The sequence below is a fragment of the Neopelma chrysocephalum genome, unplaced genomic scaffold (genome assembly GCF_003984885.1).
Source record: "Neopelma chrysocephalum unplaced genomic scaffold, ASM398488v2 Primary Assembly neopelma1_22, whole genome shotgun sequence".
In the NCBI taxonomy this organism is placed as follows: Eukaryota; Metazoa; Chordata; class Aves; order Passeriformes; family Pipridae; genus Neopelma; species Neopelma chrysocephalum.
Genome location: NW_020897689.1, coordinates 9,111,846 through 9,183,934, shown reverse-complemented (window position 1 = coordinate 9,183,934; position 72,089 = coordinate 9,111,846). Strand labels below are relative to the sequence as shown.

Here is a 72,089-nt window from a genome sequence, read left to right as displayed (position 1 = left end):
GAGAAGAGAGTGTGCAGTACTCTCTGTAAAGGCCAGACACTGTCCACTGTACAGACAGATAAGATTTGCAGTGGTAGCCGGTTGCAAGCATGCTCATGCAACCCTTAGTGATGGCTGTGGATGACCCAGTATGGTCCCAAAAGATTCCTCAACATCAGCAGGAGCAAGACAAAATTAGGCTAGGCATGAGAAACGCCAATCTTTACCCAGTTACACTACTAGAAAATAGAAATAAGTCTATACAGCAGTCCAAGTAAATGAAGAAGCTGCCCCAAGATAACAGAAGAAGAAGATAATGTGAAAAATGGAGTAACCCTGAAATGTGTCAACCACCCCCATGCTTACACTGTAGTAACTGAAACAATAGCTGACAGTTACCATAAAGCATCACTCAGGGGCAGAGGAAACGACATTGTGTTCTTGCCAGCAGTTCATCACTGAGTTGCATCTGTTCTTGTGTAGCTCTGCAAAATCTGTACCTGTTTTAGTCACTCACCAAGCACAGGCGTGGCTTGTAGCAGGGAAAGAATGCTGTAGGAAAGAGAATGCTAACCAGAATAGAAATTACTCTGGGCTTGACAGCTGCAAGGAAAGCGCAGCACTGGCAAGATTAATAAGGTGCTTTCTGGAAGAAGACTTTTTGAGTATTTTCCAGGAATTCATGACACCCAAAGGAGTGAACAAATAATATGAGAAAAAGTAAAAGAGCAACGTTCTTAATTCTTTAGTGCTCTCAATGTGTTGTGTATTCACTCTGGTCTTTGATGGTAGAAACTGGAGGGCAGCCCACTTGAAGAGTGCTACTGGGAATTCATATAAAAGAGAAATCCCTCACATGCTATAGATAAAACTAAAATATGTGTTATAGGATATGAATTGTTGTGCAAATCATTCTCTTCATCTTTGCTAAATTCATCCTGCAGCTATAAACTGAAACACATCCTGTAAGGGGGGAAAGCAGCAGAGTAGGGTAATGGCTTTCTGCTGGATTAAATTTGTGCAGCAATTTCTGTGAAGTGGGACAAAGACTGCAGGACAATGAAGATTTCTCTCTTTGAAAGCACAGCAGAGAAAATCTCATTTAAACGAAGTTTTGGATGTAAATTCAGTGTGGGTAAACTAGCTTTCAGAAATCTTATTTGCCTGTGTAGGATTGTAGAACCATTTAGACTGGAAAAAAACTTTAAGTTCATTGAATCTATCCACATATAAGAAATATTTTGAGCTATTAATAAAATTGATGTTTTCCCATAAACTGCTTATCTTGGACATCTCTGTTTTCCTCTTCATTCCCAGAAGTATGTCTAGAAATAAGCTGTAGGACTTGAAGTGCTGATTCATTGATGCTATTGGGTCGTAATTTTCACAGGATGGATACAAGGTTCCTAAAACCATTGCTCATGGTGGTAAATAGGACCCACTTGAAGTAAATTGCTGTTCAGCATGGGTAAGCAAGTACAGTGTGGTTGGGGCCAGCAAGAGCATGGCATGGTGGTAGAAAGTAAAGTTGGGAAGACTGCTATCCCTCTTCAAGTGGTAGGGAGAGTCTGAGACTCACACAGTTGCAGTAGCTGACAGGTAGCATCACAAATGTACATCCCACAAGGTCAGTTTCTTACTGCTGCAAGGGCAGATGTTTCTGGGGGCTCATTCCTTCCAGTCATTATCTACCTGGTTGGCATGCAAATGCAGAAGCACCCTGTCTGGGTGGCAATATTTCCAGGAATGCTGCTAGAGGATACTAGCTCATTAGACCTAAGGATTCACAGATATTTCGTTTTCAAGCTGTCTCCACATTGTAATGCTGAGAAGCAGTCTGCAGATTTTGTATAAATTCCAATTTATCTCTGTCAACAATCATGTATATTCATATTTAACACAGAGTTCCTGCTATTGATATATTAGGCAAAGGAAGACATGGGAAAGCAGGCTTACCTCAGATGGCAGAAGTCAACATTTCTCAATGCAATCATTATTTGTCTTTACATACCAAATCCATCAAGTTTGCAAAACTGCTGTTATATTTTATAGAGTCTCAGAATATAAATCTCTTAAAAATATGGGTTTTCAAAAGATCTGGAGAGAGCTTGGACCAAAGGTCTCAGCTCAGTTAGTTTCTACGATTTTTTTTTCTTCTAAACAGCTTAGTTATTTTTGAGCTTCACAAACAAATTTTAAGATCTGTTTAAATTGGACTGAGCATGAAGAACCGATCTTGAGAAGTTATAGCTGCATCACTTTAAAAATTTACATTGCAGTGGGAAATAGACCTGGAGAAGCAAACCAAAATTCCTCCATGACACAGGAAGTTTAGAAGTTTACTTGCTTTCTATCAGGATCTGCATTATAATTAGGGTTACTCTAATATTTCACAGAATCTAAAATACTAAAAATAACACAAACATGAGACAAAACCAAATTGCTGAAGAGATTTTTTAAAATTATTTGTCAATCCTTTGATCTTTTAGATTTCTAAGCTAACATAAATAAGCACTGCTCCTCTCTTCGCCTTTTTTATGCATATAGATTTATCTTTCAGTGAAGTAAGGTAAATGTTTCTCGTTTTAGCTGAGTAGTGATTTTTCTTTTAGAAAGATTCAATTTGTCCTTACCAATTATTAGCAGCATCTTGAAAAGAGGTTCTGCTAATTAATCAAAAACTTCTTGTGAGCTCAGACAAGCCAGCCCCAACTGACCTTGCAAGTATATGAAGGCACAGAAGTAAAGACAAGAATTTCTTAGCCAAAGAAAACATCTTTATTCTTTTAATAGGCATAGAGGAAAAGACTGCTTAGTGCAAAGAACTCCATGCAGCTGAGCTCTTTTACAATTCTGGATGGAGCAAATGAGGCCATGAAAAACAATAATTTTAAGACGTATACAGGCTTTCACTGAAGTCAGTGGTAAAATTTCCTTTTCTTTCTAAAAACAGATCTACCAGAGCTAGGTAGCTCTGGAAGTCCCATCTTAATTGTGCTATTGCCACTACAAGTGTTTTTCATGCCAGGAAGAGACTCTCTGCAGCTTAGTATTGGCATCCCGCATGTCATTATAATGGGAAGAACATCATACTATTCCACTCACCTCATATTATTTCTTGCAAAAGAAGCAGACCATCTTTGCAGATACAAATTCACCCCTGTTTTCTGGATGAGCATACCAGCGAAGCCCTGCTTAAACTTAGGGGAAAAGCTGAGCTAGGCAGAGCACTGGGGGGGAGCTTGAGCACTTTCTGTTCTCAAATTCTCCATTAGAGTCCATGAATATCAGCCTTGAAGGAAGCATATTCACAAGATAGTCAGAAATACTGACTAAAGACAACATCCAAGATTAAAAAAAGTATTCTGTGTTGTTAACTGTTGGTTTTACTTGAGGTAAACTATAGAAAGAAGTCAAGTGTCTCCAGACATTCAGATTTAGATAAAAACATCTCAAAACATAATAAAGCCACTTAGGTAATTACTATCATATCATCATCAAAATTTCAAAGTAAGAAGGAGCAGCATACAGTAGAGTTTAAATTTTTTGCCTTTGTGCTCTGTTACTGGCCTTGTCCAAGGACATTTATACAGCTGTCCTGGTGCAGTAATCCATTCTTGATGAATTCTCAGGTTAGTTCAGAGAATATCCAGCAGTTCATCTCATTTAGTCCTTTTAAGAGATGTTTTATAGCCACTCAGGAGGGTCCTCTTGCACCCAAATGCCTTTAATGAGCCAGATTAACTCTTTATGCCAAGCTTACAGCTTCCATGACCTTTGGCAGGTCATTGGGAAGCAGTCTGTTACTATTTGAGACAAACAGCAAACCTGCCTCATACCATGCATTTTATTTGAATTGGGGTTCAGATCTCCCATTAACCAGAACTGAGCAAAGCAATGATTCAGAAAATTTGGACACTGTGTGAGAAGGAGAAAGGTCTGATGAGATTCACTCTGTCCTGCTGATTGAGGTGGCTCAGCATCCTGAAGAGCTGTTATCATGGAATCATATAATGGTTTGGGTTGGAAGGGACCATCTAAGCACATCTTCCAGTAGACCAGGTTGCTCAAAGTCCCATCCAACTTGGCCTTGAACACTCCCAGAGAGGGTTATGCTTTTGGGCTTGGTTTTGTCTCAGACCATGTGAACATGAGGTTGTAAATGACAGTACAAGCTTCACACTGCACAAGTCCTCATCCTCATAATGTGATAAAAGAGTGAGGGCATCCCATTTAGGCTCTTGGCAAGAGTCAACATTCCCTTTCCGACGCGCTGGATCAGACAGTGCCTGCCTGTGGAACAAATGGGCAAGATTGGGAAAGAAACTATATCTACCTGGCCCAGATTTCACACACCCAGGGTGACTCCTAGTATGGGAATGTCTATCCCCTTCTAATCTTCTGTCAGTATTTTGTCAGAGACAGCACATACGTTTCTTACTCAGAACTACCTATGGCTAAGACTGAACTTTTAATTTGCATGTCATTCCAGTGCAAAAACAATTTTTGAAAAATGGCATTCACTTTAAAATAACATTTTATTGTTCTTAAAAAAAAAAAGAGCCACTTTCTTTGAAACTTGAGAAAGTTACATTTTCCAACTGAGACGATACAATAAATATTTAATTTTTGTAGGTTTTTTTCTTTGTCTTTTTGAAGGAAGTCACTGGAGACTCCAGACATATCGAATGAAGTGTTCTGTAGGTCCATGCAGGTCCATGCAGGTCCATGCTCCTTGTATTTTTTCCACTTTCAGCATATCAACATCTAAAAACAACAAATGACTTTGCAATGGATGAGTAGAATAGATTTCTGAACATTATGTCTGCCTTTTTTTTTTTAAGCCTCCTTTTTATATAGAAATTGTCTGACTAGGCTTGAAAGTACTGCCTGTTTAAAAGTTATTTACTGTTATGCAAACAGTAAATGCAAACATGTTAGTTTCCTCAGACTTAATTTAGAATATTTATCCCCAGAGAATCTAGGACCCTAAATCTAAGGATAAACTGAGGCTGTTTGTTTCCCTGAGGAATCTGCTCCACAGATACGACAGCAACTGTGCACTAAAATGGCAGCAGTGTCACAAGTTCATTTTTATGCCAGACTTTGTCTGGAACTGTAACACAGCAGCAAGCTGTTGCACAAAGCCCAGCGTATTGTTATAGTCAGGGTAAGGCAGTACTATGCTCAGGACAAAAATGTAGGAAAAAAACCCAGTTCTAATTTAGTTATGACACAAATACTCATTAAATAATTTATTTTAATAACTCTGAATGTTTTAAACCAAGCTTTTCAGTTTCAATGCCTCGCAAAAAGTCCTTCTAAGATTATACTGGTAGTGGCATTAATGTGCCATTGCCAACTCCACAACAATTAAAAATCTTTTGCCACAATTTTTAGCTCTCTTTTGTTTTGCACTTCTGATGCGGATTAAAGCCTGCAGTCACAACTCCGATAGTTTGAAGACATTTGATCCTACAGTATTTATCCATTATTTGCTTTGTTTACCCAAGGGAAAATTAAGTGCTGTGCCTATGAACAGTGAGATCCACAATACACTGTGATCTTTGACAGATGTTTTGGGGGAAAAAAAAAGAAAAGGAAAGCTGCATCAATAACTTGGGAAGCCAGTTTTGAAAACTGCCTGCCTTTGCAGGTGCACCTCTAATTATTTGTCATGAAAACTATACAAAGACAATAATACATCCCATGAAATGATGATTCAATATTATTTTAGTTAACAAACTATCTTTTTCAACATGGAAAACTCGTCTTTTGAAACACAGGAAGTTTCACCTGAACATGAGGAAGAACTTTACTCTAAGGGTGACTGAGCACTAGAACAGGTAGCCAGAGAGGTTGTGGGGCTCTCCCTCTCTGGAGATATTCAAAAGGCATCTGGTCACAATGCTGAGTAATGTGCTCTAGGGGACCTTGCTTAAGCAGAAGGGTTGGACTAGATGACTTGCAGTGTTCTCATCCAACCTTACCTATTCTGTGATTTTGTCTTTCATTGTCCTCATTCTAATCCTCCTTGAGTAACTTCATAAGGCACGTCTGGGGATATGCAGTTTGCTTGCTTTACAGAACGTACTTTTTTGAAAAGAACCACAGAGGATTCCTTGCCTTAGATTTAGAAAATGCGGGTTCCTTTAGCTAGGAGTAGGACATAAGTACACTGACACTCAGGTTTTCTATAGCAGTGTGCACGCTTGTCATAAGGATTGCTAGGAAATAAGAATGCCCTATTCTATTAGTAGTAGGTCTTAAAAATATACTCAATAAATTTCTGATATACCTTTAATCCTTATTTATGTACCAGAGTATGTCTAACATATATATTAATGTTGTAAGTAATATTTCCTTCTTGCAATACTTTGTAGGCAGTAGGGAAGAGTTTTATATCATTGCTGTTTAATCTAAATATAAAACTGAAGAGATACTAGATGGAAACCTGAAGCCCCTCAGTACTACACCTAATACGCCCCTCTGTCAGAGGAATAAACTAAAAGCCTCATTTTGCTAACTCCTGATAGACAGTGGGTTCCTATTGAATATCTGAGCTCCTCAACACTGCAGGTTAAAGCCCAGGAGAATCTAAATCCATGTCATCCTAGGGGAGTTTGGCAGTGTCAGTGGCAACCCCTTTTAAGTTGATTCATGGAATAATACAAAACATCAACCCCACAAAGCTGTTCTTGTATACTTGGTTAGGTGGCAACATGATATATTAATGCCCTGAATCATTATGGCAGAGGAGCAGAATGAGCATAAAGGATGCATTAAAATATAAAGCCTTGACCTACTCATATTTAACATAGGAGAGCTGTTCTCTGGTATTAAGTTATGTGATCAAAATCCTATTAAAGAGATTGAGGTGATTTACACAGCATTGAGCAAAAGATCCCTAGAAGTGTTATTATGGAATATTTGTTTCCAAAAAAGCAGGGAAGGGTAGAGGACTAAAACTCTCACTCTTACACTGAACATGACAAGTGCTATGTGAAGAGTCCCTGTGAATTTGAGACAGAAATTGAGCAAATGTTAATGTTAATGGAAGGAGAGATCTTTTTGAGGGTTTTTTGCTGACATTTTAAAATTATACAGCTACTTATAGGAAAGCCTATAAGTAAATCTACAGACTAAGAAACTCTGTGAGAAAACTAGATCAGAGCCAGACAAGTAGCTTTCATCAAAAGCATACCAGGAATGGGGAGCCCATCTTTTAAGAATGATATATAAGACTTGAGTCAAGGACAGAAAAAAACCCCTTTCATTTTTTAAGGGGAAAATATAATCTGAGTATTAGAGTGCAGATCTGTAGCTGAAATAAATTGATATATCTTCCCTGGGATCATTAGAACTATGCTAGCTGAAAGCCAACAACTTGGTATGGACAAAACTGCATGTAACAAGAAAACCAGGAGAGCAAAAAGCCTGGTTGTTTGTATGCATACTTAAAATTCTTAGGATTGGCCCACTAGTAGGAATCAGCAGCTACTTTAAAGAAAAGACAGCTTTGCTCCCAAATACACAACTCAGGCTAGGCTTAGTCAGCAGACACTTGAAGGCATTTCTTCTCTACAAAGTATTGTAATTGCTTTCACATATGGCAAATACAATTATGTATCTCACCAGTAGGGTGGATTATAAATGAACAATTACTTGTATTTCAATAGATAGCAGCTGCGTTTCTGTAAGGAATGTTACAGGAACTTGTGGCTAAAGCCAGGAAAAAAAACCCAAAACAAACAGTCAGGTAAAGGGGAAAATGTAAGTTCCTGATCCTGAGAAAAGAAAGAGCTGGACTTAAATTAGCTGCTCAGCTTGCTATACCCAGCCCTATTCAAATATGCAAGAAGGATTGATTTAAGAGAGTATGCAAAACTTCCCTCCCTCAGTAAGGGTACAGTTACTATTGAAACATGTGTGCCTTGTTTTAAACAATCTCCATGAAAGAAGGGCACAAAATGCTCATTTGGGCTAAAAATATTTCACAGATTATGGAATTTACTGTGTCTTATTTATAAAAGTGGCTACTATCACAGATGTGAACTGTACAAACGGACAGAACTGATTGATTACTCCATAGATAAACTCATTTCACACATAATCAAGAAAAATTAGCATTTGAAATATGGGAATAAGTACAGAATCAATTCAGTTTCCAGCATAATAATAAAGTTGTTCTAGATGCATAAGAAATGCAATTAAAAAGGTACCCCAAGTAAAAAGAGAAAGTTTGTTATGAACACATTATTTTCTCCATAGTTTTTTGTTTTCCTTCTTCTATTAGACAGATATCCTACATTAGTAATATTCTATTGCTGCTCCACTAAATATCAGCAAATTAAGTTCAGGACAGTAACACAGTAAAAGAATAGTATGCTAGTCTTTGTCTTCACAATAGAATGCAAAGAATAATATAGTTGTCTGTGACATTAAATGCCAGCAACAAGAGCCAGTCAGACTTGCATACACTAATGTCGGGTTTGGAGCATAATCTAAGACTTAATCTATGTTAAAAAGAAGGTATGTTTCTTTTTAAATATTTTACCCAATTTAAAATCACATTTTACATTTAAAATCCTGACTCCGCTGAAGTCAAGGGAGTTCAGCCTTCAACTTCTGTGAATTAAGATTTTCCGCAGCAGCCTCCGTATAAGCCTTTACTGACTTATAATGGGCATTTATGTGGCAGTACTGCTGAGATGTGCCAGCAGACGTCAGAACCAACGTGTGCTCTACCTGCTATGAGAGACCATCCCAATCTTGGAGATCTGTCATTTCCATCTATTATCATCTACTTGGGCAAAGAAGACTGAGGTCAGACTAGTAACAGAGGCAGCAGAAGGCTTTGCTGAAGATCATGCAATACAGCCAAGTACCCTCTATTCCATTTTGATGTCATGGCTATTGTGTTATTTTGCCCTGCATGTGAGTTTGTCCACAAAACATACTCTTTAAGCTATTCCCAGAAGTAGCTATTGTCTGACAAAAAGGTAATAAATATTGGTGAGCTTCATAATTTTTCTTGCGCATTTTATTTTCTCTGTGATATGCTAGGGGACTAGTTTCATCTGCAGTTGTGGGGTGGAAAGAGAAAACAAAATTAAACTCCCCAAATTTAATATCTCCCAAAGGCTCTCACTGGCTGTGCTGCTAGTTAAATTCACCTGACTTGCTTTGCCTCCTAGACAATATTCATATTTTTTGTTGTTTGAAAATTTTATGAGCAGTGAAAGTAACTTCCCCTCCTTATAACTGATATTTATAAAACAACTGTTTGCCTGGGCTCCCAGGCACTAGAACCCTCTTAAACCCTCACAGGCAAACTCCACCATGAGTGAGTCTGATCACACATCTGAAATGTTGGACTTTCACCACCAAACAGGGAAGGTCTATTGCTGTGCTTCTTCCCAAGTTCTATCTAGTCTCTTTAATCACTGCATCAGGCCCTCCACCAGAAAATAAATTCAACTGTGCTTTTATGTGAGATTTATTGAATTAAAAAAACACAGAACAAAACACTTTCCCTGAACCAACATCAGAAGTGCTTTTTGCCCCAGCTCAGTTCTGTTTGTCTTTTCCCCTCACCCTTCTCTGAGAGGTACAGTATCTTCAAGTATATTATGGGATAAGTGTCACTCAACAACCAGCCTTAGTCACCTAGTAATCCCCTCTTCTGAACTGTGATCAATCATGTCACCACTTCAGCTGTTTAGCCAGATTGGGATGTGGGTCTTGGGGAGGTGAGATGCTGCACCTTACACCTTGCTCTGGCTGCAGCCCATGAGCTGCATTGCCTTGGGCCCCAGCAGGCTCCATAAAATCTTTTTTTCCCAAGATTGCGTTCTCCCTGCCACAAGCCATTACCTGCATGATCCTGTTTGGATGAGCCTCAGAACAGCTTTGAAAACATAGCCTCACCTTGTCCTGCAGAGCCAAAAATGGGCCAAGATAAGAAAAAAATCTCACAAGTAGGATACATTTTTGCTAGTTTGTCAAACACAAGCAGAGGAACCCACCAACTCCTGTACAGTGATAAGATCAGTGTGGAATCATACTGGTGGTTTACAGTACTGAGATTTCTTTGAAGCATAGCCTAGCCCTGTGAATGCTAACTTAGGGCAGATGAGTAGTCTCCTAAGCTCTACTTATCTATCATGTTGAAGCGACCATTAATGTTCCTAGCAAGGTCACTGGTTTTGATACACCAGTTAAAAACTCAACTAAAAAAGACATCCATTACTAAAAATATAATGTGAAAAAAAGTGACCTGGTACAAGGATTCCTGAAGGATAAATAGCTTCTGAGAATAAGTAAAAATACCATGAAACCTTGGCTCACGCACAAGGAGGAGACTGACAGGGAAGGAGGAGGCTGCTCAGTATTCTTATGCGTAGGTCACCCCCAGGGACAAAATATTGACAAGATCACAACTAACACTGAGTCATGCAACCCCATGGGCCATTGCCATATTTTTTTTTCTGTGTGGTAGAGATATTTGTCTCAAAGTGGTTTGGAGGATCACCTGAGAGTTATACAGTTTATCTGATGCTAAATCCAGAGCAAAATTAGGTCTCACTCATTGCCTCTCTGGTTGTGAAAGTTAAAACCTTCTTTTTCAGGACAATGGAAGGAAGAATACCTTAATTATCTCTATATAATTAGTCCAACCAGTTCCCCATTATGAGCAAGGTGGTGTTCTTTGAAGAAAGTGCTTGCAGAAATGTTCATGTGGGAGATTGTGCTGCACCATCCTCCCAAGCTTTTTTACTGCAGTGTTTGCATATTGTTTACTGGACTGTTGTGAATCCTCAACCATATTTTATGTTAGTCATAGGCAAAAAAAAAAGCCTTGACTAAAGTGATTCCTGTGTGTGGTCTGAAGCTGGTTATCACAAAGTCAATCAGTCACACCTTCGTACACCTCCTCTGTAAGTCTCTGGGGTATGGAGAGAGTTAAATAATGGCCCATCTTCGCGAACGAAGATTTGGGGAAAGGTCTTTTACCTTTCCAGCCTGCGCAATGGATTTTTTAGGTGAGACACAGCCTGCGCTGAACTGAGCCCACCCTTTAATCCTAAGGTTCATCTGCCGGGGCCAAGCAAGCTTGGACAATGGCAGTGAGGTCCTCAGGACGTAGGTTTGTTTAGAGTATCCTTCTCATAGATGGATGGCCTCACAGGGCTAACGGGTTCCATCTGCCCGGGAGGGACTGGGAATCGAACCCGTGGTCGCAGCAGTGAAAGTCCTGCACGCTAACCACTAGGCCACCAGGGGTCCCTATGGAGAGAGTTATTTTTTTTTTTTTTTTTATACTAAACAACTGTATTTCCCTGTATGTCTAATAAACACAAACCATGTCTCATATTTTCATCACAGGCATAGGCAAACCACCATTCCCTGCAGCCCTGTGCAAATCATAGATTGTCTGATGGAAACTTTCTAATTTACTGGCTTGTAATATATGTAATATGTATATACCTACAAGTTTTTACATACCTTATTTTCTCCATTTTTCAACTAAGACCTTTGCTCAAACATTAAAATTGTTGTCAACTGTATGGTGAGTAATGCCTGTGAAGTTTGGCTCTTCTGCAGGGGAAAGTGTTTTTGGGGTGAGGGGCTGTGAGAACTATCTGAGCGAAATACTGCACATAAAAGATTCAAAAAATCCCAGAAAATATTTTCAAGGAAACCTGCAGATATCCTCAAGGGTCTCTTACAAATGACTAAAGAGGTGCTGCCTTCACTGAGTTTGTAAAGCACTTTCAACTTCAATCTCTGTCTCCAACAAGGTGAAAAGTCCTGTGATGTTTGCTACTACCCACATCTAATTTGAACCATTTAGCAAGGCCTCCAGTTCATTGTTTTAAAATCATACATCTTAAAACTGCACAGCTGTTCACCTCTGATTGCCAGCTAGATAACAGCTATTAAATGCAAGCCATAAGACAAATATTTCTGCAGATTTGCTAAGTTATAGCCATCCAAAAATATTCCCTCTGCTGCCCAATATGCAAACACCCTTTCTACTGTTAGGTTTTATGACTGCCAAGGATGGAAGTTGTAAAGAATGTGATACTATTGCGCTGTACCATAAACTGCTATTTCACTAGATTCCCCAATTTCTTTGGGGAAATCTAGCACAAAAAAAAAAGCAATTTACATGGAAAAAACACTAATTTATTAGAAATATCTTTCTTCTCAGATACAGTCAAGTACATTACCATAAATATGTTTTAGAAATATGGTGCTCTGAGTACAGATCACCCCTACTAATGGCTGTGGATAGAAACCTGGGGGTTGCCTGCACAATACAGCTTCTCCAGTTCTAACAGTTTTGCATTAATATGGTGTGAAAAACCTATATATAGAATGCTTTTGTTAAAATCAGATTATACTAATTCTATATGAAGTCCTTTAATGAAAAATGTTTAATGGCTGAAATACTATAAGACTGCAGTTAGAGTGCAGGTGCAAAAATGATATTCTACACTCCCTGGAGAGCAAACTTGTACATACTGTGAAATATCAATTAAAGTTTATAGTTGCCTGTACCAGTTAAATGTCTTTTTCATGGGAAATTTTCGTCTTCTCTTATGAAGCACTCACTTGGGTTAAAATGTGTACTGAATTATGTGGGCATTTTGAGTTATTAAGGAATAGATTTGTTTTACAAGCAAGCTGTAAGCATTCTTTGCAGTTTTTATGAGGTCATCTACATGACTTTTAAATGGTGTTCTTGGCCAGCCTTGATTCTCAGATCAGTTCATTAATTCACACAGCTGTCTTTAAAAACTACAAGAATAATACATACTGCAGTCTGGAAGAAAGAGGTGGATTTCAAGGCTGTATTTCAATCAAGGGGCCTGTTGACATCCTAAACTATGAGAGGACAGCCTAAGCTGTTTCATGAACAGCAGCAAGTTCGCATTTGAAATATAGCTTGCTTAATTGATTTCTTTTAGAATATATGGAGAAAGGATGCAAAATTCACTTTCAAGTGAGCACACCTTACAGAAAGTGTCAGCTGGGATACACACAACATTCGGTGCTGGCAGAGGTTGTCCCAATAAAATCTTATATTCTATGGTATATGCTATGGTAGTCAGCCTGCTCACATGTTGCTGAATCTGAATGGAGAACACCTGGATTTAATTTCTGATTCTGACACACTTCCTGGGTGGTTTTGGACAGGTGTCTGACCTCCCTGTTCTTCTGTTCCACATCTTTTTATATTTTTGAATAGTATATCTTCCTTTTTAATTTCTTAGCTATCTTTTTCTATCTTGTTATCTTAAAAAGTTTTTGTGCCAACAGATGTTTATACCATAGTTAATGCAAACTCTTGAGACCTCAAGATACTCTTAAAAAAAAATGAATTCTGAAGTATACTGATATAGGAAAAACCTGTTAGGGGGATGTTTAAAAGGATACAACCTGAGCTGAATAATTTGTACCAAAACTTTCTAAGACCATGTGCTCCCTATTTTTAATATGCCTCTCCATAGTCTGGTAGAGAGCAAAAGTCAAAATCTAAGGTATAGTTGCAACTAAGCAGGTATATGATGGAAAAGGGACATGGAGCTTCATTCAGAATGTGATGATTAAGAACATGAGGATCCACCACAAGAATTTCAGTCTCCACCTTGATTGCAAGTAAAAAGTGGTACAAACAGTTAGTACAGAACTAGAAGCTGTGATACATTTATACGTGGTTTGGTTGGGGTTTTTTTAAGATATTTGAGATAAGTCAAATAAAGTTGTTTAGAGGCATATTTGAGCTGAATTTCCTGCAGCTAATTCATAGATAATGTTTTAGGATTCACTAAATCCTGTTTTCTGAATGTGCTTGAAATGAAAACAGTCATCCTGCAGTGTTGGTGCCAGGCCTAAGCTCTTTCCTTTCTTTTACTTTAGGATCAAACCATATTGCAAGCTGTTAGCAACTGGAGCCATTTTGTAGCCTGCATGGGCAGGGTGGATGATTTGAGACACTCTTCAACTTAGAAAACCTGCTGTAACCTCTAGTTCTAGTTGCCAGTCTCTGCAGGCAGCTCAGGGCCAGCAAATGCCCACTGTCAGTATGCTGACATATCTCAGTTCACCTACAGTATTGAACTGTACAAAGAAAGCAAATCCCACCCAGACTCCCACATGACTTGAGTCAGGAACAGTCAAGAACAGCATCTTATTGAGTCTCAATTATTCGATGGGGCACAAAAAAGTCCATCTTCTGTCCACAGAGCAAAAAACTCAGGGGAAAAATAGGGAAGCTAAGGCAGGGCAAAGAGAAGAAAGTATTCTGTAAAAGTATATCCATAATTCCTAAACCAATCAAATTATCTGATTTCTTTGGTAGGAACTGGAAAAACACTGGCAGTGACACATCTATCACCACTTTACCTGTAGAGGCGTGGCACACGTTATTTACCTCCCATTTGCTCTCTGCCTGGCAGCAGAGACTGAAGCAGGAAGAGATGTCAGGCAGTATGTGCTCACTCTGATCTTCCTCCATAACATACCCAGGAGCAGTTTTTCCTGAAGAAGTGTGCCACAGCTATGCACTGTGATTACTGACAATTGCTGTGATCATACTCAGCCTGACCCAGCACAAAACGTAGGGGCAGGAGACCAAGGCAGCCCAGCCTGCAGTGGGAATGGAACTTTCCCTGCCATATGGTAAGAATCATCATGTGGGATGCAGTCAGCAACCTACTGGTGCATTGTGAAGGTGCAAGAAGAGTCCCTGTCAGAGGCGCTGTGAACCAAACAGGATGTATGCGGTACTGCAAAATAAATTGTGATAAGGGGCTACTGATCAAACTTACAGACTTGGAGGAAAGAAACAGAACAGAGACCTTAATTTAAAGTATGATGCAGTTAAATGTTGTTGAAGAAGGAATGTGAGGGATTCTGGACAAAGAGAAGCGGAGTCACTATCCTAAGTCTCCAGGGCATGACTTTATTAACTAGCCCAAAGAGAAATTGTGTAAGAAGACAGCTGAGTCTTAATTAACACATCCTATAAGGCAGTTGCTGTGCACGTTAAATCTATAAATGTACATAAATGACATTGCAGCAGTCGAAATCACTGAAGATCAGATATAGCCCACTTTTTAACTTAGAGCAAGGAGGAATAGCATAAACCATCAATACTGACTAAAGACAGGTCTGAAAAAAATGCGGGATACGTGCTCTGAAAAGTACAGAAACTGCTCTACCCTCATTTTTGTCAGAGCTCAAGGGTTGGAAAGAGCAGAGCTTTGGGCTTCCACTACCTACACCACCACAGGACCTCAGAAAAGATGATGTTTTCCTGCAGTGGACGTTCTTCCCTCCTGCTGCCTATGTGATACGTACCAAAATCCAGAACTGCATAATTTGAATACTTACTACCTATTGAGAATATACTATTTGTTAGAATGCCTCCTTCCCTGAAGAATCATGCTAAGTGATGTCACTTGGGTTTTGGCCTGTTTTTGCCTTTTTGTCCTTTTTATGAGTTAATTTTTTGTTTTCTGAGTCTCTTCTGTAAGATAATACTTCTCAGTACCATTAGTAATGTGCAATACAAGGCAGCCAGAGCCCTACACTCTGATTCAAGCATTACCTCAAACATCTCATTCACCAGTGAAAAACACTGGGCATTCTCATAGTTCTCATAGCCAGATAGGAGACAAGAGGCAAGTCTTCAATGCATATCACATCAAGTAGGAAACAGAGAAGTCTGGGGTGTTGCATTCCTGGAAGTGGCCAAGGCCAGGCTGAATGGGGCTTCGAGCAACCTGAATCACAGAATCACAGAATATGTTCAGTTGGAAGGGACCCGAAGGATCATTGGGTCCAACTCTTAGCCCTATACAGGACCATTCCCAAGAGTACAGAATCTGATCTAGTGGAAGGTGCCCCTGCCCATGGCAGCAGGGTTGGAACTAGGTGATTGTTAAGGTCCCTTCCAACCCAAACCATTCTGTGATTCTATGAACACAAAGAAAAATTTGCAAAGGCCTCTCAAGTACTTATTTGCAGCCTATATATCTACTTTCCTATACTGACCTTTTAAATTGTATCTTTCATCTTCAAGTCTGCACAGGAGCTCGTGACAAGTATATACGTGTCTAGATTGCCCTTAAAATATCTTCAGAAGTGTCTGGAAAGAGCAATAAGCTCCAGCCATGCCTCTGGAAACCTCATTATGGTCCCTGACTTATTCAGGGCAAGCTGGCAGGGCCTTCATCATCATGGAGAAGGTGAAGAAAGTTGGACAGTACATGGGCGATGACATTCCACACATTGTGAAACCGGTGCCATGTGATGATAAATGGTTTCCCCTTCCAGGACAAATCTCTTTTTCATTTTAAACCAGAATGGCTGCCACTGAATACATTGCAAATAAAAATAAAAAGCTAAACCCTGGGTACAGGGCTTCCTTAGTCCTTGACAGTGTTGGCATTTTGTGGAAAAGTAATCAAACAGGTCTTAAAATACTTTGTGCTGTAGCAGGCCATTTGTAACTGTGCAACAGGGAAGGCTGTGACAGCACACGGGCATCCCCAGATGCCCTTGAAAAAGACTAACCCTTGCTTCTTGTACTTCTCTACATTTTCTGCCAGGAAAACACCTGATACATGAAAAGAGAACAAAGATGAAATATCATTCACTCTTTGAATCTTTACCTCCACAGCTACTGCATGCTCCAGGCCCCAGGTAACACTGCCTACGGTTGATGGTACTGTTACTTTCTCTTTGTGGTCTTTGCTATGTTTGGCAGGTAAAGGCCATTAAAAGGAAAGAATTGCAGGGCTGCTCAGTACGCCTTAGCTTGCCTGTTAGCTTAGTTTAACTGTTCACATTTAACAGTGCCTTTATTATATAACTCTGACCTATAACGTTCAGTCATCTGGCCTGATAGCTGGCTTCTTGGACAGAAAATACACCTTTCCCAAGTCACTTCCTTCCATGGATTATGATAGTCTTGAATGTTTTGAGTGAATTTGCAGTGGTTTGCTTTCCCTTTAGTTATCCCAAAGGAATCTCTTGTGAGTCCCCTGCACCTTTGAGCCTGCCACATATAGCAGTTGAGAAGATGGCACCATTTCCAGTATTACTTTTTTTTTTAGCACAGTTGGCTTCCAGGAACATTTGAAAGTATTCAAGTCATCTGCTCCAGCTTCCTGACAGTTCTCTTCCAAACTCAGACTGCTTCAGTTATTCCATTTTTCTCACTTATGTACTTTATTTCTAACACTGTATAAAAAAGACACGACACAGGAGTCTTGGCAAGGACACTCAGGGCTTTTCCTCCTTGGGTCTTTTCCAGGACATAGGCACATTAGACTAGCAATGATTTCAAAAGAGTCGCCCCTGCTTCAGGCATGAGTTGGCCACGGCAAGAGCTGTGCTTCATGAGTGCTTTTGCCCCTCTGTCTTCCCTTACAGGATTTCAGGCGATGGAGCAAAGCAGACGGTCCTTAGCTGTCGTAACTGCTCCTATGTGACTTCCTCTTCTTCTACTGCCTAGAAGTGAGCAGGAAAAGCAAACAACAAACACTTCTCTTTTTTTTTTGCAACAGTTGTTCTAGTCTGCAGCTGTGTTTAATTAATTACTTGGGTAAGTGAGATGGATAGAAGAGCTTTTGAAAGCTGTTGAGAAGAAAGCTGTCTGTAAGCTAATTATACTGTTATAATAATCCCAGGGCATTCCTCAGACTTTTCATCCCCTGACTGAATAACAGTTTAGCAAAATATCCAAGGATCACTTATAGTTTTGAATAAACAGCAGGGAAGAGTGGTAAAACAAAATAGGATCTAGTTAGGAACAACTAAATGTTTTTCAGCTTGCTCACAGACAAATCACAAAAGATCAGGTACCAGGAAAACACATGGAGGATTTTCAAAATGTTTCCCCTCCTTTACCCAAAATATTTATTTAAGTTTGCTTTTTTGCACTTTAGGTAGTTGACATAATTCATTTTAATGAAAATACTTAATGCTTATCAGAACCACTTGGGAAAGTTCCTTGTAACTGCCAAGAAGGAAAACCAACCAGAATATCATGTAGCATTTTTGCTCATTTTGGGAAGAAAAATATGTATATGAAAACTGAAATAATAATACCACAGAGCAAAATGAAAGATTTTTCAAGGACTTAATAACATGAACCTTTTTTTTTTTGTTGTTTTTTTTTCCAGAACATACTTTTATTGTCAAACATCTTAGGTTACACCTGAGAAATTAGACTGGGGGGCAGAATGGAAACATTAAGTACCTGGTGAATTGGGGGACATGTAATAACAACAGGACAAGTTGGGTGTTTCTTCCATAAAATGCTGTAAGATAGGTTTCTTCGTGTGCATAACTGCACATTGCAAATTGCTCATGAGAGAGACACAATACATGAATCCCCCTGGGAAAAGTAAGGAATAAAAATGGAAGAGATCTTCCAATCTGTGGCCATAGAATTGGTTTTATTTCAATATGTTTACCTCTGCATAAGCCTTGGTGAGCTTTCAGTGCATACATCATTCTCAATACAGGTACCAATTATAAACACACAATATCCTAACAGAAATATTTCTCCTGCAAACATATCTGAAAATAAAAACCACATATGCAAGGTGAGTAAAATCAGTTCCAGCCAATGTCTAATGACACCTAGCAGAGCCACTTCTACTGAAAGACTCTCATTTGCTGAGCTTCCATTCAGCCAAAAAACTGTGATGGGAAATTATGCTTATTTAACATCAAGCTATATCTTGGTTTAAACACTGTGATTTGTTGTCTTGCTACATACAAAAACACGTTAGCTCATCATGTTCTCTAGAGCATGAGAAGTCTAAATATTAATGGCTATGTTAATTCAGGTGCTAAGACATGACATTAGAATTATTAAAAATAACACCTCAGCATCTGTGTCCTCAAGCATGGAAATTATTTCAGAGTAACAAAACTGAAAATGAAAGTCACACAATGTTGGTTCCAATGGACATGTTCAAAGCTCTTTTATTTTCGGCTTCTACTTCCATATGGATAGTCCTGCTAATATTTCAGTTGCAGATTTTTCAATAGAGACACATATTTGCAGAGCTGAGTATGCAACAGCTACTACTTTGACATTGCACCAGTTGCAGACACTCTAGGTAGACAGTGGAAAAAAATCTCACTTTTGTGGAATAAGCCTCTGTATGGGCAGGCAGAAAGGAGACAGTAGTGTCATGCACAGACAGCCACTGCAGACGTAACCTGGAGATTTCATTTGGCTGTCAACTGCAGACACTTTTCTGCAATAGTTCAGAGTTCTACACACTTAGCAAAGACAACATTTTTCCAAGCTAAAGTTATGCCTGACACTTTCATTTAGGGCATGTCATTAATAATCTGGCAAAAAGGAAGTATCCGAACACCCAGCATCTGCAAAAAGGTCCTTCAAACAGCAGTTGCAATGCAACAACTTCAAAATCCAGTTGGTGATTTTCTCATGTCTTGATAAATCCCATTGAGAGGGAGGTTGAGCTTGACAGTATTGTTTTCCCACTCTGCCCCTCAGCTTTCTGTCAAAGGAACAGGGCAGTGTTTTTTGGGGTTTCTCAGTGAGGACCATCAACACCTGAAGCCCTAGGGATGTAGCTCCATTTCACCAGAATCATGTGTGCTCACAGTCTGGCCCTATGGAGTCCTCTGAAGGTAACTTACAACTGTCTTCGGAAGGGCCTAATGGAGGTAGCCTCTGCCTGGACAGACATGGATTTTCAGACCTGCTTTCTGTCTCTTGATCCCTTATGGATAGTGGAAAAGAGGATGGAGTATGGGGGGAAATGCTAAATGTGCATTAGATGATGTCTTGTTTCTTTCTCTGATAGTCCTTTTGGAATTATATTTTCTTGGTTTATAACATGACAACATAACTCTCTCAAATGAGAAGACACCTGCAAAGGTAGCACCTGGAATTAAGTACATGTCATGAAAACAGAAGCCTGGATCCTAGATGGGACTGGGTCTCAGTCCTCTATGGAGATGTGATCAACTCTGTTTAGCTTGTGTGTCAGGAAGGAAACTTGTCTCCAGCCAAGCTAAACAGTATCGATAACTTTATATAAAGCTTTAGGCTTTGTGTCATCTCCTTTAAGCTAGTCCTTGTAGAGTTTTCAGTGGCCTCTATCTTTGCAGTTCTCAGCTAGGATAGGTATGTTTAACAAACACAGGCACGCACATAACAAAAACTTTCCTTATGGTGTCTTGTTAGCATTATTTGCTTTTTTGTGTGTGTTTGTTTTTCAGTTAGGGGTTCAATTAGTTCTACTGAGCACTTGAAAGATCAGCTTCCCATTTAAGGGGAAATAAATGCTGCTCTTTTGATTTCTAGAGTCTCCCACAGTCTTCTGAATATGAAATAGAAAATGTCACCACAGTCAAGTGCAGAGGGTATGATCACAGCATGAATATGAGAAGCATGGCACCCAGTGCCATTTGAGGTGAAAAAATGTGAATTTTTTTTTTCTTAATATTTCCCCTGCTAGTTACAGCTGAAATCAACCAACCACTGTTTCAGACATTTTCTACAGCATGTTGCAGGATATGTGGACTCCCCAGTGCCAATGGAAATAAAGTAAATGAATTCAAAGGATTCCAAGATGATATCAGGTAGGCTATCTCACCTGGGATTTGCACACTGAGAACATCTCACAGTTCTCTGGACAGCAACAGACTCTTGTAATAGTGCTGTAATAGATCAGTTACAAAGAATAACTCCTTCCCTCCCTGCATCTAAAAATCCTAAAGGTGACGGAACAATAAGAGATGATACAAATCAAACAAAATGGAGAATGGAAAGAGGAATGAGAGGATGGCAGATTGGCATGTTTCTATAGTCACAGAGGTACAGTGTCTGGTGGTCCCATAAAGATGTACAATACATGGAGTGTATTGTATTTTCTGTTGCTTCTCTAGGGAATTTCTCATTTCAGTGAAATATCTGAATGCTGGAGACACTTCTCCCTGGAAAACTCCTTGTGTGCCTCTGGCTTGCAGTGGTGAATGAACAAGATAAGGGGATATCAGGAGGTAATACATGGTCTCTCTCCCACCTGGCCTTGAGATAACTCCTTCAAAAGATAAAACTGAAGTGACTGCTGAAATAGACAACACAGCAAATATAAAGGCAGAAAATGTATTTCCCTAACAGCTCCACCACTGCTAATCACACATGACATTTATTAATGAACTGTATATAATACAGTAAGGCTTTGTTGATTTGATATGTAACAGGGGAATTTCGGGTTTTCTATCTCACCGACATAGTTTATGGACCACTTGGCTTTCCATTACTGACTGCACAGAACTCCTGGTGCAGCAATGAGTGCTTACATGGTAAGTTGATATTCAGGTAATGTTTGTAGTATAATTTGGCTTTCTTTTAGCAAAATTAACCAGATGGAAACCAAGACTGGATTCAGTAGCATGTGACCAGTTAGCCTGTCACAGCTCAGTGGCTGCCAGCTGATGCTCCCTGTCCTGTGTTATATATCCACCACATAGAGGATCTGCTGTGTTGTGGTGGCAATCATTTCTACAATGTTATGTTATTTTCATATATGTGCTGTTATTTAAATCACTCTGTGCTTGTTTCAGAGAAGATCAATTGTAGAAAAAGTGAAACTTGTGACAGCTACAGTGTAGCATTTATAATAATCTCAGGTAACTGAAATTACTTTAAAAGGGAGTCACTCTGTACTTCATATCTTATGAACAGCAACGATTTAATGTCAAGAAAGTGCAATTTATTCTAATAAAAATTTCTTTGGAAATGAAACAGATTCTAATGGGACTTCATAGATTATACACATTACATCTTGAATCATAGATTTTTGAGCTGAAACTGAACAGTGAAAAATCCTACAGTGCTATTAGGTAATTTTCTCTTTAATTTGGGCCAAAAGAACACTGCCTTTTGAAATGCATTCCCAAAATCTTTGTGTAATATATTTTTAAATGACTTATGGCATTCTTCTTTAGAGAATATTCCCAAATCTAATCAACCAATTAATATACCTTTCCTGCAATTCGAATGAAATTTGCTGCCCTTAAATATTTTCTTTGAAATTCTACTTCAGTTCAAGATTTATATAAACTATAGTAACAAAGTAAAATAACTATTCATAATAATGACTGTTATATACATAGTATATTGCAGTAATGTCTTCTGTTAAAAAAAATTCTGATCCAAATGTCTGACACACTTTGATGGACAGTGGCACCCTTATGGCATGGAGACTGTCAAGGCACTTGAGGGTGAAATGAGGAATGAGCGAGAGGTCCACTAACCCAGTGAAATGCATTTGATCGACTGTGCAAGATCTCTTTATCTTCTAACTCCTTCTAGATTCCCCTCCCCTACAAGGTCAGGCACTCAGCGGAGCAATTTATAAACTCACAGCTCATATTCTGGTTGCAGTTCCAGAACTGACACAAAATTAAATCAGTCTTGAGTGCAGTAGGATACAAAAATTACCTTCCCAGTCTACTGAGCCCTTCAAGACTTCCAATAAATCTCCCAGCAGCAGCATTCCAATGCCGGTTGCCTATCTTCCTTGCCTTACAAAAAGACCTTGAAATGGAAACAGAAGGGTTTTCTTTGAAGTCATATTTCATAGCACAAAAAGACATGCATAGAAGCAGCTGACTTAGTGGTTTCCCCCTCTTGCTCAAAGCATTTTCTGAAAAGTTTTAAATTGGACTTTTTAGTCAATCCCCAGAACTCCTAATTGCAGGGGCCACGGCACGTGTGAAAGCAGGAGCTGATACCGACAAAGGCTCCTTTTAAAAAAAGATGAGACAAAACTTTTTAAAAATACACTGGCTAGCAGAAACATTGTTGGGCTTCATCTAATTGCATTCCTCCTCTGAAAATTACAGCAGTCCTCCCTAAAAAATATTACACATAAGCAAGGACATTCACTTCATCTTGGAATTGGCACTGAGTGCAGATGAAATATCTCCCTGTGTAATTATTAAGTTAAGCAAGCCATAATTATCTCTATTAGATCCCCCAGGCTTCAGTAGAGATATGCTGAGTTTTAGAGCAATCCTTTCACTTACACTCCAGGAGCTGTGGGAATGGATCAGGAGGCTGGCTCTGGTCTTTCCAGAGCCTGTTTTGCCGGTGTGTGACCTGACACAGGCTCTCTGTGCATGCCTGGGGAAGAAAGGGCTCATCGTGTTGGCCTATTCCTCTCTCCCAAGAGCTCACAGAGCTGGGGGACTGGAAGGGCCACAGCCCTCATGGTCCCTCAGCAGAGGGGCCCAGGAGATGCCCCCACACTGACCATTACCTGGGATAATGCTAGTCAGGGGAGGAACAGATCCCAGCAGAGAGTGGGTGACTGCCCTTGACTGGGTGACCGTGGGGATGCAGAATGTTTTCATAGCCTGCATGAAGGTCGGTCCAACGTTTCATAAAGGACTGCCATGGTTTCTTGGATGTCAGGCGTTCTGTCACTTGAACCAGATCAATACTGCACAGCGGACATGAACACCAATCCTGGCAGCTCCCAAACTTTGGTCCTGATGCTGGTGCAGGCTTTGGCCTAGGACTCACTTCTGTTTTAGGTGTAGAGCCCTCCAAACCTGTCTGTATGCAAGAAGGCTCTGGGAGGAACTCCCATGTGAGTGACCCATGAAGACTTCATTTTGTTTTAGGCTGCTTAAAGTGTTATTGGAAAATTCTGTAAGGCAGCTCAAGTGAGTGAAAATGATTTGCTTAGGATGAATGTAACCACCAGTGCATTACTTCACATAATCTAAACAGAGTTTCAGGCACACTTCATCTATCATTCCCTGAAAGAGAGAGGCTGAGTTAATGCTCTCTGACAAATATTATGTTTCTCAGGCAGCCCTGGTGCTGTCTTACACGTTTCCTGACCTGCTTTGATTAGGTATATAAAAAGCATGAGTAAAACACAGGTTGGGTTTTGCTGTTGGAAATGCAAGATAAGGGCATAAAGGCTCATCAACACCCCAGTGCTCTCTGTGCGAGACACCCCAGCGCTCATGAGATTGGAGATTCCTTCTTAGTGCTGTAAGATGAGTCACTTGGCTAATAACTATGATTTGTAACAGCATTTTAATAGCTCCCTGGGCTCTCTGATGAAGGCAGGAGAGGGCAGGGTGTTACACCTCAGGATAGTTGCCTGCAGGGTGGGGGGGAGAGGGGAGAGCAGGGCTGATGTCCAGCAGTGAGTGAGCATCACTCAGAGAGCAGCTGGAGAAGCCCAGCAGGGAAGCAAGGAAGGGATGCAAGGCAGAGCCACAATGGGCTCCTGGCAGCTGATTTGCTAGTGCTGACACTCTCCTCTGAATCTAACATTAATGTCAGGGACAGGGTTTGGAGCTGGTAATGAAGAGGGAAAATTCCATGTTGCCTTTGCTACACAAAGGAATGTGCTACACCTCTGTAGTGTATGCTTGAGTACATTAAATTTGCCTTAAAAACATCCAAAGCCTCAAATGTACTTATTAATTAGCTCTAAGTGGGCCCACAGCCACATCTCTGGACATGTATACAAGTAAATAATTAGAAGAAAATTGGCACATTTCAAACATGAAAACCTCGCACATCCATCAAACTGCGATTCCCCTTAAGTCAGTCCTCACTGCTCACTTTCCCAGAAAGGAGCATTACAGAGCAACTTGGAAGTCAGTAAACAATGTACAAGGCACACATCCTCACAATACTGCTGATCCAAAAGGCTCAGAGGTTAAGTGAGAGCTGGCAGGAAGAACAAAAGAGAGTTTTTTCTCTCTGGTTTTCCTGATAGAATCATACTAAAACATTGGCTGGAGCAGTAAAGGCTTAAGACACTGCTCCAGAGAGCTGGGCTCGTGCCCTATCTTTGGATCTTCACTCATTTTTTTGAGGAGGAGAGTATAAACAGAGCAACTCCATCTTCCCCAGACTATCCAGAGAGGCAAGAACAGCTCTGTACCGTGGAGCTGAATGGTGATGTTTGGGTTTTCAGCTCCAGGGGTCTGAGATGCTGATGCCATGTTGATGGATGCCTTGGGAGCACTCAATCTGCAGCTACAGCTTGGTGGGCATGATATACCTCCATGTGACATGCTGCAGGTTTTAAAAATATATGTCACAGGGCAGATAAAAACAACAAATAGTGTCTACAAAGCTCTCCCAGCTTCCTGGGTGCTAAAAAATCAGAAAGCTGTATCTTTTTTAAGAAAAACCATAAGAATGGTGATTGCTATCTAAAATTATCTTTCAGGCTGCTAAATTGTCACTTGTTATAACCAAGCACACAATATATGTATCCTGATTAACTGAAACTCAAATTTAATTCTTTTTTTTCATTAGGAAGTGTCTACACCTACTGTCTTGTCTATCAGATATCCAATTTACATTTCTACCAAATATTGAGATGGGGAAATGAGTATCTCAGGGTCAGTGATATTGTCTTATGTGGGTCGTAGTAGGGTTTTTTAATTGTATTTGGTCAAATCTTTACATAAAGACAGCAAACTTTTTTTTTTTTAAATGGGAAAACGGAGAGAAATAGTAATCACAAATTCTGTCATTGTTAGGAAATAAAAAAAATGGCTATGTTTGTGAGCCACAGCAACAGAGAAATAATTAAATTGTTTTTAACTGCTCCTGGAGATTGCCACACCAAACTGATGTTGGTGAGGGAGCTGGGTACATACACCTTAAGTTTGGCCAGGTCAGCCAAATCTGTGACCAAGATAAATTTACAAAAGAGAGGGTCAATTAAGGGTCGGTTTCTACACTTAGCAAAGACCATCCGGTGTGTGACAGCCTGATGCAGCAAGGGTGGGAAAAGGCCTGACAGCCCAGTAGCCAACTCAGCATCCATGATCAGCTGGTTGCTTCCCATGCCCCACTGCACCTGCAGGAAGAGTAAATTGGCTTCTGTGGAGGCTGCTTTGGCCTTCTGTGGGTGAACATTAGTGTCTGAAGCTACCTCTGAGCATAACAAGACTCTGTGATGGGTGTCACTGCTCTGTGTATGGACAGGGGAACCTTCTGACAACCTGAAGCCTTGGTCAGGATCAGAATAGCAGAGAAAGAAATTAAGGCAAATCTTAGTCTGCAATGACAATTGAATTAATTTAGGAGTTATGAAGAACAGGCTACTATTTTCTTTCCTTCTCTTCTTCTCCACTGGGACTCGCTTTCCTTTAATTTACCCATTTTATTGACTAACCCTGAATCATCTTCAAGTTGCTGCCTACATTGACCCCCATCTGGAAGCTGACTTCAAGCTCTGTGAAGTAAAAATGGATCTTTGCTTTCAATGATCTGTGGAACTTGATGCCATGGTCATTATGATGCTGTCACTTCTATGCAGTTATTATTTCGCCTAACAGCAAAATATGAGTGGGGAAATGAAGAATCACTGGTGGGTTTGAGGCAGCTACACCATCCCTCCACTCCCGTGGCTGCAAGCTGTGCTACAAATGCTGGCAACGTGACATTACAGAAAGGGCATACACAAGGCTCTGCAACTCTGAAAGCCTCTCAGGAAACATCATATGGCTCCGATTTGGGAAAGACCACACACGTTCCAGTACTTGTGACACCTGCTACATGTGTCTTGCCAGTCACTGCTTCGCTTTGCTTTGCTGGTTCTGGTGTAGAAGGTGATCTTGAAAAATATTTTCTTATTTTTATAACAATACCACAGTAATACATATTGTTATAAGCATCCTGAGGATGTACTGCTGGAAAAGCACAGGCCATTGCACCACTGAAAGCCAAATGATAAAAGTTCAGTTTCAGATTCTAATTGATTAGGCCAGTCACCTGGGACAACACTGCTTTGGGACAACACTATTTGTCCTGGAATATATAATTAATTCTGCAGCACCTGTTGTTTGGTTTTCCTGGTTGTTAAGTGCACCCTGCAAATGGAGGTGGGAGGTCAGGGGGGTCCCCTACACAGCACTGCTTGTGTTTCACATACCTTGTGTCTTGTTTCTCTGCTTGTGTCTTCTGCTCGCACTGGACGGCCTGATCACTGCTGCCGCATGCCAGGGAAGTGCTCAGGGAGAACAGCAATGCCCATATGCCACCACAGGTACCCTGAGAATTGCTTGTGCCATGCCACTCCTGACAAAAACTGAGCAAATCTCACAGCCACCCCCAAAGGATTCTAAACAAATTATGGATAGCAGGGTGATAAGATGGATGTCAATAATGGTAACAGTAATGCTGCCACAACTTGTGTCTTGCTTCCCTGGGAAAATGATCTTGCTGATGGAAACCAAGAGGCAAGTGCTGTACTAGCATGGAAGTACTGGCAGTAAACAGAAACTTCATCTATTCTGAGCAGCAAGGGACCATATACTCTACTCATGCTTTGATAGATGTACAGGTTTGCTGCTCCTTCATATTAGAATGGGCTTCGTGGGGGATTGTGTAGCACAGGGCAAAATGTTACAGGCAGCTCTCCTCTGGGTGTGGTCAGACATCACACATATGCTCTTAAACCTGGCATAATTTGCTGGAAGGTTTGCATGAACCTCTTAGGCATTTCTTAAGTTTTGTCAGGCTGGGAATGCCATACCTTAACAAAGGTGCAACCACCTGTGTGTCCTCTGGCAGCAACCAGGATTGTCACCTGAAATCAGTAGGACTTTCAAGCATTTTCTAAACTCCTAGGCAATGTGAAGGGTAAATGTGGCAGCAAAGTAGGGAAGACTTACTGCAAAACCTCTTGTAACTAAAAAATGGAGTATCTGAAATAAACTACCCTAAGGCTACCTGTTTGATTTGAGTGAAACAGCAGAGCAGCAATACATCACACGCCGTGGGGCTGCAGGTGAACAGATGGGATGGGACAGGGCTTGGAGCAGGTTGTCTGGGCTGAGTGGGGGCTCAAGTCCTCTCACAGTGGTGTGGCATTCAGGCTGCATCTGAAGCAGTTGTCCAGTTCGGGCTCTCCAGCACAGGAAAGACAATAAACTACAGGAGAGGGTCCAGCAGGGGGTTACAAAGATGATTTGGGATCTAGAGCATCTCTGCTATGAGGAAAAGCTGAGGGAGCTCGGCTTGTTTAGCCTGTAGAAGATTGGAGGGGATCTTATCAATGCACAGAAACATTTACCTTAAGGGCGTGTGTCAAGAGCATCGGGCCAGGGCCAGGTTAAGGGGCAACAAGCCCAAACTAAACCACAGGAAGTTCTGTGTGAGTATGAGGAAAAACTTCGTTCCTTGGAGGACAACAGAGCACCGTAACAGTATGCCTGGAGTTTGTGGAGTCTCCTTCTCTGGAGATATTCAAAAGCTGTCTGTATGAGATTGTGTGCAACCTGCTCCAGGTGAACCTATTTTAGCAGGGGGGTTGGACTAGATAATCTCCAAAGGTATTTTCCAACGCCAAGCATTCTGTGATTCTGTGGTGTTTATTTTTATTTTCTTCAGCCTCTCTGATTACTCTCTAGGTAGAGGTTTTAACTATTGTTAAAGCCTAAGGGGAAAGAAATACACAGGCCTAGAAATGTATTATTACTTTGTTTCAAAATTCAACAGTAAGCTCTTTACCAATCATTCAGTCTTCATTTAAAGGCTGTTTTGTACATTAGGATTTTAGGCACTAGAAAGTAAGCTTTTACATCAGAAAATGTGCATGCTGGAGCTAGGATTCCATTGTTTCACTCTAGAGTCATTAGTACATGTTTTATGAGTTCCTCAGGAATAATTGGTGCATTGTTGTATTTATTCAGATAAGTGGCCAGTGCTTTTATCTCTGCTGGAAAACAAACAAAACTCCCTGGTGACTCACAGCCCTTGTTGTGGGGGCTCCACCCTTAATTCCCCCAGTACCGCTTGCCTTTTCTTTCACCAATCTAATTTAAGAAGCTTTATAGCATTGATAACTTTGCTGTCCCAAACCTGGAGATCACAAGTGGCCTCTAAGCTAGCTTCTCTATAGAACCTCTCACGTTTCCTCCCCTCCTTTTTAAATTCGGACATAATTGCCTACAGCCCCCAGTTGGGTCAGATATGCTTTATATTTGCACCTCCTCCTCCTCCTCATCTGGCATTCATTACTCCACACTGATCTTTCTTAGCCTCTTTCTCCAGAAAGCATTAGCAAATGAACATGCACTGTTAAAATAGTTATTTTCTTAACTGTGTAATCAATAGATATGAACAAAGAGGCTAAGAAACTGAGATTGTGCAACTTAGGGTATGCCTCAGCTGTGTCCTGGATAGGAAGGGGTACTCAGGTGTGGCATCCTCTTGCCACCTGTGCTTGACCTCTCCCTGTGGCAACATCCATCATACAACTGATCTCAGGCAGGGAAGACATTACAGATCCACCTCAGCTGCTGTGAAAGAACAATTAGGATAGATACCAGGAATGAACAGGTCATGGGAGACTCCCCAGCTTCAGGCCACAGCTGATTTTGTGTCTTGGAGGCAGCAGAGGTGCATCTAGGCAGTCACCTTTGCTTTCTAAGTGATGTTTAGAAATACATATTTCTGCCTTATCTTCCTGTAAGAAGTTTATGTGGGAAGCACTTTCTTTCACTTCTCCAGCTGTTTTTCCTTGGTTGTAGCAGCCTGCCTTTTGTCCCTCAGTCCTTCCGCTAGACCCCACCCGTCTGGTGAGTGGGAAGCTAAAGGTGCAAGCTTCTGATTGTGGTCATCTGTCTCTACTTCATCTGACATAATTGTAGCACATAATTTATATACCCAGTACTTATTTGCTTATGTTACAAAATATTAGAGATATTTTCAAAGCAAAAGATCATTTATTTGAATCAGATAAAGAAATGAAGAGAGTAGAAAAATCTTTTAGCTAGTTTTTTATATTAATGAAGAAACATGAAATAAGAGAGGATTTAGTTTTTGTTCTCTTCCTTCATTAAATGTTAAATTTGATATCAAAATCTAGCAAGTCTATTACAAGTTCCTGTGATACAGGACAATGGATGCAGCTTATTACTGCTCTGCTTTTGGTAAAGGATGACCATGATGGTAACCAAAATGGCTTTGGGTCAACAGAGAGATGAAGGAAAAGCATTCTTGCATTTTATCTTCTCTGCATGAGACACATCCCATACGTCTTAGTAAATATAAGAAATGAGCTTGTGCTGAATGATAACAATGATGGGGTTTGAATAGAACAAATACTTCATTGGTTCCTCCTCACTCTCAGCAAGGTCTGTCTTGAACATGCACACACAGACTTCATCTTCAGGTTATTTGTTTTTACAAGAAGGAGTTATGTATGTAGAGTCTACCTGAACACTCTGGATGCTCTACTTCAGCAGTGGCATAGACCAGAGGAGATGCTGACATTTCCCAGAAGCAAAGCTGTTTCCCTCCTGCTCCTGTTACTACAATGGAGCAGTCATCTTAAGGCTCTGAAACACTATACTCCTGTTATCACCACGGATATGTGAAAGCAAGATCCCATCGGAGAAATCTGGAGTTCTAGATTATAACAACTGTCTGCTTCTCAGCTTTTATCTAAAATACAATTTACATATAAAAATAAAACTATTACCTACAGATGTCTTTCTCTCAGGACAACAAAATAAAGATGGTGGTGCCTTCACTGAATTCTTTGTCCAAGGTATGAATCCAACTCTGTCTTCTCCTTCCAACTCTGAATTTCTTCATTTTTGAAGAGTTGTTGGAATGTTGTTGCCAATCCTTGCCTGCTTCATTTTCTTTTTCAGTTTGAGTGTTTGAAGGACTTATCCAGCTTTGTGTAGCATTTTTTTCTTGTAGCTTTGCAGAGTCCTGGTGAGCACTGAAGACAGCTGGAAGTGCCAGCAGATACACTTGCTACATAAACTTTTTCAGCCTAGGAAAGTGCACCTGTCCCTTGCCTTGGGAATCCTTTCCTCTCGTTAGGGTGAAGCCACCATACTGCAATTCTTCATGCATGCAGGATGTTGACACAACTTTCAAACTGAAGTGAAGCAGACCAAATCCTTTGAAATACACATGCTCCTTTCCTCAGAACCCAGTAACATTGCCAGTTGTGGCCTTTAGCCACAATTACTTTCAGCCATTTAATGCAACTGTAATTATCCCACAGACTAGGAAGATAAATGTTAAAATTTGAATCCGCAGGAAGTGAGTCAGCTCAAGTGATGAGAAATGACTGTGAGGTACATTATGGATATCTCTCACGGCATCACTTCCATGCTGCCTTGCTGAATCATTCCCATGGACATTGCCAGCTCCAGGGATTATCATCAGGACTGAGTTGAGAAGCACACTTTCTGCTTTTAATATTTTAAATGATCTTAACTCTCCCTGTCCTTCATCCCCCATGAATGCAGCTGAATTTGACATTCCTGTGAGCAGCACCATTGTACTCAGATTGGGCCAGTGGTGCCTTGGGACTTTCAGTCCTTTTTTAGTGTTATCACGCTAATGTCAATGTTACTTCCAGTTTCTCTCCCTTCATTTTTTCTCCAAGTTACTGGCCTGTTTTTCTCAATCCACCATTTCCTGCTGCTGATCAATTTTTAGACTGCAGTAACCTCTCTGGATAAATAAATACTAACAACATTATTACAAATTTCTGAAATTAATAGCTTTAAATTTTGCTCTACTTTCTAAGCCATGATTCCCAAGTATGAAATAACATAAAATACATCACTTCTTGTCACTTGCATCACTTCCATCTTGACTTCTAAACCAAGTCTTACCATTGCTGAGATTTCTCTGTGTCCTGAGTGTCCTTGTTTCAGGTGGGATAGAGTTAATCTCTACAACACTGAGCTAGTTGTTCAAGCCTCTGAAGCACCTATTCTAGTGATTACTGTGACATTGTCTTGGTGCATTTCTACAAGGATGCCAGTATCTTTACCTAACAGGTTCAAGTATGCTTGAGTGGCCTGTGTATGGACCAACCTATGACCAGGTTCAAATGGATCTCTCTTGCTGTTCTTGTGTCAGTACAGATTTACACCTTGGCACCACCCAGTATCTTTTTACTGCTGAGAAAATGTTGCTTTTGGTATCAGAGATTTTCTCAACTCCTGTGTTGTTTTGTTGTATCCTCTCAATCATTTAAAAGGGAAAGCTCAAAAAACTCTCCTGCTGTCTGTAACTCCAGGCTAGGTTTGCTATACTCCTATACTTTGTCTGTTGATTACAAGGGACTAATTCCTGCCTACAGTGAGACCATTCCTGTCAGACAGTCAGTGTAAAGATAGCTTACAGCTGATGTGTACTATGTTGCAGCCTAAGTGATTCCTTACACTGACAGGGTGGGGTAAAAAGGCACTAACCTAAGGGAAGATCTGGCTCCAGTTTCTTCTCCTGGGTCCTCCAACAAAGATTAAAGATGTTTTCTCATCTTTTCTTTCTCTTGCTATGTGCTTTGCTTATGAGCATTTCATCTTACAAAATAAAAACCTAAGCAGTTAGAAGGGCCACCACTTTGTTCATATAGATTTCTCTTCTTCCTCAATATGTGTAGCCCTCAAGGGTTTTAAATCCTTCCTGGCTGATTTCAGTGTGTGGGGGTTCTCCTCTATCAATTCTCTGTCCAATTTTTCATATAGCTTTTTGGTGTGAAATATTTTACAAAGTCAGTTTTACAAAGTCGGTATGTTGCAGATAAGAAAATGGTACAACAGAATAAGGAAAATGCAAGGCTATTTCTCTGAAGGAAAAATGTGAGTCAAAAAATGATGGAGACTTACTTATAGAGTGGCTTTGTCTTCGTTTCAGCAGCATGTCATATGAACAACACCAATATGCACACTAGACAGCTTTAAGCAAGTTGCAGCCCCAAAATAAAATAGTCTGACTCTAGTCCACTTCAAATTTGGGCACTTCAGGTTTTCTTCCAAGGATGTATTTTATTGCTCTAGCTGATTTTAAGTTTGCTAGTATTTTGCTAGTCTGTGCTTATCAGCAAGTCTGATGCTAGAAAGCAAGGAACCTGGACCTTTGGTTTCAGCAAAGGATTGCCAACTTGTTTCAGACTGCCAAATCACATAGGCGTGGCATTTCTTGTCCCAAATTGTGACCCTCCTGTGTGTCACACAGGTGAGGCATGAATCAACCTTCCCAACAAAAGCTCTTGGGAATGGTCTGGTTTTGGTGGGAGTAGATGGTGCCATTGCCTGACCCACACTGACATTCATCATAACAAGAAAACAGTTCCAGAGCTGCTGAGCAGCAGAAAATAAGAGATGGAGTAATTACCCTCACTATCAGAATTATTTGTTATGCAGTCCTGAAAGAGACAAATGGTGACCACGTATGCTTATAGAACTGTCTGTACACCAACTGGAGAGGTGTTGTGTCCATACAGACTAAAGGGAAGTGGGTAAGGATTGGATACAGATATACACCCATCACAGTTTGCAGATGCTATATTCACAACCAGAGAATCCATTTCAGTTGCATTTATCCGTATTAATTCCTAAGTGTGAATTTAAAAATTCACATGATGACACTTTCAGTTAATATATATTTCCTTGTATCTATCTTGTAACATATCTAAGGAGGTTATAGACAGATGAGGGTGGGTCTCTTCTTCCAGGTAACAAGAAATAGGACAACAGACATTGGCCTTAAGTTGAACCAGGGGAGGTTTAGATTGGATATTAGGAAAAATTTCTTCACTGAAAGGGTGGTCAAGCATTTGAACAGGCTGCCCAGGAAAGTGAAATCACCATCCCTGGAAATGTTAAAAACATGTAGATGTGGTGCTTAGAGACAGGTGGACCTGGCAGTATTAGGTTAATTGTTGGACTAGATGATGTTAGAGGTCTTTTTCAACCTTAATGATTCTAACAAGACTGCTTCTAGAGATTGCTGAAATGACCCAGTATCTTCAGCTCAGTCTACACAATTTTATTCAACCATAACTGTAATTTGTATTCCAATTGACTTGACTTATATTTTTTCTTAAACTCTACACCTCTTGTACTTAGGCTCTATTAGATATTTCTATCACATGGCAATTAAATACTCTTAGTCTGCTGATTTCCACAGAAAGCTAACTAATTCAATGTTGTAATGTTAGCTAATTATACAATACCTTCTTTCTGTCTTTGCATATAAAATTTGAAAGGAAAACTTTTCTCAAATTGTAAATTAAATACTCAGAAAAGCTGAGAGGTCCAATTTACTTACTCAAAAATGCTATCACTCACTGCCATCTAGTGTTAATGATACAGACCGTCAGGAATTTAAAATTATTTTTGTTAAAAAACATTTGCATTTTTTAAGTTTGGCCCTATCCTGAGAACTTGGGCATTCTTCTTTCCACTGACAGAGGGAGCTGCAGATGCACAGCAGCTCAGAAAACCCCAACAGGGTTTATTCGCAGGAGTAGATCCAAGTCCACAATGCAATTTCAGTGAGTACAGTTTTATTAGTACTGTCTTGACTCTGACTCTGCTTACTTGTTCTCTCTCTGTTTCACTGTGTCACACAGGCTTGACCTGAAGCAGAGCCGCTTCTCCTGCAGCAGCCTGCAGGGCAGACACAGTGAACTTTGCAGCACATTCCTCACACCCTTGTTGTCAAGGGAAAACTGGAGACACTGGCACGCTGCACTAACTGTGCAATGCATTTCTTTCCACCTGGGTGCATGACAGCGATGGTACACACCAGAACTCAACAGTTCAGTTAGAATGTAATCTAGAGGCAGACTTAAGGACAGGGCCTCTGGAGCAGACAGAAGTACATCTGTGGACACAGTCACACAGTAGTATGTTTGTTTATGCCCCCAGTTTGCCTTCTGAAAACTTACTTAACTGAACTTTGCAGTCACACTTACATGCAAAATGCCTATGCAGATTCTGGGAGGTAAACCCAGAACAGAACCTCAGTTTTAACAGCAAACATCTTCAGCTACAACTGGCATGGATTTATGCCACAGGATTCAAAGGTATCAATGAATCTTGATGATGGAAAGAAACAAAAGTCCAAATGCTTCCTGAATCTCTAAATGCCATTCACTATTTGGAATTAAGCAACTATTTACCCTAGTAAGCATAGTAGAAAGTGCAGTGATAACCTCCTCATTTCTCTTTTTTACCAGGCAAGGATTTAAATTCTCAAATCTGGGATGGAACTGTTGGGTGATAAAGAATTTTCCCTTCTGAACAGCATGTCATCCATGGCAGTACATCTTCCTGTGTTTTCTGACGACTACACAAGTTTTGTACAGTGTGAATCACCTTCTGGTAGCTACCTTTTAAATAAACAGGAAACACAACTGTTCTTTATGTGAAGAATAATGTATATTAAGTTCTCAAAGAAAATGTCTGAATTCAAAAGCAGACCACAGAGAGTTACCACCACATATAGTCATAATTAATTTATTAGCACTGGTTTTGAAACAAATATGTACTTAAACACAGTTTAATTCATGTTTATTTCTAAATTTGATATATTACTGTATATTACATAATGCACTGCATATCCAGTAAATAAATAGTAAAACTAAGGTGCAGATTAAGGTAGCAAGGTCAATTTTAGGTTATCAGGAAGGCCAAAATCACATTAGCAGTATAAGGACAACAAGTTGTAAATGACTAATATTAAACAGTCATTCTATCATTGCTATATGCATGCTAGTACAAATGATCCCTCTGAGAATTGCATACAGTTGTCTAGAAAAGGAAACAGTTCTTCCCTTACATTACAACTTCATGATCTTTCATTTCTTACCTTTCAGGCCTGATCCTGCAGTCCCTACTCAGCAAAACTTCCAACCTCTCTCAGATTAGTTTTGTACTTTTTCTTTAAGCTACATAAAGCCCATTGGCTCTCTCAAAACATCTGAAAACTAAATAACTAAGAGTCTAATTTCTAAAAATTTAGAAAGTCTGAAAATACTGGTAACAGAAAATAATGTCATTGCATACAGACCTAAGTGTACTAGAGCCAAATCCAAGATCAGATCTAGACAGAAGCCTTGGGAACTGTCAGGACAGCAAGGTTGGCATCTGGTGAGTTAGGCACTTTCCTGATTAGGGAGTCACTTTTAGGATCACAGTTTTGAATGCAGACATCTTCAGTCTCCTTAAATACTGTTTTGAGCATCTGCATCCTCTTTTTGGATCTGGCCTTTTTTATACTTGAATACATGATGTATCACATTAACATTATGCAAAGAAAATAAGAGAAGTGACCCTAAAGTAAAACAAATTGATAATACAACATGATTTCACAGCCATGTCTAGAAGAAGCTGTTGTTTTTTTCTGTGCTTGGGTTAGGCACAGTTGTTTTAACAGCTTTTAACACTGTATCCCATTTACTATTCTTGTGCTCTAACTGCCTTTTCCTAAATTTGTGTTGAAATAAATCATTGCTGTCTTCATCCTCAGCTTCTGACACTATCTCCATTTTCTGGATAATCAATTTAATGAGGTCATGTTGCTTTTCCAACAATGTTGATATATCTTTGAGCCTAAAAAAAAGATTAAAAATAATTAAAAAATGCATACATCAGGCTTTGTCATTTGATTTCAAAGGACATTTAACTCATTAAAATTACAAAGACCTGACAGTGCTTAACTTCACCCTTCTGACAGTACTTAACCTTCTGACAGTACTTAACTTAACCCTTCTGCTAACAAAGACTATTGTCTGGAATATATTTAATTCTTCAAGTTGTGGTAGGTACTTCTCTGGGTTTCAGGAAATAGGATTAAAGAATAAGTTTCTGGTTCTTGAGAAAAGTAACATATAGTTAAGGTAGAAGCAACTTCACTCTCAGAATAAAATTGTTGCCAGTTCTATCAAAAGTTTTACCTATTGATCTATTTTCTTGTCTGGCAAGAAAAAAGGGCCTAAGTTGCAATGGCAATTAAGCATCTACAAACATTTAGTGAAATTCAAAACTACTTTTACAGTATATGAGGAATACTGATGAGACACTGACTGATCTCTTTCAAAGTGCTATGCAAAGTGCAATTGATGCAAATAAATAGTTAACATAAGTTAGCATCACACATACAGAACACAGTATCTATTATCTTTCAACAAACAATGAAATGTTTCTTGAAAATGTGTCTATAAAGTGTCTTCATAAAACTATCAAACAAGCATTTTGAAAATCTACCTTTCAGAATGTCTAGACTGACAAAATTATAGCATTAAATCTACATTGTGACTGAAAAGGTTCTCTGTGAATGGAACTATGTTTGTAATATTGGTTCTACTTGTTTTTACATCAATAAAATAACACAACAAATACCTGTATTTCTGTTTCAGAACTTCCAGTTCTAATGTTGTATCAGGGCTCTGTGCATATGTGGTAGAGTCTTCACACCCAAAGCAATACTGGAACACACTCTAAACAAAACATGGAACCAAACTGAAATAAGTATTATAGTCTGAAAATATATTAAAATTCCCAAATAGGTGAATGAAAAATTTCCACACAGTGCTAATGTTAAAAAGAGTTTCTGTTATGATGGGTTTTTTTACATACTAAAACATTCATTTTGCAATATTTTTTTATCAGAAAATTCAGTCTACCAACAACAGTTGAAATGAAACGTAAAAAAAAAAAAATGCCAAAAGGGAGTAATTCTGTTTTTTACCTGAACATCTTTTGTAGATTGTCTTGCTTAATACAGTTACAGATCACTGAGTATTCAAACACTAATTATATCTGAATATGGCTGCACTCAAACTGATTTATCATTTTCACTGACCTTAGTCAATGTTTAATAACAATTCCCTTGATGTTAGTTAATGATTGAGTCTTATTAATGCAATGTTCCTAGCAATCTGCGTACAAAGTCAATCATACTCCATTTTGGTAAGAATTCTTCTGTCTAATATTCACCATCTTACCATAAATCCACAGTATCTTGGCCTGTTGGGATATACAGTGATTGATTCCTGGTCCACCCGACTTAAGAACCAAATTGGTAGCTTCTTCTCTAAGTTGGTGTGAAGATTAACCTAAATGTAGTTTTGCATTTAAAATGAGTTATATTCTCTTAAGATAAATGCACATTATCACGTGAAAATAACCGTCATGCCATTATATTCTGTTGCAGAGCAATTTAAATTAGTAGTAGAATGGCTAAGGCTTAGTAAGAGAATAGGCCTAAAAAGCAGCACTCCAAAGTAGTAAGTTAGCAACCCTGTTTGTGAGCATGAAATGTACTGAAGAAGTAGAAACAATAATTAAAGGATTTAGTCAAGCATGTATATAATGATTTGTTACCTTGGATGTGGTGAGGGTCTGTTAAACAGTTACTAGGGGTAAGACAGCTTGAGTAGATTTATGATTAGAGTAGTTGATTGTCAATTGTTAGCAATATGAGCTTGTTTGTAACTGAATGAGGCTGCTCTGCTGTAGAAACTGCGCGTACTATTTTGCCGTGGAAACCACAGGTAAACTTGTTTGTGTATAAAAGCTGAACTGAAAATGAGGGTCTTTGGAATCCTGACTTGGGACGTGAGTCCTCAGGTTCCCGGGGCCCCGAATAAAGCACCGCATAAACCGACACTCTGTTGGTTTGTGTCTTTGTTTACGGGCAACATTCAAATCACTAGTACTAGTCCACACTGCAAACAATGGCGTAATATTTGAACAGTCCAGCCCAGACACTGAAATTACATAGTTTAAGCAGTATAGCAGTATTATCTTAGCAGAATTAATTATTCCACACAGATGCACACACTTATAACGAATGAGACTTCAGGATGGCAGAATGAATTTGGTGTCCTTTTGATTTTTGTGTATCTTAACCTTCTTTCCACTGCATAAGTTTTTTACTAAAAGACAACTCTCCAATTTCAAGCATTGCATTTACCGATTTTGAGATTCTGTTCTTGGACCAGCTCAGAATTCATTGAATTGACTCCTGAAAAAATTCCTTAAAAATGCATTTGCTTGTACATTTCCTTTACAATGACTCACATGATTGAAAAAGAGATAAAGATGCCATGTTCACCAGTTTGCTTTACACAGATCCTAAGGTGTTAGTTAGAAATGCTGATGACAAATTACCTAAATGCTGTTTCTAACAATGATATCTACTTCCAATACTTGGATTTTCAATGGTATGTTACTTACCTGCATCGCAATCCTTTTGAGTGCAGCGTATTTTTGTACTTCAGCGATATCCCCAACAGCCAAACCAATCTAGAAATATCAACATTTCATTATCTACTTTTTCACAGTCTGTAATTTCAATTGTATTTCTTATTCACACTTAAATTAAAAAAAAATCTGACATTCAAATTAGTTTTTTTCTCTTGAATTTAGGAACATTTTTTGCATATTTGCAAAATACATATCAACATATGTAGAAAGCATTTTTAATGACACCTCTTAAAATAAGAGGCACTTAATAAGGCACTAAAGAGCTACTTCAAAGAGCTGTTAAGAATAACGTCCCTTCCTTTTATTTCTTCATTACTGCTGCAATGTTAAGTGTGGCAGCACTAAATATCTTTAAAAAAATGGAATTGTTTGATTTTTGTTGCTCAGCTCATATAAAAATTTTATTTCCTAAAAAAAATTATGTTCAATGGAATATCGCTAAAGATATATTACCTATTTTCCCCCTTTCTCACCATTATCATGTTGTCTGATTCTTTTTGTTCAGGTCAGGCTTGTTGGTCAGTTCTAACACTACTGCTGATTGCTGATTTCTGTGTAATGAAGATCTGAGTTTGGGTTTGCTTTTATTTTTTTTTTAAATTCTTGTTAGTGCTAGGTTTTTGCTCAACCATCATTGAGGAAAAATCATTGTTCCCCAATTTTCTTTATACAGACCTCAGAATAATACATTGTAGCTGCAATTCAAATTCCATCAAAATTACTACCTAAAGATATACAAGATAACCTTGCAAGAGCAAATTGTGGTAAAATACTCAGAATAGTAAACTGAATGGAAAACAAGTGCAGAGAAAGGCGACCTTTTAATATGTTATGAAAATATCAATTTATTAAATAGCGAATGAATGTCACTTACTACAGTAATTCTATATGCTAAATATAGAAACCTGCATATAAACCTATGCTTAACCACTTTTTATATTACTAAGTAAATTACTTACTAGCAAGTTCATAAGAAGGATTGGAATAAGCAAGGTAAATATAATGAGAACTGTGTAACTCAGGAATGGATATGGTAATTCACTGCTTAGTAAAGGATCCAGGAAAGCATCATGGTAATTAATGTCTCCCAGCATCATTGCAAATGTCTTCATTACAGAAAGCAGAGGTGTGCTATATGTTTGCTGCAAAAAGAAGAAATATCAAAGTCAAGAAAAAAACTAAACTGATGAAATTTGTAAATAATGTCGAGATGCTTTGGTCAAAAATATTTATAATGATAAAAAATTAACTATGTGATCCAACTAACCTGTGAACCCAAAAGGACAAAGAAACTCAGTCCAAAGGCCAATATCAGGAAAAAGAAAACCACAGCTATCCGAATCAAAGTCCTCAAAATTTCCCAGAACATCACAACATAGATGCCATAGTTTTCAAATCTATGCAACAAGTAAGCAGAAAAGACATAGAATCAGTCACAGAATTGTTTAGGTTGGAACAGACTTTTAAGATAATCAGCTCCAACCATTAATCTAGCACTGCCAACTCCACCCCTAAATCGTTAAATACTGAAGTTAAGAGTCCCTTGCAGTTATTTACATAAGGCAGTAAGTAATGCTGATTTTCATCTGTGAAAAGAGACATTTTGCCTCTCTGAGGCAAAAGTACTGGTTGTACTTTCACATCCAAAAGAGTGGAAGTAATCCTACTTAAATCAACCCTAAACCGCATAATCTTGTATTTTAATGCACCAGAGCAGTTTTCAAGATATTATTTTTCATGGATAACATTTATTTTCTCCATAGCCATAGGCAGTACAATATTATACCACTGCTGCACTCAGAATAACAGCATTAGGAAAATACCCAATTTTTTTTCTGCTTCTAGAAGCAGGTAATTGACCAGAACAAAGGACAACTGGCATTATAATCCATCTATCAGCAAGATGCCTGATTTAAAAGATTTTGCTTCTTACAAAGTAAGAACTTACTACATATATGTAGTTTTCATATAATACAAAGTATGAAAAACAAGTAAACAAAAATAAATGTATTGTTTGCAGAGAAGAGTAGTGTAATTTTAAGACACCTGTGTTTCCAACATCAGTGTGTCACATGGCAAGCCTCTCCCATTCTTGACTAACACAAATGTCAGAACACAAATTGTCATAAAGCAGATTAAATTATTTATCCCCCCAAGTCTGAACTTGGGAACTTATGTCCTCTCTCAGATCTGAGGACCCAGTGATTGTTTTATGCTGCAACAATAGCAACTGTGAAAATCCCTCCACGTGATTTTCACCCTGAAATATTATGTGCAAGACTGAAAAGGTCAAGCTGGAAATAAAACAAACCTGATCTTCTCTCATTTATTAGGCATTTATTAGGCAAAATTCCATTGAAGTCAATGGAACTACAGGTTGCTTTGGGAAAAGACAGCCTGAATGAGTTAGAAAAATCAGGTGTAGAGTTCTACTGCTATACACATGGAAATATAGTCAGGCCAGGGAGGCATTTCATCTAGCAGCAGCAGGAAGTATGAGCAATCATCTGTTTACTGTTTAGGTTCAACCCTCATTTTGCCCAAAGCCGACAGGACACGCCCATTCTTTAGTCACCTAAGTCAGCAGACACAGGTAGGACAGGGTTTGCAGCAGAGGCAGTACCATAAATGTATTCTCTTTGACCTTAACTCTGTTTACAAACCTTGTCCTTAAACATCCCTATTACAGTAAAATGATCCTGAAATTACTCAGCAAATGCTGTGTTTTGTCTGTCTGCAAAACTTCACGGAGGTGATTAGTGCATATATACAATAAGAATCAGAAGAATATTTATGCAGTGTTATCACATGGAGTCCTGCTAGGGCACATTTTTATTAGTCTTAAGCACTACACCCACACTACTTTTTCCTTCCACCTAGCTTTCCTGCTCTTTATAACTCTTGGACACTATTGTACCAGTGACAACATTAGAATAATGAATGGCAATAAAAAGACCTAATGTCAACTGAAGAAATAGTATCATCCATTATAATTCTTTTATAGGACATAATGGTATAGAGAAGTGGGGTGTGCCATTTAATATGTAAAATGGTAAAGGAATTTACCTTCTCACAGGTATTACTTATAAAAACTGACTTCCTTATGCCTCCTGTAGTTCATATCCTTCTGGTTTTGTTTTTTTTTGTAAAGTCAAAGTCTATACAGTACAATGAAAGATGATTTTAAAAAGATAAATTCATGGCTTTGCTTAAATAACATTAAATACTAGTATTTCTTTAGTTGTCAGAACATATGCTGTGATGCTCTACATGAAAAACACTGAAAATGACTTTATAGTTTCATTAGGTTAAAAAATTCCTATGGTCCTAATCTGGAAACTTGTATAGCATGAAAAAAATAAAAATACAAAATGGGACTATCAAACATGGTCAGTCACTGTTTAGGATATGTAAAATATCTGAAAGTATTGAAAGTATTTTATTGTAAAGGACATAAATAATTTTTACCGTTGAAGGTAAAGCAAGAAGTTCATCCAAGACAAGTATACAGCAATTGCTCCACATTCCCACTGTAAATGAGCTGGTGTATTAATAAATAAAGAAGACACAAAAATTATGCTTGTAGTATAAATTGTCCAGTCCAGTAGATTGGAGTAATCCAATAAATATTTCAATTTCTAGGATTTAAGAGAGACAGATACATATTTACAAATCATGCATCATTAAAGGACTGAATTCAATGCACTATTTAAATACCCTTCTTGCTTTTAATCTTGTATAAATTGGCATTTCCCTTCTAATTAGGGAAAAAACAGATTTAGTTCAATATCATACAAACAGTCATGCAAGCACACTGAGTAATGTTATTTCTCTATGTACTTACCTGCTGAATCAGCTGAAATATTTCTTTGCAGATTCCCAATAAACTCATAATTAAAACTAAACACATACACACCCTTGTAAAGTATGAGTCCTGAAACAAAAATCAGAACACAAACCAAATTAGAAACCATTAAATGAATGTTCATTTCAGCTCTACCTATTACATATACATTATATTAGCAAGTTAAGCAACTCTGTTAGCTTCCTTCATAAAAACTTATTACTATCTAAATTCTGGTTTACTAGTATTTATTGTGCAATCCATGTTATGTGTATTGTATTTAAGCAATTCAAAACAAGTATGAAAGTTTGAGAATTGCCATGATAAATAGTTGGGAACTGAAATTGCAATATCTATGCCATACGTTCACTACATTTTACCCACTGGATGAACGTAAAGACAAATCTGTTCTCCATAACTTCACTATTAGACTGTAGTATCTGGAAAGGCTGTAGAAGTCTTTGGAGAAATTGGAGGTCCTGACATCTGTATGTGGCTGCTCCGTTTGATGTTTCACTTTACAACCGGTGTAGGCAAAGACAACTTTGTTGTGAAAAGCTGTCTATTGGTATGATTACAATAGTGGATTTCATCTTAATAAATAACCTGTAGAGTTAATTCCCCACCTGAGGGGTTTATTAACTCATAGGCAGACCACAAATTCATGGCACTCACTTTTCAGTGGTGCTGGAATGCACTCAGCCCCTGCCCCATTGTAATGTCCCTCTTTAACATGAGTTAGGAGTACAGAACCCCATTCTGCAATGCTGTGCTCCCTGTAGACCTGGCATTCCCCACTACATTGCTATTACTGGGTCATTAGGACACTGTCTCCTCCAGTGCATGGCATTTCATGTACACTGCTACTGCTCTAGTCTCTCAGGCAGCAACTTCACAGCTTCCGTTCAGTTCACTGCTTCTCCACCAGCTGGCACCATTCCTCGTTGGAGCTATGCTTCTTCCACCCGGTCTCTGATGATTCAAGGACCCGAGTCAGTCTGAGCTATTCCTCTGTCTCTTGCATGCAGCTCCTTTCATTCTCCTATCTTCCACCAGGAAGATGAGTGAGTTAATGGAGCGTGAATGCTTGGATTTCTGCTACTTCTGGCTCCTGAATCTTCAAGAATCCCAAATATACTGGACTGGGCTGGGCTGCATACGTGGTTCTCCAGATTTTTTCATTTATCAGGATATCCTCATGAACCTTTTATATCCCTTGAGTTTACTTTATTTCATATTTCTACTAGCATATCCTTTTTGAGTTCCTGTTTCAGTTTTAGTTTTTTTCTCTCACTTAATCCTTTTTCCTCAAAATTAAACAAATATTCACTTCGGGGAACAAACTGAAGTAACCGTGTACCAGATGTAAATTTTTCAGAACAGATTAAAAATAAAAAATGAGAACTGCAAATTATCTTAGAAGTTGCTGCTGAATGTTTAAAAATATACACTTTAATTCTTTTCCTTAGAGTTGCTAGATCATAATCTAGAAATTATTTAAATAATCACAATTTTTTGTTTTAAAAATCCTAAAAATATTGTGATTAGTAAGAAATACCTCATATTCTAATGGTCTTGCTTCATAGAGCTCTGTTCCATTCAAAGGTCTTCCTGGCTCTATGTGAGTGACCAGAAGAGTCAGTGGGATGAGACCAAGAGAATATACGCCTAAATTCATTAGATGCGCTCGAAACCCATAGGCCATCCTTGAAAGTGAGAATATTAAAGTTACAACACTTAACAAATTTAGAAGAGCATGCATTAAAATGTTAACAGTCAACAATGTCTTCAAGATGAAGAAATAAACATTTCTTGAAATGTCCCTTTGTGATGAATGTGTTCATCGAGATTTATGTGGACAAAAGTATATTCCTTTGCTTTTTACCTTGGCAATCCTATTATACATTTTTGCAATAAAGAAGAAACAAAGATAGTAGTTGTCTTTGCTGTAAATATCAAAGAATCTTTACTAAATGCTAAGCTACATTTTATATGATAATCATCAACATATTCTAAACATGCTTATGAGAGGTTTATGGAAAAGGCATTTGCTCAGACAACACTAGAAGTATGTACATCTTAATAAACAACTCTCAGGAACAATAGTCTTTATCCTGACATGCAGTGGTATATTTTATGCACCTTAAAGTAGACCCACCATTTCATAAGCAAATATTCTTTACACACAGGATGACTGAGTAGCTCCATGCGGTTGTGTCGTACCATGGCCTACAAAACAAGAAAGTGGAAGGATCAAATTTAAAAGTGCTTGCAAAACTGGCTAGGCCACCTTCTTTATCTTAATATTAGCCTAATGAAAAGTAAAATATCTGTGCCATAGTGCAAAGTTCTTTTTTTTATGCACTCTGGCCCAAAGCTATCTTGCCTTCTCTCCCTGCTAAAGCATTCAGCTTCTCTGTTGCTGCTGTTTTAGTCTCTTTCAGGTTTTAAAATGGGTACAGACTATTTCCAATTATACCTGTGAGACTAAGCTTTATTAGTTACATTTAATGAGAATTAATATTAAGTACTAGTTAATACATTAATATTTATTAATAAATATTTATTATTAGACAGGATACCAACTCTAATTGCCAACAGGAAGACCAAAAAGTAAGCATATAAGTCAGAAAGCTTGTTCTGTTAACATTTTCTGACAAAGAATGAGAAAGAAGACTGGCAATGTGAAAGAACAGCAAAATTTGGTTTAGGCACATAAAGTATTTTTGCAATTAGCATATGAAAAAAATCAGTTTTGTCAGGTTTTCAATGCCTTACATTCCAGTGCATGGTCACTACTATGAGTATGGTTTTCTTTGATGTACTACCTGCACATATAGCATGTTCTCTTGATACATTCGTAGTTCAAATAAACTAAGAATTTTTATTTAAACCTAGGAGAAGTTTTATTTATTATTTAGACCATAAGAACTTTGACCCATATTTTATTCCAACATACTTAAAATATACAGAGTTATGGGGCTTTGGAGAAGAAATATTATGATGAAATATTCAAACCTCTTGATTTTATCTAAAGCAAGGCAGCAGGGAATGATGTCAGTAAAATGAGAACTTACATTTAAAGTGATAAGTGGTTCATAGAAAATATCTTCATCATCCCTTAGTTTCTTGTTAAGTGTCAAAGGACACTGAAGATATCTGAAGTTGTATTCAATCTGTGTAATACACATACGCCAGCATTTAAATGTGATGGAAATGATAATCTAAGACTGAGATAATTTTCTCAATATAAAAAAGACCATCCTTTAGAGAACAAAAGGCACATTGTGTCAAAGTAGTCAGAATAGTTATGCTTAGTCATTGTTAACTACTCTGCCAGGAAACACATGCTGTCAAGATATACATATGTGACTGTAAAGACGTTTAAACAAACAGCCATTTTAAACTGTAAAGTGAAAAGTGCAAATTTCTTCCTAAAATGTTGCAGTTTTAAATGTCATTCTCAAAACTCTAATTTGTTTTAATGCTGACTGTGAAGAAAAGTTTGTATTTAAAGATTATATGGCTTTGATAACACAATATAAAGAAAATGTACAATAGCAGAAAATTTGCACGTTTCTGTTAATGATGCGGACACAATCATATATAATAATGGATAAGGTAGTTTTCAATATGGTTTCAAAGATAACATAACTGTAAAACATTCATGCCTCCTTGCCATTGTGAAAGCAATCTACTGCTTAAGATTTTGGACAAGAATTTACCAAAAAAGAAACACGTTGGACTTAAATTATTGATGAGAAATGTACTAGTTGTGATAGGCATCCTTTTGATATGCATAAATAGATATTATGTCTTCTTTCACCACTATTTTGAAATACCCATAGCCTTTGATACTCAGCTTGATTGCTAGAAATATCACAGTAAAGATAAAGATTGGATTGCAGCAGTTTGATGTTATACTTGTTAAAACACACAAGCACGAAGATTACAGAACTGAACTTCAAAGCCATTTACAGCTCAAAGGATAACACATGATCAGTCACCCATGTTTTCTGTTAAGATCTGATATTCATCCAAAAGTGTATCTTAGCCACATGAACTTGACATATACATTAAAGTATACATACTGTATACTTTCACAGGTTTTTTCATCCACTTACATAGAAGTCTCGACTTGTCTTTTCCTCTGAGGACTCAATTATGCAGTTGTCCAACACCAGCTTCACAGATGAACAGCAAAGGGAATTAAGGTGATACAGATAATGTTCAACAGAAAGAATGTGTTTGGACCAAAAGAAAATTAACTTCAAATACAACAGTCATCCAACAGAAGTGATGATTCAGTCAGATTTTTATGATGTATGTTTTGATGACATAAAACTCCATAGTTTACATGCAGGAATTAAATATAAACTGTGCAGTTTACAAGGCTGCATGCTAGTTTACAAGTATAAACTGTAAAGTGTTTATGAATATACCAAATCACTTGCTATTTTAATAAAAAGCACTTTGTAGTGTCATTTAGCAGTTAGCTGATGACATTCATCACATTTATACTCCTTTGTATACTACCTTTATACTCTTATAACTCCGTTGAACTCAGGAAGCTAAGAACTTTTCTAATACAGAAGAAATTAAACTGGACAAACTGAAACTATCACTAAAATACAATTCAAAAATTTTGTGAATTTATATTGCTTCTATTTTATAATAATACATATTCCTGAGGATAGCATCAGAAAAACAAGGGCAAATGATGCAATATAACTAATTTCATGTTATTTCATGCAGTCATTTCTTTAATTTGGGCAGAAAACTCACTTTAAATGAATCAGGAAGATACTCAACCATTTCCAGCAAAGGACACTTATTGGCACTGGAATAGTGAGAGAATGTCATAACAGCTTCTTCCCACCTGCAAAAAGTATTTTAGGCATTGGAAAATGAATAAATTTCTTCTATTTTAAATTAACTACTTTTAGTTTTTTTAAGTTTTATTTAAGATATTATCTTGAAAATCATAATATATAAACATTTTATTTACTATTTAATGGAAAATCAGCAGTTTAGGCAGTAACTCAGTAACATTCTGGATGCTTCTCTAAGAATGATTGACATTAAATTCTGTTATCAAATAAATAAAAATGTTTCAAGTATGCTACGACCTTCTAAAAAATACAAAACTGGAACTAATGCTGGAATCTTGGGTTACAAGATTAGGCAAGTAACAATAAATACAGTAAAATACTTGTAGTTTTCCTGCAACTCTTACCAAAAGATGTGATCAATGGTGCAACACTTTATTCCTGAAGTGAGACTTCACTATATTGTAACATAAAATATTCTAAACTGCAGTTGAACTGCCACATTTTTAAATATTTGCAACACTTAATTTTAAATTACATCTCTTGAATGGCATCAGTTGTACTCACATTCTGACTAAAATTCTATAGGTATTGAAGCATTATTTGAAAGGCCAAAATTCTATCTAATGGCTTCTATGTGTTCTTCTAACAGAGAATACTAATACTCAGTGTAAGATGATAAACAACATGCCACAGATCTGATGTTCATTGAAATTATGCAATTTTTTTTCTGCGCTCATTAGAACAGAACATAACCTCTGGAATTTTAAAATATGTACTCGGTTTTACTTACTAAACTACAGGTTTTCAGAACTTAATCTCAGTTTAAAAAAAAAGCCAAAACAATAAATCAAAACACACTGGAAAATAAATTCAGCATTTTCTGTATACATTACCTTTTGTGCAAAATGACAGCAGACACTACATCTTTTCTCCTGTTGTGTATTGCTTCATGGAAAAAAGTAGCTACTGCTTTGTTGAACAGAATTTTCGCACCATAGTCAAGAAGTAACCTTACTGCTTTTGCATGTCCTTCTCGTGCAGCCAGGTGCAAAGCTGTGTTCTGTGAAGACAAACAGTACAGCAGTGCATGAATAGTTAAAACAAAAGTACATTTCAGTGCTTTCCCACATTGAACATCCACATGCTTTTCTCAGTTGGAAGTCCAGAATACTTTTACTAGCAACATAAAAGATAAGAATATTGTCAGAGATTCTCACAGAGATTATAGACATGTTTTTTATTTTATGTCTACAGCTACAGTAGTGTGTAATCTGAAGAGGAAACTTGCTGTTAGGTAAGAAAAGCCAACTCATAAATATCTTTTAGTTTTGCAGCTAACAAACTGCAAGTCACAAATAGGTAAAAATGATGGTATCTTTAGATACTGATAACCAGAAAGAGAGGCATCCAGTTATTTCCAGGTGTGCTTATACAAACAAATCTGCAAGAAAATCTGTGGGCACAGTTTTATTAGTGGTATTTGAATAAAAGTAAGGCAATGAGTACTTTAGGAATTAAGTCAAACTGAAACTGACATTTGAGAGCCTTCTGAATGCACCTAGATTTTTCTGAGGGAAATTAAGGACTAAGCATTTGTTTCTCATTAATTTATAGGCAAAATTTGTTGCTAATCTAGTGTTTCTAAGTGTTTTAACACTAGCTCTCAGAGAAATTAGCAGCAGCTTCTGTGTTGGAAATTGAACAGCTCTCTAAAATGACCGCCCTATGTTTTCTGATGGGGAACTGTTAGGCAGGTTCATATAAGAGGCCTCCAATCCAGGAAGTGGATTCTGTCTTGACCCAACGGACACTGTATGTGTCCAAACTTCAGAGCAAGATAGATGCTGTATTTATTGGATATTACTGTGGAGAGCAGATGGATTTCAAACAATATATTAAAGAGCTATAGTTGATATTGGATTTTTTCAAATCTGTATAAGTTCTTTAAATTTAAATTACCAATGTTTGCTACATTGCTAAAATATTCTTGCAACGTAAAGGGGGCAAGAGGCACATGTCTAATATACTCAGTATTTTATGTTTTCTGTTAGGTTATATGCATCTTTTCTGTCTGCCACTTAAAATAATCAGATAGCAATGTCAGCAATCATATATTTATCCAAGAAATTAACTTTCAGAGTGGTGAAATATAAAGGCACTATGTTTGCCACAGGAAATGAAATTTACACATGTCATGCACCTTAAATTTACACATGTAAAGCTACAAATATCATACTGACATTTGGTCTAGAAGTAATAGCAGACATGAAACAAATAATGTTATTTGAACACATACCCCTTCTTCATCCACTCTGTCAGTACACTTCACATTAGTATCCAAAATGATCTGCATTGTGCGAGTGTATCCTCCGAAGGCAGCATGGTGCAGGGCTGTCCAGCCTTTATAATCACTTACATGTAATGGTATAAAATTAGAAATTATAAACATGTACATTGGAACAGGACTCTCAACTTTTGGTTCCTGGATTCACAGGTGTGAGCCTGGGAGCTTTTTGGAGCTGCCAATGACCTGAGGATCTTTGACTTGGAAGCAGGACTTACAGTGCAAGGCAGAATGCCTTGAACCACCAATCCTAAGAAACGTTACTCAAGACTGGAAGTGAAGCTGAAACAATTGTAGTATTTCCAAAGCAACATTTTTTCCATGAAAAGGTTCAATATTCTTCTCTAAGTTGGATTTAGAGAAACCTCAGTTTCCCCAGTATTAGAAGCTTTGGCTTTACAGCTAGCCATGATTCTATGTGTCAGGCTGAAGCAAAGCACAAGCAGATTAGTTTTACAAATACTTCATAACTATGCTCCTATACTGTGTATTTGCATTTGGATGTATTGTTATATTAAATATTTTAATGTACTGTATTTATATTTATATTTATTTTGCATTAACTTCCCAGCAGATGGACATAAAATGTAGGGTGATAGTTCTTTTCTGGCTTAATGAATGGAAATCTGTATACTTACCAGAGGAAAAGAGCCCCTCTCTTCAGAAGAAACTGAACTACCTTCTCATGACCATTCTGGGCTGCCAAATGAAGGGGAGTCATTCCCTTCTTATCACCTTCATTCAAAAGTCTTGTGTCTTTCATATCTCTTATAAGTCGTTGACATGTATTGATGCGCCCATAGCTTTGCAAGATAAACACAGAAATTAATGTTAAAAATACAGGAAAGAAAAACTTGGCACGGATTCCATTGCCTAGAGAGTACTACTAACCTGGCAGCAAAGTGTAATGGCGACTTCTTGTCCCTGCTCTTAGAGTAGATGGAAACGTTGAGGCTGAGTAAATTATTTACAGAGAGGGCCACACCTTGTCTGCATGCATAATGCAATGGAGTGCATCCTTCATTATCTTCATCCACTACAAGATTTTTGATATGTTCCATCTGTCCCCCCAAGAAATACCCCCCAAAAAAGCACAAAATTACATATATATCTCTAATGCTTCACAGTTTCTAATATCTTGCAGCAAGAGCATTAGTACTTTAAAGCAGTATCTAAAAATAGGAAACAAACCTTAGGAAAAATAAATTTAGGACAATGAACGTTTAATGTCTGATGGCTTGTGAGTCACCATTTTTTCAAACAACTACTCTTTGAAGAACACAGGAGTTTGCCATTCTGCACCCTTACTGCAACCCATCCATTGTACAATACAGGAAATTCTTCTGTGCTGCTATTCCATCGCAATGCTCATTGCTGGCAGCAGAAGGCTTGTATCAAACCTAAAGGTAGTCTATAGTCTATATTCAGTAGCAAAACTTCTGGCTGTCAAAACCCACCATTTCACTGGTTTACAGTGTAAATTGTTTCTCTTTTTCATCTTCATTTTCCTGTTTTTCCTCTGTACCTCATCTAACTCTCCTATGTATAACCTTTACTAAGGCAACCAAAAACCTCCTCCCACAGTTCGATCCACTTATTTGCCTGAATTATTACTATGATCAATAATCAGAAAGTCAATGCAGATAACTGAGTTACCACTCAATTTCAAAACTGATTCACTACATCTGCTGAAAATGGATGTTAAATCTATTCTGCATTACTAATCAAAGTTGTTTACAGATTTCAGCAGATGTTGTAAGATCAGTTAGATTTGATTCACATTTAAAAAGTTATTTCTTGAGCTCTGGAGGCCAGCAAATTTAACTTTTTCAAGCAAGCTTGGGCTCCAGCAATATGAGTGCTTCATTTCAACATAGCCAAATACAAATCTATGTTCAAAATCCTTTCAGAAACCAAATCCAAGACTTCATTATGGTCCAGTCCACAGAAAGCTCCTGCAGAATCTGCTGCAAGCTATTTAAGTTCTAGACCTTGACTGAGTATGAACACCTCTCCTAGCTTTACTGCATGCAAGCTGGGAAAATAGAAGTGAAAAGTTCTATATTTTATTGCCTACCTCTTGAGCTATTTAATCCCCCAACAGCAAAATAATTTATGGGATTACGTTATTCCTTTGCCTGGCAATAAGAAAACTGTATTATTGGCTTTGAAATGTTTTCATGAGAGATATGTACCTCTTCAAACCATTTTCTGTGACATGGGCTACTTAACAAGTACCACAAACTTTTACAAACATTTCAAAATAAAATGGTAGTTGTTTTTTTTTTTAATGTTTTCCTAGTGAGGGTAACATAAAGACGTAAACTGATGCTTACTGTACCTGCAGATATTTCTCATTCAGATGCTGTAATCCTCCAGGCTGCAATACCGTCAAATGCAAGAAATTCCGACCAAGATGATCTTTTAATGATACATTTGCTCCTAAATAAATATGGAAATAAATACTAGCAAACTCAAAACTGCTGACCCCTCACATTACATGATGGTGCTTAACACAAAGGAACAAATGCTGAACTAATGTTTATAAATCTATAAAATTTTATAAAATAAATTTTATAAATCTATAAAATATTCTTTCAAATTGACAATGTAACATATACTTTTGCTTTCAAAAAAATCACCCTGACACTTAAATTCCATAATTTTTTTTGTGTATGCATTTTGTATTTCATTGCATTTATATAGGACCCTTATATTCAAAGATGCTGAGCACCCACAAATCGAGGCAATTTAAAGATGCAGATAAGCACCTCTTATAATCTTTAAAGTTGTAATATCTCTACAGTTTTAAAACTTATTATAGGGCTTATTAACAAAATCAGTTATAATACTATTAACAAGAGGAAGCACAGTAACAATCATCAGCTTGCACCAAAAGTGTAGCAATTGAAAGATATAGCTCAAACATTTTTAAAGTGCCTGTGATTTTATAAAATCACAGGTAATGCCTGAGCTATGGGGTCTAACATTTAAAGATTGACTGCCAGTAGAAAACATCTCTCTGTATAAGTGGTGTATTTATTCCACAGTTCTGCTTACTTTGTGAACTGCTTAAGAATGCAGGGATGGAATGCCAGTGGCACCTCCACCTTGAGCAGCATGACACATGACATATTTGACTACAGCCTGTTCACTCTGTATTAAAAAGGGTGAAATCATCACACCAATTCTTCCTTTATCTCACGGGATACCAGCACTGTGCAGCTGTTTAGCTCAGCTGCTCCTGGACTGGATGCAGAAGTGCTGAATTGAAATTAAGAGCAAAGTCAGACACAGGATTTTAACATGTATGAACCCTGCTCAAAGGAAGTATGTAGTGCGTATATATTCCTTTTTACCTTTTGAGAGCAGTAAATTCACAATTTTCCATGATGCACAGGAAGTGGCCAACAGAAGCGGGGATCGACCTTCTATGTCGACGCTATCAATATTAGCCCCCTGCAATAAAGAATTTCAAATTTATCATGAATAATGAATAAATGAAACTCTAAAATGGTGCTGCTTTTTCAAAGCATAATGCGAATACAGACATTCTTAGTAACTCCAGAGGTTCCAGATAAGTAATTTTAATAAACACATTATGTTTCTATATAAAACTACTATGCTTTCTAACTGTCAGCCACAGCCTAGTCATCCATATATAAAAATTCAGATGCCTAAATAATAGTGGCCTACTCCTAGGTATACTGATCTCACAAGTCATGATCTTTTGTTAGTGTACCTTTCCATGTATTTAAATACTCAAAATATAAAACTCTAACTCGAAAATACTGGGAATGAAGCTATGGACAAATGCAAAAATTGTAGCTCTTTTGAATGATGCAATCTTACCTATCAAATCTTACCCAGAACAGACCTTTCTAAACCTCTATGCTGTATGAACACTGTTCAATTTTCTGTTCTTCATCATAAGTGATATGAACCAATACAATTTTGACTCCAAAGGAGCTGTATTAAAAGTGGACAAACTTTTATTCTGTTTTGTCTACTTTTGCACTAGATGCATGGTGCCAGGTCAGTATGGTCACTGTGGACACAGGATCACTATGATCATATCAGCAAAGTACTGCTATGAGCATAAACATAACTATCTAAAAAATCCCACCAACAAGGGAGTATGAAGATACAAACAAATGAACCAATGAAATATATCTATATTTAATGATGGTTTAGGTATCATTTTTCTTGATACTGAGTCGCAAGTCAAACTTGATGGGTTGAACAAAGTACACAAAAAAATCTGTTTTACTTCAGATAATATCCAAAGATGATTGGAAAAAAAATCAATGGGAGTTTTTCCATTAATTTGAATCATCTTTGGGCCCAATCTTAATTTGAGAGAGAATTAATCACAATCCTGAGCCATATTTACTTTCTAGGATGGTAACACCTGTAATGTAGTAATAAGAAATGTTTAATAAATGTACAATGATTACTTTACCACTGAGAACAGGAAGCTTCCAATGTATGTTGATTAAATATTTGGGAGTAATACATGCAGGACCCTTTCCCCGGTTACCTTTCTACAAGGTCAGACACCCTCGTAAAAATATTCTTATTCATCAAAGAAACAGACTTTTTAATCCAAGTATCTATTCTTTTCAAAGAATACAGGGCAGCAATTTCCAGTTCCTTATGCAATATTTAATCACCTTTGCTCCAGCTAACATAATTGTTCAGCTTTCAGTCAAATGAATTTGTCAGCACTCATAATTATTTATCAGAGTAAGGAGTAACTTATACATGGCCATATATATTTACCACATTTATAATACAGCTGACTTAAGAGCTTGGAAATTTAGTTTCTGAACTCCATTTACTTTTGCATTTATAGATTAATATATATGAATTAAACAGATATTAATATAAAAATTAAAATGCCAATTTTGTAAATATCTATTAGTATTTTTACCAATTTAATATTTAATTTTCCTTTTGGTAAAGACAAAAGAAGCAGAAAGGGAAAAAGGAACTAAAAAGAAAAAAAAGAAAATTACTGCTTATTTCCTTTGAATAAGCACATTTCAGTAAAAATAATCAAGTAAACTCAGGAAATTCCAGACACCTCAATGTTAAATACAGGACACCTCAATGTTGTCCACTACATAAGGAAAAAAAACTCTAAAAGACACTAAGACACTAGCTAAATCATGACAACTTTCTGATTTTCATTTCTTTATTCTTCCTTATCATTGTGTAAGTAGCTTGCCAATACAATCATGCCCACTTGAGTGCACAAACCAGATACTGTGCACCTGTCAAATGTGACAATGGCCACTTGGATGTTAAAGTCACTGTTTTTAAAATGTTTAATTTGAAAATCAATTTGTAAGTAGTATTTCTTTAAAGATATAAATTTTGTAATGCTTAGATGTTGGGAATATTGGTCTAGGTTTCCATCTTCCCCTTTTTTCAAGGCTTTGGTTAGCCTTGGGTTATGTCAAACCATAGCTCTACATCTCAACAAAATAAGAGCATGTACTCATTGCCACGTTGTGTTGAGTTCAAAGGCAAAATAATTAAAAGCTCTGTATGAAATGTGTCTAGAGTTGATTCTCCGGTTTTTCTGTAGCACATTGAGCCATAGTTTAATAATTAAAAAAAATAAAGGTTTTATTTAAATGTAAATAGCATCCATAGTGTGCCTGGGCAGTTCTGCTTAGCATAGGTCATCTTACCTTTTCTATCTAGAAGGCCTAGATGTAACATTGTATCTGTTTACAATGTCTCTTATTTTCAGACAGAAAACATATGAAAAACAAGATATAGGAAGTAACTATTTTAAGTTATTGTTCATGAAATGTGAATATTTAATAATATTCATATAAACCAAGTAAATGTTGTTCTTTATTAAAACCTTAAAGCCATTCTGAGCTGAAATTTGCTAGTTCTGTCAAGCAGTAACACTACTGCACCTTTTCTTGCCCAGGAGTTGAGGGGAGCAGGCAGCACAGCTTATACATGCACCATTCCACAAACTCCAGCTGGCATATTTTGATCCATTTCCAGACAGGCAAATAAAAACAGTCCTAAATCTTCAAAACTGACATACTTTATATGGAAAGCCAAACAAACCCTCAGCATAGCTTCTATGGAAGAGGCCAAAATATTCAAATGGCACTCAAGGAATGAAAGTTTCAAATGGAGTGTTAAAGATATTTATAATACTTTTTGCACACAAGCCTCCAAATGCAAAAACTTGTGCTTGTGTTTCTCAGGTAATAACTTCTGTAGACAGGTCATTTTGTCAAACAGGTGTAAGCAGTCAAACCTCACCATTTCACATTCGAATCAAAAATAAGCACAACATCTAGTTCTGGCTAAATTAAATCCCTACAACATTTTCTGAGAAAAGCAAAACAGTATGTAAAAAAGAATTATTCTTAATATAATTATAATGAAATGAAGTAAAAAGCCTGAATACACACAAAACAAAAAAGAAGCCTGATGATTTCTGAAAATTTCCTCAGCCAGGTGGGGCACATAATGATTATATGAGCCTTAGTTTAATTGGCACAAATGGACATTGGGAGCATAGCCAGCAGCATCCATGATTACATTTCTTCTCTTTGTCTCTCAAAATTATTCAGTGAAGAAATATAACCAAACTACATAGAATAAAAAATATTTCTAGATCACACACAAACTTTGATATATGGCTATGTGATAGCATAGTAGCTGTATTGTATGTACATTTTTTAAAGAAAGGATTTATTTCTGGAAAAAATCAGATTAAATTCAATGCATGTTTAGCATTTATTTTTTATTTCATATATGAAAAGTGAGTGTGACCAGACCAGTTCATCATATTTGGCAAAAGACATTTATGAAACTTTTCTGAGTAAGTAAAATGGAAAGAAAAATGGAAGGTTTCATCCTCTGTAACTGTGGGATGCTATTATGAATCCATGACTACCGTTGTACTGTAATGTTCAATTATACATTATGAAACATATAAATATATCTGTCTAAATAGCCTATACCTGAGAATATATGCTCCTTTATGAATTTCTCTATGCAGACCTGTAGCAATAGATAGCAATAATTTCTAAAAACATGTTGCTTGGTTAAATATTTACCATTGAAATCAAATACTCTGCCAGTTCATAATGATCAAACAATGCTGTCCTGTAGGGAAAAATGCAAAAATACAGTAACATTAGAAAGGACAAAGAAGTTTCAAGCCAAAGGGTAGTACTCTTCTCCATTTGCTACATTTTCTAATATTTTCAAATAAATAAATTTTAAAATACAGAGATGGAGAGATACCCTTATCACATAATTAATTTTCATAAATTGTTTTGATTTTTGTCATGAAGTTTTCTTTTCAAACTAAGTTCATTTCAATTAATACATTGAAAACGCACTGCAGGAAACAAAGAACTCATTGGTAGGTCAACAGGCATTTTACCACTTATTTTTAAGAGAACCAGTCATTTCATATGTACCACACAAGGTCAATATAGAATTCCATAAATTTCAGATGCAGTTTGTTCCAAGTATACTTAGAGCCTCAAATTCATTTCACTGTTCAGAACTTCAAAAGTATTTTGTGCAATAATGCTAGTGTGGGGTTAAAATGGCAATGGGTAAAAATGTACTTTGACTGTGGCAGGGAAGTTTACCTGAAAAAATATGAAAAATATTTTAAAGCTGTCTATAGGCATGAAAAATGCCCAGGTTTTATTCTACAGTAAGACATTGAATTACATATTACAGGAAATAAAATGGCCAAAGCAGGAAGTACCGTACTGTAAATACACGCAGTCAAAGTGTTTTCAGAAGTCAGATCTCTGTGAAATATTTTGACTCAATAAGCAACACAGAAGGACAGTTCAGTGTACTGAATCTCAGAGATAACAGTTGCCTTAGCGTTATAAGGGGTTATAACTTTGGGTGTACTATAGTTAGAACGGATTACTCAAAAGTCATGGTTCCAAATATGTAGAGATGCCTCCATTATCTATAGCAGACCCCTCCAGCCAGGCATAAATACTGGATGCTTCACATACACTCAAATTCCAAGGTGACTGAAGAGAAAGTGAAGTCATTCTATGAAATATTTAGATGGAAACATGACAGTAGGAATGCAAAAGGATCAAGTCCTGCCTCTCACTAGCGCTTTGCTTCTCAACAAGTTAATGTTCCTATTCAGTTTCTTTATATTCTGAGATATTTGGGTGACTTTCTACCTTTCTGATGATTCTTGATAATATAATTTTTCCTGTTTCATAGACACAGGGAGTAAAAGAATGTCATTCCTTTTACCAAGCATTTTTCAAGGACAATAATTTTTATGGATATGGCAGCCAGTTATCTATTATGTAGTATGTGTGTCTGCACAATTTTCTTTGGCATTCTGTCATCACTTTCTCTTCAACTGTGTTCTATCATTAGACATGGTAACATTTCCAAGCGTACACAAACATTATCTTAACTTTACAACACACTTCTCTTTTAATGTCTTCAATTATCTTTGCACCATACCATTTTATACTGTGTCCAAAGAACAATAATCTCCATTGCCTCTGACGTTCTACCAATTATTTCATACTGCTAAACTTCTCGTAGAATAACACTGTCAAATAATTATAGTTAAATGCAGTGAAAAGTATCTTTCTTGCAAAAAATGTACAGATGGAGAAGTATAATATATTCCATAGAGTTGGGAGCCAGCATGTTTAATTAAGCATCTTTCTGTTACAAAAGACTGAGGAAACTTCTCCACAGTCTAGTGCTCTGGTATCAAATAGAGCATGAAAGACTAGAAGTCTAGAGGATTATTACATACACAAACACCATCTGCAACTTCAAAGTCACAGGGTAGTGTACCAACATCTCCTTGAAGCTTATCAGGCATAAGACAATTTTTTGGGAAGAAAAAAAAGAAGAAAATATTCTTTTAAACAGCTTATATTATTTTTCATTCATTTTCTGGAGAACATCACCCCATTAGATGAGGACATTTCCTTCACATCGTCAGAGGCTGTTAACAATTCCACAAACTTTTTCACCAACTACTTTACTGGAGTAAATTTTCAGTGCAAAATGGCAGTAATCATTCCTTAACATGGTTCCAAGGTAACTGGAAATGGTTTGATTTTGGTATTAGCACCAAAATTTTTAACATTCTGACCAAATTATTGACTTTTTCATACTGTACTGAAACCATCTCCCATAACATGGAGAAGTTCCAAATCATGTGGAATGGTTTTCCAGACGTGAGGAATGATTAAGAATATCATGGCTCACAATTTATAGTGAAGTTTGGCACAGCAGCCTCCTACCTGTGAAGCAATGTTTCCTTATTCCCATCCACAGCATCAATAATGGATTCCTCGCCAGCATAGGATGACATCATTAGTTTTACAATCTCAGTTGCTCCTTGAGTGGCAGCAAAATGAAGTGCTGTGCATTTTTCATTCTATAAATGGGAGAATAAAACAAAATTTAAATATTTAAACCTCAGCAATCTCACTTCCTATCTATCAAACACACTAGTGATCTAGTCCAGAATTCGTAATTCCTAAATGCCTAAACTTCTGTGCAAGTAATGAAACTTTAGTCTTTTACTGAAGTAGTAGACTTCTAAAAAGATTGTAAAGACCAGAAAAGACTAAAGAGATAGTTTTAAAGGATTACTACAAAGCTTTTTATCATTCTACACCAAGTCCCTAAGATAAGAGGTACTCTTAAAATAGTTTCATTAAAAACCAGACAGGTGCAGCACCCTTTATAAGAGATAAAGAAAAGCTACAGAAAAATCATAGGTAGGCCAGTACAAATCAACAGGCAAACAAATGGGCCTGTAAAATACAGAAAATGCATTCTTTTAAAATGTCCTTTACTTCCTAAATGGAATATTCCTTAGAAGTAATTCTTAAATCAAATTTTCTGCAGGTTAAAAATAACTTGGTCTAATACATTTTTTAGCTATTATAAACTAGACAGTCATAAAGTAATTAAGCGACATATAAATTATTAGAACAATATTTGCCAAAACAGGATTTCATTTCACTAGATGGGATAAACCAGCTTTGATATATGCCTGAGGGTTTTGACTTTCTCCTTTTTAGAACAGGAACATTTCAGTGAGTGCATTGGAATGGGCTTTTCAACAATGCCATAAGCATTCTCAAAACAGTCTTCCCCATTACAAAATCAGCAGCATAAATCACCTCATTCAAAAGCTGTGTTCAAAGAATCAAACCAATAAAAGGCTAAACTATATTTACTTTTGTTCTCATTAGTTGATTTCAGCCTCGCAAATATCTTGATTAATGATAGATATTTTTAGAAATGTTTATTTATAAATGAAGCTGGGCACAGACCCTTACACCAGCAGTGCTAGCAGCTGGTAGCAGCAGTAGTATCATGAATTTGTGTTTGATTACAAAGAAGATACTGTGAAGGCCAAGGCAAGGCTGATGATAAACAAGAACAATAAGAAAGCGTAAGACTGAAGATCCCACTTCTGAGAAGGGATGACCTTATGTAACTTGTGTAAAGAAACTTCACATTTTGCCTGATTTGAATGAGAGACTTGTTTTAATTTGCTGCCCCCTCAGCTTTGTTTTGGAAGAGACAATGAGCAATGATTTTTTTCATACTACTCAGAGATTTAGAGATACCTAGGTTTTATCAAAGTTACATTTCACTCCACTCTGAGTTTTACCTGTTTTAGATCGATTTGGGCTCCAAATTCAATGCACATTTTAATCATGTCGAGGTCCCCACTTTGAACTGCCAAATGAAGGGGACTGCACTTTCCATTATTGGTAAAATTGATGTGGGTTTTAGCAGAGTGACCCAATTCTTCACCTGAGCGATGAAAAATAAATGGATTTTTTTAAAAACAAAAATGAAATAGCAGAAGATACAAAGGCTTTCAAAACAAGTATATTAAGTGTGGAATAATATTCTCCTCCCTCAAAATATGAACCTGTCACATCTATCATTACATAGTAGATTAACATACTAAATTTCAGGAAAGCAGTTTGTCTGTTGCTGCAATCATATAAAAGTTGTGAGCATGAATTGCCCATAGGAATAACTGCATTAACTTCTTGTAAGTTCAAACACAGTTATAAGTGCTTGTTTTCATAGTTCTTTGAGAACTAAAGCAGTAAACTGGTAATGCTAAACCCTACTCACTGCTTGGGAACAATGTGCTTACCTTTTTTTAAAAGAATTTCCATACATGTTTTTGCACCTGAAAATGCAGCTGCATGGATAGGCATACATCCCGTTTTGTTTGGTTTACATATTTTCCCTCCATTTTCAATCTGAAAAATAATGCCTCAATACAGTTTAATGACATACAGAAAAATCTGACAAATGGGCATACTATTTCAGATATAGTCTCCTGTATAGCTGTCTCTTTTTTTAATGTTGAATACGCATTTATGAAGTTTATATACAAGCATCTTTTGCATATTATATCCATACATCTATATATGCATATGCTTCATTTTGTAAGTGACCTGCAAAAGCAGTTTAAGTTTTTTCCTGAAGTTTGCCACTCAGATAATTACATATATATATATATATATATATATACTCTGAAAAGATTAAAGTTTCTTAGTAACCCATTCAAAGCAACTTGAATACTAGGTCCATGATTAACCTTCCTGCATTTAACAAAGAGATAACACAGGAACAGAATAACTCTGCATCAAGATAGACAGAAGCACATCAAAAATGACTATACATACCAGGAGTGTCAGTGCTTCAGGATTATCCTTGTAACATGCTACCATTATAGGTGTGTTTCCTGCTTCACCTTCCAAATTAACATCTGTACTGCTGTGCTGGACTAAAATCTAAACGTAAGAAAACATTCAGTCAATCATAAGCCAAACAAAATATCAAAAGCCTAGTCCATTATTTTTGTTGTTTACCACCCATAGCACTCCTGCAACTTTTTCATTTTGCATGCCAAAGGCCCACAGTGCATAGGCAGAGGAGGGACAAAATGCAGGAGAATGTAAAAATACGCAGAGTATTTTAAAGTCTGATTTAACAATTTCCCCAACAATGTGAGAAAATATTTTCTGTAGCAAATTACAGATGGAGATTTTCAGCTGAAGTTTGTTTTAATGTCTTCTGATATTCTCTATTCCCTGGCAAGTGGCAATGTTGTGGAATCTGCTCAATTAGGTATCTATTGGACAGTTATATATGATGAAGGGAGATAACGCTTGAGGAGAACTGAGACCCTGCCAGTCCTGAACTCCTGCTTCAGTTTCTCTGCTAACAGCTGACACAGCTATCAGTGTCATCAAGTACTATTATGACTGCTTCCAGTATTTTTTGAGAAGCAACGGATCTGGAAATTATAATGACCATATTGTACTGCATATTTATTCCCCTAGCTACATATTTAATTGTCTTTCAGTAATTCCAGTGATTTTTTTCTGTACTAAAGGAACTGGCACATTTTAATCACTCAGGCAATTTGGCAATAAAAACCAAAGGAGAATTATCCTGAATAAACAATAGAGTGGAGAAAAATTGAGAGCACAGAGAGATCAAGAACAGAGCTGCAAAAGAATCCAAGCCCAGAAGCTGATGCGATGACATTTCTGAAAATGGGCTTTGTATTTCAGATTTTATTGTTCTTAATTCATAATAAATACAGAATTTGTAAAAGATGTGAGGAAACTGAAACATTTCTAAAGGACTCTGAGTATTGAATACAGGTATATGTGTTTCTTTCTTTTGTTTAGAAGAATTAGAAAAAGTGAAAAAATTAAAGGGAAAGGCAAGTGATGTGATGTTAAGGTTGCATTCACCTAATAAATTGAAGAACATTACAAATTCTAAAGTTCTATCCAAATGCTGCATATGAAGTGAAAAATCCTCACTGCACTTAGACAAAGGGATAAAAAGCTATGCTGCTTAAAATCTCAATGCTGTTGCTATTTTACAAGGTTCAATATGGACACCTTAGTAATTTCTTCACAATATATTTTTGTGATTTTTATTTGCAGAGTTAGTTCTGCTACTAATCAATTATTAGAATGTTGGTTTTAAGAACTGTGCTTTCTGACTAATTTTAATCTCTTTTTATTAGAACTAGTTTCAAGAAAGTGTTGACACTTCTAAGACTTCCTAAATAATTGTAAAAAAACAAATCGGAACATTATAATTTGAAATAACACATGGCTACATGAAGTTTTAGTGTTAAAAAGAACCTTTTTAAAGAAAATTCCTTGTGTTTGGAAAATTGAAAAGCACTTTCCGTGAGACACAATGACTACTATCATAGCACAAATATCAGTATTTCTATAAATCAGTCAGTTACTTTTTACTTGCTCTGCTAAGACACAAACACTTCCATAAGCATCATATGTTACACATCCTGCTCCCTAAACAAAACATATGAGGAAATACATCATATATCAACAAGGTCTTGGTCCTTGGCACACAGCTGCTGTTGAGCTACTTATCAATTGTGTACATTTTCGTGGACTTTAGACTTACCTTCACAATTTCATTATGCAGGGACTGAACAGCCATATGCAAAGGTGCCATCATATTGGAGTTGAGAATGTTTGGATTGGCTCCTCTGCTGAGAAGCAAACGAACACTTTCAATCTGGTTTTTCTTTGTGGCCCAGTGCAGTGGGGTATTTCCAGAAGAATCCATCACGTTTAATACTAGGTCAAAGGAGAGAAACTAAACTAAAATAAAAACCAAAACCATCAGAAGTTCTGACTGCAATGGGAAAAAAAGGTGTCTTTGATGAAGTTATAGATCTGTGCCATTGCATTTCCTCGAAGAAAGAAAGGAAAAGACTTCCTGTCATGCAGTGTCTATTTCTTGCCCACTATTACATACCTTTTTTCTCACCCCAAGAGTTACTTGATTTCCCTCTTTCCTTGACTATTCTCTTTCCTTTTATTTGACTTTGCAGCCATTGCTTTAGAGGCTGCACAGAACAAGTAAGTGTGAATAACTGAAATAAGAGATAACCAATAAGTGCTTGCAAACTGTAAGAAAGTTAAAGACCGTATCTATTCTATTTCACTTAAGAACACAGAAGTAAATCAAGTCACACCAGTTGTAGAAGTGGCCTGTTCTACACATACATTTTGAGCTTGAAAATTGAAGATAAACTTCAAAATATATTCTAAAAAAATAGGACGAAAATTATATACTGAAAATAAAAAGAATATGTTTCAGCCAGAATAATCTAAAATTAAAATGGTCATCATCAGGTAAAAAAATGAGCTTTTCGGGGCCATGTAGGTTTGCTCAGTAGTCTACAGTCTATCAGTGGAATCTGATGTAGTTCGCAAAACTCATTATATAACAGACACATAACATAAATAAGGAGGACAGAAAGTCAGACCTACTGTACATCACTGCAGTTTTCTTTTTCATATCTGAAGACTGTAAATCTGAGTATCAAACAACGTAAGACACTTATGGATTCACTGCATTAGAGACAAAACAGTCCTAACATAACAAGGGTGACTCAAACCACACCCGAGACAGTGCAAACTGTGGCAGACAGTTTGAATTATATTTCAGTCTATAACTGGAGATAACATATACCAGTTCTGTTTCAGTTGGGTGATGGACACTTCAATTATTGAACTTTTTTATTCTGTTAAATAAAATAGTTGATAAAATGTGTGTTACCTTCACAGGAAGAGTCGTCTATGATCAACTGCATTAATTCTATTTGTCCTCCTTCTGCAGCATGATGCAGTGGGGTGGCATTTAATTCATCTACTTTTGTAAGCCCAGAACGATTCTTCTTAATGAAGCTCCGCAGCCTACAGGCGCTTCCATCTGAAATAACCTATTTTGGATACAAATATTCTCATTTTCTGACTCTCCTAAAGGCAAGAAGTTAGCAACACTATAACGTGTTTCTGTGGGCGTGTTACCACTCAATAATTCTCCCCCAACTGTCTGGTTTCACACAGTTCACAAATCCTGATCAGATTGGGCCAACAGTGAAACTCGGATTGATTTAATCGACAGCAAAATCAGATCCAGATGAGAAACAGTGCAAAATTAAAACAAAATGGAAATCATCTTGAAGACATTATTTTCTCTTCTGTAGTGAGCTCAAGATCCTCCTTCCACAGTGGAAAATCTCAAACAAGCAAATTAATCACTTACATTTTTATATTCTTTCCTGCAGTGGCCATGTCAAATGAATCCAACAGAGAAAAAATTAATAATCTTAATAAGTTTCTTTTTTAGATATTTCTACAGAAACCCCGAGCTTTCAAGCTCTCCCATCGGGCTTCTGTGATGTTCTTTATGTCAGAGCAACCAATATATTTTTTAGTTTCAGCAGCATGCTTAGACCATCCTACAGGGTACTATCTCAGTCTGAAACTGAGATCTCAGTATCATCACAGTGATGCTCTGACAGCTGAGCCTGCACCTACTGACAGCTTGATACATTCCAGATACTGTGATTTATGACCAAAGCCCCCTATGGAAACATGCTGATTCTTACTTTAAGATATTCTCCAAATATTTTTTGTTAGACTGATTCAAAGCCCAGAAAACTGATAGGAAAAATGTTTGCAGTAGAATGGGAAGGAATTTAACAAACAGATGTTAAAAATTAAGAGAGAATAAAAAAGAAAAACAATTCAACATAATTGGGAGGCGAAAAAGGGAGAAAAATGCGTATCAAAAGTAATGTAAACCTTCCCAAAGATGTGTAAGCAAGCAAAGAATAAGAAAAGGAAATCCCCTAAAATCACTGTTCCCTTCTCAGCTGCAAAAGAAGAAGAAACTTTTGCTCTCCAGGATCCCCTGAGTCACAAAGTCTCAGCAATTTTTGCTGTCATTAAGCAAATATACATTACAGGGCAGCCCATTTGTGCGCTTAAGCACGTGTTTAACTTCATTCAGGATACTAGTCCCACTGACCTCAGTGAGGTTACTCGTGTCAATAATGATATTTGTCAATAATAATATTTGTGTTTAAAGATTTAAAAGACTGAGGCCAAATACAGGGTTAGCATCCGCTTCAAAAGTGCAATCAGAAAAAGCTAATAGAAAACACGTGATGTAATTGTGAAAAGGGTATTTAAGATGACTCAAATATCACAAAAATAACAGGTCAATTACATACTCAAATATCTATACATTTTATACACATCAAAAAGTTATTTAAGAAAACCTTGTTACAGAGTCCAGTATTTTCTATTCCTTCTAATGTTCTACCTTTTTTATGTCTATTGATGTAGACCACTTTTTATCACTCTTAACATTGGATTTACTTTTCAATGTCAGACAAAATTTAGTATGATGATAATTTCCATCAATATAAATAAGATTTATCAGCCAATACTTCTGTGTTTAATTAGCAAAATAGGAAAAGAAGAATTCAGTTAGGCGTTCTCAGTACTTCAGTTGGTAAAAACCAGCAAAGCAAGTTATTGTAAATTGCAGCTCGTTTGCCTTTGCCTGAACAGCTCTGTAGTGGCAGATCACCCACTAGGGTGATAAAACACGTTATGCTGAAGAGGTGTTGCTCAGGTCTACAGCTAGCACACAGAAAACATACATGGCTGGAAATGACCCCAAGAGGTATCTAAACCCATCTACAAACTTTGTCAAATTTGTTTAGCTTGCTGTTAAAACCTCCTAAGTCACCCAAGTCTTCCATCCTGTAAGCAACCTCTTCCTTTGCTTAATTATTCTTATCCTTAAAAATGGGCCTGCCCAAAGTTTGGTCTAGGTTGCCTAGCAGCAATATAAATACATTACTTCTCATCCTATTATCTATTAAAAATGGCTGCAATTTCATATTTGTAGGTTGCACTGCTGGTTCTTTGTCCCTCCATAATAGTTCCAGTTCTTCTAAACTTTCTTTTTGGGACATTTTTGCTAGATAGTCTACTCATTCCTGCCATGATCCCTGGACTTCCTTCTCCTGCCCAGGGATGGGATGTGAGACCCGCACCAGCCGCCTGCCACCCACCACTCACATCCTCCTTCTCCTTCTCCCCTCCTGCCTTCCCTCTCACCCCAGTCCAGACTTGGCCAGACAACACCTGGGCATCCTGTGCCTTCCCACGCCACAGCCAAGTCAACTTCCAGCCTGTCTCCCATCCCTCACAGATCTTTCCTCACGGCTCCACTGAGTGAGCATGGAGGGAAGGCTCCCTGGGACATAACCACTGCCGAGCCCGCACAGCTGTCTCCAGAGTCCTACCGCACCTTCTTCCACCTCAACTCACCCTCCACCTTCAGTCCTCGTCCCCACCACCAGCCCGGTCCCGCCGCCCCCTCCCCGCGTCCTCGGCACGCACCTTGAAGACATCCTGCGAGGCGACGGAGGCCGCGTCCGCCTCGCAGGCGACGCCCTGGTAGGAGCTGGAGGCGGCTGCCTTCTCCCGCGACCGGCAGAGCCGCAGCAGAGAGCGCTTCATGCCGCCCGCCCGCCCGGCTCCGAGCAGCGCCCGCCCCGTCCGCTCCGGAGACCTGCGAGGCGACAGAGCGAGTGACGGCGGGGCCGGGGCCGCTCCTGGACACCCCGCGGCGGCGGGGGAGGCGGGGAAAGCGGGCGGGGGCCATCCCGATCCCGCCGCTCCTCGCCGGGGCGGGCATCCCGCCGGGCGGCGGCTCCCACCGCCAGCAGGCAGGGCCTGGGCGGCCCGGACATGAAACGCCCGTGCCCGAAATCACTGCTACCTACCCCCATACTACCCTCCCGGCTTTAAACCAGGGACTTGACTTTTCTAATGTCAGCTTCTCAGCATTTACTTTGTAGCCATGAAAGTTTAGTGCAGAATTTTTTTTACTGGCAACTTTGGAGAGGAGTAGGAAAGCTGTAGGAAGAGTACAGAAAGAAGTAGCACGACATGTTTCAAAGGGTTACTCCCTAAAGCGCCCGTAACTGAGTCAGTCTTTGTGGAAACGTGTAACTCGGGGAACTAACAGTTTACTTAATGCAGTATGAGCAGTACTAGCAAAGGTCAGATAGTGGACAGGCAAAGGCTTAGAAAAGCAGTAGGAGTCATAGCAGATGATTTTTTGCCTGTATGTTCATGGTTTATGGCAAGCTGCTGCTTAAGCACTGCCAAAACCAAGTGTCACACCCCATACAGCCTATTTGATAGCCATCAACAAGCAATTCTCTATTATATTGCTCATTCCCCTTTTTAATACACTTTATACTGTCTGTGCCACAATATCCTGTGGCACTAAGTGCCATAATTTCATTATATATTTGTGAAAAATGCTTTCTTTTACCACTGGCTTCACTTAGTGCTCCCTGGTGTTTTTATTTTGAGAAAGGGAGTGTTCTTTTGCATTTTTTCATCTCTGTTAATGCTCAGAATTTCACAAAGTTCTTCCAGCATTTTGCTCACTGATGGGGCTTTGTTCATGTGGTTTTCCTTCTTACGGATGCCGTTTTTTATCTCTGAACAACCACATCCTGCTACTCTCAATCTTTTCCATGTTTCTTTTGAAATAAAATGGTGAGACCTACAGAGTCAAGGTATATTCGAGCAATAGTATTACCTGTTTGTTCGATTTGTTTCTTCATTCTGCTCATAAATGTTCACGAATTTATTTGGGGTTTTTTTGAATGCCACTGAGCTAACTTTCCTTGGAATTTTTGCTTCTCCACCACAATCCGTTTTCTGAATGGTGCTAGATAAATAAATAGCACTCATGTGCTGTACACACTCAAGAGGCTAGTTAGGGTTATGTTTCCTCTGAATTTATCAACATTGAACTGACATTTCACTATTGTATCACCAGTCTTTTCTGCATTTTTGGTCATTTTGAAAATTCAGTAGCAACTTCCAGATCATCAGAAGGTCTTTGCACCTTTATACCTACACTGACTATTAGGGGTCCTAGGGAACCTCCTTGCTTTGCAAAGCTGTATGTCTAGTTCATATTTTTTAACCCTTAACCAAATTCAGGAAATCCTTCTTGCCCATCCTGTGGCACTTTAATTTCATTAAGGCACTATGAGGAAGAACCTTTTGAAGAACCTTCCCAAATCCACTTGTCACTGGCATCATTTGTATCATTTATGCTTGCTGATTCCTTCAGAGAGTTTCGCAGGCATGTGTAACACCAGACTTCTCTTTACAATCGCTATGTTTGATGTTTTGATCCCAGAGCCTGAAACTCCAGAATCATTTATAGTAAGTTGCTTCAGTTACACAACTTTAGCTAAGTAGTCTTAAGATCATAAAGCTAAATATTCCTAAGACTAACTTGGTGGTTTTAAGTGCTTGCAGTGTAGATCCTTGATCCTATTAAATATCAGGCAACATTAAAAAATGGAACAAAACCTTTTTTCCCCCCAACCCCATCTTCCTGTACCCATGAGTATTGCATATGTTCAACAGTAGTGCATTAAGGTACATGTTTGTTGTTATGTCATCATTAATTGTGACCAAAAGAAAGAGGGTCATTTATGCTATAGCAAGAAAGCTGGCCATTAGTGCCTGCAGAGATTCTAGTTATGTGTCTTGGGATTAAGGCACTGGAGGAGCTCTGTATTGCTAAACACTCGATTAGAAGCAGCCCCAGTTGGTGAGATGGCTCACCTTCCCACAGTGAGGTCCCTTTGAATTCCTTGTCTGGCCTTGACTTTTCTGCTGCCCATAGTGCTCTTTATGAGAAATCAAACTCAACAGTCTGGATATTGTGTAAAGAAAAAAACTTCTATTTTCTGTAGGAATCGTTATCTGGAAATAGAGGTGCCACTAAAATATCAGTAAGCATTAGTAACTCTATCACCCATTTTTTTCTTAAAATCCCATAAATTGCAGTCAGAGGAATGCTGTGAAGCAATAGAAGTCATGAACCTCAAACAACCATAGTTTTACTAATTTTTTTTAATCTGACAATACTGCCACCTTCTTTTAAAATTACTGCTAGTTTTCAGTGTTCTAGTAAATGTTTAGAAGAATGTTCAGAGCATGAAAAATAGTACAAAGGTTTTCCATTCCCAGTAGAATTCAAATGGAATTTTAAATGGGCTGACCACAGCTTTTATTTCTGCATAATGATTTGACATAAGGAACTAATTGACAGAAGTAGTCGAAGAGAAACCTTTCATACAGCTGTTTTTCCCAAGAGTGGATTAAAATACATTTATACCATTTTGTTTCAAACATGATCTTGCTAATGGTAGAAACAGATCCATTAGTACAAGCAAAATTCACTAAAGGCAATCATAGCACAGCATTTAATTAAAAAGATGATTGTTTAATAATTAAATTGTATATACAGTAAATATGCACCACTACAGTACTGTAGCCTTAGTAATGTTGTTAATTTTTCAGACCCAGGAATCATAAATTCAAGCAAGTGTCAGTAATGAAAAGGATGCACTGTATGTTTTTTTGCTTTGGAAGTGATTTATTTGGCACTAGGATTATATAAACTATGATGCATAAAATGATATTTAGGAATTTGTGAGACAGCTTAATTCAGTAAGCCAAATGAAGTCATGACTCTACTTCAGATATTGATTACAGAAATTTTCAGAAACATGCTTGTACTTACCATGGAGGAAAAAAAATGCTACTGTCATTTTTAAACAAGCAAGGTCAACTTGACCAACACTTTACACTTATGTCTAACGGATTTTTCATTGCATTCTTTGTTCTTGAGGTTTTGCTGTAGTAAGGAATATGTTAGTATGCTCATCAGAAGGATTTAGTTATTGACAGGTTTATTACATGACTAATTTAAAAAAAAAAAGAAAAAATAACAGGAAGTAGAAAACAATAATTCATTCTATTACACTGCAGAGTCTTTTTTCCTCTGATGATAAAATATGATATAATATCTTACAGATTTTAAGTCCTACTCTTAATACTTTGGACATGAAGAAATTTAAGTAGAGGCCCATGGAGTAAATCTATGCTTTTAAAGAAAGTGTAAATTGATCTTATGGTTAATACCTACTGTAAGTAGGTGCCTGCCACTCCATGAGAATATTCTTGGCAAGGATGTTTCCTAAGGTGTCCAGTACAGCCCAGCAATTATTTGAAGCAATTATTGGCTTCAAGTTACTTTCTAGATAAAAATGTAAGGCCTTTTCCCTGTCAGAGTTGGATGCTTCAGAGTGGAGTGTGTACAGGTGAGGGGTGACTTAGGTACCCACTTCAGACAGTAATCCCCCTGTGAAGCTGGGAGCTAAGCCATCTCTTGCAAACTATCTTTCAAACAACTGAAGGGCCTCTTACATGCTGACATCATATGCCTCCCTCAAACTAAAGAGATTAAGATGTTTCCTCCTCTTCTTAATAAAAACAATCAAGGTCACCAACTGGCAGCTTGCTTTCAGGTAGTGAAGCTCTCTCCTCCTCCTGTTGGAGCTGTGCCAATGTACAGCCAGAGACTCAGGTTCAGAGTGCTGACATCTAATTCCCCACCACACTGGAAAACTCCCATTCTTGTTGCTGTCTCAAGGACTGGTTTTGTGGTTTCATATTCAGCTACCACTGACCAAACCTAGAAACCATGTGTGAAGTGGAGAACTCCATCCTGAAATTTAGGAAAAGCTGAATTATCAGGCTTCAGAAACTTTCTAGTCAATAAGTCCAATCAGACTGAGGCATGGTATTTTATGCATTACACTGCTTATTATGGACAAGCTTGTTCAGTTTTGGGTATTGTGAAGATATACCTCCAGATATACCAAATAAAAAAAAAAAGGAGAATCTTGGTAATACAATATCTAAAATTAGAGAATAGTTTGGATTGGAAGGGACCTTTAAAGATCATCTAGTCCAACCCTTCTACAATGAGCAGAGACATCTTCAACTAGATCAGGATGAAGATGCAGGTGTCTTAAGTTGTTTATACATGTAAGAGTTAGGCAAGAATTTGTTTTGAGGAAGATACTCCTATATTGCAGAAGCCTAAATCCTACCTATAATCTAATTCAGGTATTTTCTTGCTGACCAGTAATACATTCAGAAACATTATTTCTTAGTCCTAC

At 37.7% G+C, this 72,089-nt stretch overlaps 1 protein-coding gene across 1 annotated transcript; it reads right to left on the bottom strand.

The window, feature by feature from the left end:
• Positions 1–35,343: 35,343 nt before the first annotated feature.
• On the bottom strand, positions 35,344–67,539 carry TRPA1 (transient receptor potential cation channel subfamily A member 1). Its single transcript, XM_027682513.1, has 27 exons — positions 67,420–67,539; positions 64,775–64,937; positions 63,611–63,786; positions 61,840–61,947; positions 61,302–61,410; positions 60,801–60,946; positions 59,413–59,549; positions 57,205–57,253; positions 53,464–53,563; positions 52,446–52,546; positions 50,996–51,165; positions 50,743–50,907; positions 50,057–50,171; positions 48,654–48,820; positions 47,714–47,807; positions 47,053–47,112; positions 46,006–46,104; positions 45,087–45,157; positions 44,487–44,634; positions 42,929–43,018; positions 42,553–42,722; positions 40,352–40,481; positions 40,044–40,226; positions 39,055–39,123; positions 37,821–37,931; positions 37,216–37,313; positions 35,344–36,426 (listed from the first exon to the last, which is right to left on the bottom strand). Exons 1-27 carry the CDS (start codon positions 67,537–67,539, stop codon positions 36,195–36,197), a joined length of 3,381 nt encoding a protein of 1,126 aa, XP_027538314.1. The 3' UTR covers positions 35,344–36,194.
• Positions 67,540–72,089: the final 4,550 nt, after the last annotated feature.

What these genes read in the sequence shown, in the direction of transcription:
- TRPA1 (XM_027682513.1), bottom strand. Translation starts at nt 67,539, where the DNA reads ATGAAGCGCTCTCTGCTGCGGCTCTGCCGGTCGCGGGAGAAGGCAGCC. An exon ending in AAGGAAACATTGCTTCACAG is followed by an intron (nt 57,254 to 59,412) that starts GTAGGAGGCTGC and finishes TTTTCCCTACAG; the next exon opens with GACAGCATTGTTTGATCATT. An exon ending in GCTGTCATTTTGCACAAAAG is followed by an intron (nt 47,808 to 48,653) that starts GTAATGTATACA and finishes TACTTTTTGCAG; the next exon opens with GTGGGAAGAAGCTGTTATGA.